Source organism: Tasmannia lanceolata, unplaced genomic scaffold (assembly GCF_043159265.1).
Source record: "Tasmannia lanceolata isolate RefF3 unplaced genomic scaffold, GAP_Taslan_0.1 ptg000112l, whole genome shotgun sequence".
Lineage (NCBI taxonomy): Eukaryota > Viridiplantae > Streptophyta > Magnoliopsida > Canellales > Winteraceae > Tasmannia > Tasmannia lanceolata.
In genome coordinates this window covers 719,131-791,219 of record NW_027518789.1, presented here as the reverse complement: position 1 = coordinate 791,219, position 72,089 = coordinate 719,131, and the positions used below count along the sequence as shown (strand labels likewise).

Sequence of the window (72,089 nt, the reverse complement as noted above, 5' to 3'; positions counted from 1 at the left end):
GTCGTACCCATTCTATCTTGCTTAAGGTCGACTACCTGAGTGATTGAGTTAAGTCACTCCACATCACGTGTATGTTCGCAAGATAGATGCTAATTGTATACAGGAGGAGGTGTCCAACCTCAACCCCAACTAGGAACTATTAAGGTCTGCAAAGAACCGGAATCCCATATCTCCTTGCTCCCTAGGATCTGTGAATCCATGAACATGGATTTCCTACTTTGCTACCTAAGGACAAATACGTGTCAATAATAAGTAGCATGTCACACATATTTAACTTTTAGTTACCCATTAATTGTAATGAAAAGAAACTTGTATTGATCAACATGTGAAATATACTGGGTTTTAGGGCACCAACTCTAATAGTCTTCTACTTGCCCCCAAAACTAGTTATGCATATATATCTTAGACCCATCCCCTCAACATGTCTGTCAAACACCTTTTCACTAATGGGTTTGGTAAAAGGGTCCGCCACATTATCCGCTGGGGCAACCTTTGCAATGGCCACATTCCCTCTGTCAATGATCTCCCGTATCACATGATACTTTCGAAGTACATGCTTGGACTTCTTATGAGACCTCGGTTCCTTTGCTTGAGCAATTGCTCCGCTATTATCACAGTACACCATAATGGGTCTCTCAACAGAGGGTCCGAGTCCATGGTCATCCAAAAACTTTCGCAGCCATACTGCCTCTTTCGCTGCTTCACTCGTAACGATGTACTCAGCCTCAGTTGGGGAATCTACTGTAGTGTCTTGCTTGCAACTTCTCCATGACACTGCCCCATTTGCTAAGGTGAACACAAAACTAGATGATGATTTCATGCATCTGCATCGGTAAAACTAGAAATGACCAACTCGTCTGCACCGTAAACTAAACAATAATGTTTAGTTCTCCTAACTGATGTCCAATGCTCTAGACCTGGGTCCGACTGATATTTGCTAACCACACTTATAGAGTGACAGATATCTAGCCTTGTACATAGCATACATAAGACTTCCCACAGCCGAAGCATAGGGAATGTTGTTCATAACCTGCTTATCCTCAACTGTCTTAGGAGACATCTTCTTGGATAACTTGATTTCATGCCTGAAAGGAACTAATCCCTTCTTGGGATCTGCCATATTGTACCTTGCCAATATCTTATCTATGTAAGTTTCTTGTGATAGCCCAACCTTCCTATTCTTATGGTCCATAAACAATTTAATTCCTAGAATGTATGAAGCTTCTCCCAGATCTTTCATAGCAAACGTGCTTGAAAGCCACAACCTTGTACTTGATAGAAATCCTACATCATTCCCAATTAGTAGGATGTCATCTACATAAAGAACCAAGAACATAACCACGCTCCCGTTGACCTTTTTGTAAACACAAGCGTCGTCTACATTTTGACAGAAGCCAAACTCTTTGACTGCTTGATCGAAATAAAGGTTCCAACTACAGGAAGCTTGCTTCAATCCATAAATGGATCTCTGCAACTTGCACACTTTTTTATTACCCTCTCTAACAGCTTCAAAACTCTCCGGCTGGACCATATAAATATCTTCCTGAATGTTTCCATTCAAGAAGGCGGTTTTGACGTCTATCTGCCAGATTTCATAATCATAATGTGCAGAGATAGCTAGTAAAATCGTAATGGCCTTTACCATGGCTACTGGTGGAGAAGGTTTCCTCATAGTCAATACTAGCCTTTTGACCATATCCCTTTGCCACTAGCCTAGCCTTATAGGTCTCCACCTTTCCATCAGGGCTCTTCTTCCTCTTGAAGATCCATTTGCATCCAATGGGTTTAATACCCTCAGGTAGATCAACGAGAGTCCAAACCTTATTGGAATACATAGAGTCCATTTCGGATTTCTTAGCATCCATTCATTTTCTTCCATCGTTGTCTAACATCACCTCTTTGTAGTTAAGGAGATATGTATCTTCTGTATTTACTTCACCCAAGTAGACAAGTCTATTGGGTTATCTGATCTCCCTACTACTACGCCGAAGTGTCGGAATAGGTTTAGTGAGTACTTGCTCAACTTCCTTATATCTCTTTATTGGATTTTTGGGTTGCTCTTCTAAAGCAATCCTATCATTTCTGCTCCCATCTTGAATGAACACTTCTTCTAAGAATGCGACATTCCTGCTCACAAAACAGTTTTGCTCACTAGGGTTATAAAACATATAACCCTTTATTTCTTTAGGATATCCAATAAAGAGACACATATTGGTTCGTGCCTCCAACTTTTCAACACCTATCTTTTTAATATGGACAGAACAACCCCATATCCTCATATGATTCAATGCGGGTTTTCTGCCCGTCCATTTCTCATATGAAGTCCTTGGTACTGATTTAGTTGATACCCGATTAAGGATGTAGATCGTCGTTTGTAGGGCGAATCCCCATTGAAACAAAGGTGCCTGTGCAAAGCTCATCATAGATCAAACCATGTCTAATAGTGTTCGATTTCTCCTCTCTGACACACCGTTCAACTCTGGTGTTGCAGGTGGAGTCCATTGAGAAACAATTCTGTTTTCTCTTTAAGTAGTCCTTAAACTCATCCGAGAGGTACTCTCCTCCCCTATTAGAGCGAATTGTTTTAATCTTTTTGTTTAGCTACTTTTCTACTTCATTCTTGAACTCTTTGAACTTTTCAAAGATCTCACACTTACGTCGCATTAAGTACAGGTAGCAGTACCTTTAAAGGTCATCCGTGAAAGTCACGAAGTAGACAAACCCTCCTCTCACGGGATGAGAAATAGGACCACATACATCTGTATGTATCAATTCCAGTACACTTTTGCTTCTTCCACTTTTGCCCTTGAAAGAAATTTTAGACATTTTGCCTTAGAGACATGGCTCACAAGTTGGAAAGGGTTCCACTTGGATTGAATCCAATGAACCATCTTTCACTAATCTTGTGATCCGCTCTAGGCAAAATACGACCTAATCCAGTGGAGTCGTCAGCCTGTGGACTCGATCTGAGGAGGCGGCGAGGAACGAGTCCTCGTCGGTCCTTTGGATCTCCACATGAAGAAGAGCATTGCCAAGGACCTCTCGAAATAAAGCGCCCTATGGCGATATATGAGATACCTCTTGATCCGGAGACAAAAGCCTCGAAACCAAGACGTACCTAAAAATATAAAAGAGTCGCCATCCATGGATAGGCCATGGAACCAAAAACAAATGCTCTGTTTGCAACGGATAACCAGATAAGAAAGGGTCCATGCCTGATTACGAGTTGGGAAGGTGTTAGGCATCCAACTCGCCCGAGCGGGTCTCTTATGCAATTTTTAAATTAACTTTGAAGAGTTTTGGGCAAAAATCATGTGAAATGGGAACAAGCATCCCTAAGAAAACGTCTACCTAAACATGCATGACCCGGGTATGGGCAAAAGAAAGATAAAACATCCAAATTCTAAAGAGAATTGATATCAGTGTCACCCGACATTGGTTTGAACACAAGAATCCGTCGTCTCTAAAAGAGGCAGAGAAGACTAGAGTTTATCCAATATCAAATAACCATGCTATCTATCTCCACACATCACATCTAGCATCCATGCCTAAAGAGAATTAGAACCAGTATCATCTGTCATTAGAATAAACATTAGAATCCTCCGTCTCTGAAAGAGGCAGAGAAGACTAGAGTTTATCTAATACCTGATAATCCTGCTACCTATCTCTAAACATCCCATCTAATCCTAACTCATCACATCTAGTAAAGTGGTAAACATACACATGCACATCTACAACTAAGTAGATAATGGCAATGATTATGAGCATATATGATAGGCTAGAATAAGCAGGAAAACAGAAAAAGAGCTATAACTAAACAGATAAGTAAAAATAATCAACAGTTAAGCAGTAAAGAGCTACAGCTAAACAGGTGGTCAAGAAATAATAAACTAATAAGCAATAAAGAGCTAAAGCTAAGCAGGGGATCAAGAGATAATAAACTAGTAAGCAGTAAAGAGCTATAGCTAAGCAGGTGATCAAAAGATAATAAACTAGCAAGCAGTAAAGAACTACAGCTAAACATGTGAATAAACAAGTAAGTTATAGCTAAACATGCAATAAAGCTATAAAGACAAGCAATGCCACTACTAAACACATACAACTATGCAAGAAATAAAGGTAATCAGAAAAAAGAAGTAAAAACACTATCATGATCCTATGCAAGAAACAATGCTGAATAACAGACTCAAATCCTAAAATACTAACAACAAACCCTAAAACTATAAATATTTTCGCCTGAATCTTAGATGGTCTGATGTTCATCCAAGCCGCCTACGTATCCCCGCCTCTTACAGGAATCAAGGCCACGTAGTTCTTACGCGCCTATTCTAAACTATGATGCCTAACACATTTAGACCACTAAACTAAACTCAACCTAAAAGACCGGACTGATTTTTATAGCTTCTTAAATATTATTTAGGTTAAAGTGAATTGTGGACTTTAGAACTTCCTATATGTCCTAACTAAATGCAAGTTTAGCCCTAAGCTAATGCAAGTGGTTCCTATATCCTATGTGCAACTAGGCTGTGTGTCCTAAGGAAAATAATAGGCTGTCTAACGCATCATAATCTAGTCATCAGTCGGCGAAGAGTATCGCCAACTGACCGGACAGAGGCGTAACAAACTCCTAGCTAGGAGAAACTCCTAACTAACACAAATACAAAACACTAAAATAAACACAAACAAAACACTCAACACATCAAGAACAAACTCCTAACTCTAAAACTCTCTATCTAGGTCTAACACCTAACTCTAGAGGAAGATCTTTTCGAAAACATGTGTAGAGTTTTATTTAAAAGGTTTAAATGATTTCATTTTTAAGGTTTGACTGGACTTGGGATGAAAATCCCAAGCTGCCTCGTACCTCGTGGGAGAGGATCAAGCCAACGTAGTTCGGAAATAAACTTTCCTAACTACTTCTAAAAGATTAACTTTTCAAATGTTTTTTATTTCAAATGTTTCAATGCTTTTGGATTTTTAAAATTTTTTCTAGTGTTTTTTAGATTTTTAAAATGTCTTAACCCTTAAAAAGGGAACATGCCAAACAGCACACTAGGGCCAAACCCTAGGGCTAAAGGGGAAACTCCGAAATCAAATAAACTCACTAAAAGTGAAATGATCGCTAGACGAGTAAACTAGAGTCTCAAGGTAAAAATGAAAAGATCCCAAGTAAGTAAAGCTATAATATGACTAAGATAGTCTCTAATAAAGGTGAGTGACAACAACTTTAAAGGATAAACCCATAACTGACTTTCACTAAGGAGGGGGTGCAAATAAGTCAAAGACTTATCTAATAATGCTACCAAAGCATAAGGGTAAATAAGTCAAAGACTCTCTAATAACGCTACCAAAATACCGGGGTAAATAAGTCAAAGACTCGTTATTAACGCTACCAAAGCGCGGGGGTAAATAAGTCAAAGACTCGCTATTAACTGTAAGCCCAATGGTTCCCACCTTGGCATTACCTTCTTGTTTTGATGATTCCAAACATAAGTTGATGTGTTTTGCTTATCTAATTGTTTGATGTTTCAAAGTTCATGTATTGGAAATCAAGGAATCAAACACCAAAGACAAGGAAGCATAGATCATGACATGAACCAATTGAAGACGTCTCATTAGAAGCCAAAGAAATTCGAAGGCTTGGAGAAATAAATGAGACATCATGAACAACCAAAGAATCAAAGAGAAGATCCATGGAATTGACCAAGACATGAAGAGCTTCAAAGTTGAAGATTTGTTTGTAATTGTCTTGTGTTAGAATGTAAGTCTAATCCCACTTAGACATCCCTTTTAGAGGCACAAGTAATTGAGTTTCAAAGGCCTTAAAAATTATTTGAAATTAACTTGAAAATATATTTGAAATAAACTTGAAAATGTATTTGAAATGAACTTGAAAATGTATTTGAAAATATATTTGAAAGCATAGGGAAAAGCCCAAAGACCTTGGCCCAAAAGCCCCTGAAGTTTTAAAGTTAAAATGGAATTTTTACCATGGCCGGTTGACCGGGGTTTTCCGGGCAACAACTGAAGCAAGTCTGGAAATCCAGAACTTGGCTTCCAATAGCGGGCCGGTCAACCAGGGTGTCCCGGGCGACCGCGGATATGTTTCTGTCAATACAAAAACAATCCAGTAAGGTTGGGCCGGTTGACCTCCAATGGCTGGACGACCTCGGATAGAAATCTGGACAAAAATAAATATGTCCAGGTTGCTCTCCCCGGACGACCGACATGGCTCGGTCGACCACTGCGGTTTGAAATTTAAAAATAAAAAGATGAACCCAATAAGGGCGGGGGACCGCCATAACTCGGTCGACCGCGACGGCCTGGCAATATAGCCTTTGGAGCCTGCGGGGCTTGACTTTTTCAACCCAGTTTTTTACCCTTTTGCCCTCAAACAGTCATATTTTCAAATGAGCTATATATATACCTCATTTAAGACCTCTTAAAAAAGAACAATCCCATTCCTAAACATGTTTTAATCTTGTGAAAAGTGATTAAACACCCTTGTGCCTCATTTGGGATATATCTAAAGGGATTAGATCTAGAGCTTATCTTTGTACATCTTTTAAGAGAGTTTTGTTTGTATAAGCTTGAGAGCTTCATCCACCCTTGAAGAGGGTTTTGTATTTTCATTTTCTTTTACATATTTGTATATTCGGCGAGTGCGAAGGGACGCATAGCCATCCCAAGAGCGAGTGTTGGAGACGCGGAGCTTTCTTTAGTTCGTGGCGAGGCGTAGCCGAACCAAGTTGTAATTGGGTTGATTCCTCGCCATTAAAGGAATCCGCAGTGAAATCACCAACAGGTCTTGGTGGAGTGGAGTAGGTCCTTGAGTGACCGAACCACTATAAATCTGGGGTGCACTCTTTCTATCTCTCTCTCTATCTCTTTGTGCATTTGTGATTTATTTTCATTTGTGTGCTTGGTTGTTTATTTGCCATTTGATTTTGCTTCCGCATTTCTATTTGGCAAGAATTTTTAAATACCTTGGGTCGTCATCTATCCTTGGATTTCACTTGGTATCAGAGCTCAAATCTCTTATTTGGGGATTTTTTATTTTTTAAAATTCAAAAGAGAAAAAGATTTTTTTTTGGCATCCCATGGATTTTCATCTTGGTCAATCGATTTTAGATCCACCTATTTTTAATGAAAATAATTTTGATAAATGGAAAATTCATTTGAGTTTCTTTTTAGAATTATTAGATTATGAGATTTTGGACTTGGTTGAAAATGACTCATCTCTTTCTAAAAAGAAAAGGGAGGAAATTGATTCCAAATGGCTTGATTTAAATGCTAAAGCTTTAATTGCCATTTGTTGGTCGTTCTCTCATCACGTATTTGAGAAAGTTTCAAAATGTAAAAATGCTCATGAAGTTCGGGTTAAACTTGAAAAATGCATTTGTAGATTCTAATGAATCTCATATACATGATTGTGTTGTAAATCCTAATGTGCATGTAAAGTCTTTAGAAATGGAAAAGGATTTCAACAGCTCAATTTCCAATTTGTAAAAAGAGATAAATTCTTTGAAAATGAAAATTGATGAGTTCTCGCTAAAAAATGATGCTTTGAATCAAATGAATGAGAACTTGATTAGTGCTAATTTTGATTTGATTCAAGGATGCAATTCAATTGAGAATGAAAATGAAAAATTGGTTTTTGAAAACCAAGGTTTGCAAGAAGAGAAGAACTCTCTTGAAAATTATAAAACTTCTTGTGATTTTGCATGTCCATCTACTTGTTGCACAAAATGTCATTTTTTGTGGTAAAGTAGGATATTTTAAAATTGAATGCGTGTTTAGATTATTACCTAGAACTAAAATGATTTGGGTTGAAAAGAACACTTTAGGTAAATCCAAAACATTTGGAACCAAATGGGTGTGGGTTCCAAAGGCCCCAACCTAGTTTTGAAATTCCAAGGGTAGGCCCGAGATGGCAACTTATGAGGAGGTAAAATTTAGGTTGCTAACAAGTTTTAACCTTTTGAAAATTTCTAACCTAAATTTGAAGATTAAGAGATCAAAGATGAAATTTAAACACACAAGTTAAATCCTAAGTGCAATGCAAATAAAGAGCATGAGATAAGAGAGAGTGCACCTGAGATTTAAAGTGGTTCGGTCCCCCAAACGCGAGGCCTACTCCACTCCACCAACCAAACCCGTTGTTGGCTTCACTATTTGATCTTCTTAACTTCGGCAAAGATCGGTGCCGATTACAATTCCGAATGCCTTTAACCTTGGTGGCACTCCTCACCACGAAGAGTGGGCTCCGCTTCTCCGAACACTCCCCCGAAAACAATGTTCTTGATAAAGAAAGAAAGAATAAAAAATCCCTCACAAGGGTTTACAAACTTTGAATAAGAGATACAAATTTGAGCCTAATGATCCAAATCCAAAATCTAGAGGATGAGAGGCATAAACAAGCTTGATTCACCCTTAAGATATTCCAATAGGATTTTAGAGTGTTAGGATTGATAATTGGGAAGGTGGGAATACCCATATATATAGAAAAACCAAATATGACCGTTTGAGGGGCATAGTCATAATTCTGGCAAAGTTCCCAACGGTCACAAATTTCTTCCCGTTATAGTGTTCTCGGAGTTCCGAGAGATTTTCTCGGAGTTCCGAGAGATTTTCTCGGAGTTCCGGGAATTGAAACAGAAGTTGGAAAAATGCTACTGGACCATTTCTTGGAGCTCCGAGGAATCTCTCGGAGTTCCGAGCTCGGAGCTCTGAGAATTCTCTCGGAGTTCCGAGAAGCTTATGTCAAGCAGATTTTCAATTCATGTTTTTGGGCTTCCACCAAGTTGGGATTGTTATGAGGGTTCCAAAGTGTTGGAACACCACAAGGACAATCACTTAAACATTTAGGGTGTGTTTATTTACTTAATTTATGCCTCTTAAAATCTAATACTAGGATTGGATCTTATACATTCTAATAGACTTTGATCTTCAATGCGATGCTTCAAGTCTTCATGCGTCTTGGATCTCCGATGTCTTTGGCCTTCCTAATGCGGTCTTATGAGAGCTTTTTGGCCTCAATCCAAGCAATCTTGTCTTAGCAGAATTATGATCTACAACTTAGACATTCAAACACATTAGTGATCTTAAATCACTTGTGTATTGGAATCATCAAAATAAGATGGGAATGCCAAGGTGGGAACCATTGGGCTTACAATCTCCCCCTTTTTGATGATGACAAGCACAAGAGATTTTCCAATAAAAGCAAACATATATTTCCTTACACTAGATTTTTATCTAGATTTTTCTCCCCCTTTGGCATCTATAAAAAAGATGGGGTATAAGAAAATCAAGGGGATGAAATTTACTAATTTAAGCTCCCCCTTTTTAAGGAAAAAGACAAACATAGAACTCCCCCTATTTAAAGTTTTTATTCAACACATGAGAGGATATTTAAATAACCATAAAAAGATATTCAATTTTAAGTGCAAGCCCCTAATCTAAGCACATATGAATAGAATCATATGGGGGCTTTTGGAACCCAAGCTTTCTTGGTTCCACCACAATCCCTAATTTTAGATGCACATTAGAATTAATAATGACCATTGATTCCACAATAATGGCATCTAACATGAGGGTTAGATAGACTAGTCCTATCATAAATTGTATGATTAGGTCTATGACTAGCCTTCTTCAAGATTATGTCAATAATTTTATCACCATTTAAGAATCCATGGATACATAATCTTAACCTTTCATTTTCATTATGAAAATGGGTTATTTGATTTAAAAAATCATTAGTGTCATCTTCATAAGATTTGGAAGAGCTTGCCACATCTTGAAGTTTAACAATTTGGTAAGTTTTCTCATCCAAACTACCCTTAAGGGTTTCAATCTCAAGTTTAAAATTTTCAAGTTGTACTTTAGCTTGAGATTTGGAAGAAGAAGATTCATTTCTCAAGACATCAAGTTTATTTTCTAATTTTGAAATAGATTTCTTTTGAACTTTATTTTTTGAAATTTGAGAATGCAAGGTTATGCACAATTCATCATAAGATTTTTTTTCACTATCACTACTTGATGAATTATAAGAGGGGTTAGAATTTACCTCATCTTCATGGGTGAATGCCATGAAGCAAAGATCATCCTTATTAGCTTCCCCTTCACTTGAGCTCTTTCCCGAGGTGCTAGAAGCATCCCAAGCAGCTACAAGACCCTTGTTCTTCTTCCAATCCTTCTTTCCTTATACTTTGAGGAAGATGACTTGAGAAGTGGATACTCCGGTCTTTTGTGTCCCGTCTTCTTACAATTGTAACATCTTATAACTCCCTCAACTTCACTTTCTTCTGTCTTCTTCTTTTTGTCCTTTTTGTGCTTTTAAATTTTCTTAACGCTTCTTCCTCATCACTATCCGCCTCACTTGAGGATGATGAGTCTATCTTGGAGGCCTTTAGAGCTAGAGATCTACTCTCTTTTTCTTTCTCTTTTGGCTTCTTCTCCTCTTGTCGGCTAATAAGGAGCATCTCATGGATGATAAGAGATCCTACAAGCTCTTCCATAGTTAGCGTCTTGAGATCCTTTGATTCTTGTATGGCAGTGACTTTTGGATTCCAATGTGGAGGAAGTGACCTAAGCAACTTACTCACAAGCTCATTAGTAGGATAAGATTTACCAAGATTAGCTAATTTCATTAACGCTACAAAAGGGTAAATAAATCAAAGACTCTCTCTAGAAGAAGAGGAGATAAACATAGGCGCCAGTAAAACTGGGCAAGTCTTCTAGACACAAAGGTAGGCTCCAAGTATCCCTTTCATTGCCCCTACAATGATAAATAGGGATTGACAACTAAACCAAATTAAATCTTCTTAAATGCTTCACTAATATGACAAGGCTGGTCTCCAAAGGAGAACTACCTTATTGAGACAAAACATGTCTCCTAATGGGGCTCTAGATGACTCTTTGCAAGATTCAGAAGGTTTAAACATGTTTTAGAAGTGATCTTATGAGTTTTAGATGCCAAGTTGTCATTTAGTTCAAGAACCGGAAGAATAGAGCAAGCATGTTCGTAGTGTCTCTAGCAAGGTCCTAGCATCTTTTAATGCTTAATTTCAGCTTCTTTTAGATATTTTCAACATGTTTTATTCAGGTTTGCTCATGATTAAATCATTTGTTTGCATAAATCATTGATTTCAATCACTTAGTATTGAGATGGTATTGAAAGCACACAATACAACATGCAAATTTTACTAAAAATGAACAAAAATTCAAAATAAATTATAAGAATTACTCTATATATGATTTATAATCTGCTAGCATGCTCAACTTAATCAAAAGCATCCATTTGAATTAATCTAAGCTCAAAACAACCTAAAAAGGAAAAAAAGGCAAAATTTCTACCAAAAAATTCATGAAAAGTATTCAATATATGATTTAAAACTCGTTAGCATGCTCATCATATCCAACTATAAGCATTAAAAGTGATTTAAGCCCAAAATAGCTTTGAAAAGCAATAAAAGCAAATCACAACTAAAGATGCAATTTTCACAAAAATGTCCCAAAAATGGCAAGTAAATAATGGCAAACATCAAAAAAATGATTCATGACTTGCTACCAAGTTCAAAACATCAAAAAACAACCACTAAAAATGATTAGAGCTCATGTTGTCCATGATTTTCAAAAAATTGCATACTTGTCATATAGTGTGAAAAATGCAACTTCGCATTGAATTTTGGACCCCTCAAGCATGAAAACCATAAAAAACCCTACTAATTAAAACTGTAGATCTCAGCATGAGTGACATTCTTAGTTAACCACGTCATCTGGTTCTGGCTGAAAGTGGCTGGAAAACAGCCATTTCCGGCTTATCGCCATTAAAAGGCACATTAGTGTTTTAGCTGAGAGTTCGTGCTCAGTTTTGACACTCAAAACATCATTTTTGGAAAAATTTGCTCAAGGACAAAGTTTTAGAAAATCCCATGACGAACAACTTTGTATTCTATGGCTCCGGCCGGATCCAGCCGGAAGTGCCTCAAAAATGGCTGACAATCTTCTGTTACAGCAAACAGTTTTACGAGAACTGAAATTTTGAAGTTGATTTTTGACACACCAGACATTGTTTCTGAAAAAATGCACACATAGACAAAGTTTTAGAAAATCTCATGACGAACAACATTCTTTTATAAATCCGGCCAGAAGCAGTCCAGAAACTACTCGACGCGATAAATTTTCAAAAAACTTAAAAAAATTAACACATTGAATGGCTGAAACTTAAAAAGAGCGTAACTCTCTCATCCTTCTGCCAAATTAAGGCCATAATATGCCAAATCGAAGATCTTGAAATGTTCTACAACCTAAAGTAGTCCATTCCTTTCAGATATGACCGAAAATTATAAAAAATGATGAAAAAATCTAGACAGTATGTAATTTTGAGGTTTTTCAACATCTTGCAAGAGCATTTAAGATCAAAACCCTAGATCTATCATATATTTCACTAGATATTCACATTACACACATATTAATACATATATTTTTGAATTCCAAAGCCTAACACATCAGATCTAAAGATTTTCACAAAAATCATCAAAGAATTCACCATTTTAACCTAAATTTTCAGCTGAAATATTAAAATTGGCATAACTTCTTCGTTTCTTGCCCAATTTTGGGCCATAATATGCCAAACCGAAGATCTCAACGAGCTCTACACCTTTACGCAAAAAATTTCCACAAATTCCAACCAAAAATTGATAAAAATGGTAAAAATGAGGTTGGACATCACCTTGTTTTGCTATTTTCACATCGTACTTCAACTAGAACTCTAAATCTGAGGTGAATTACTTTAGATCTTTATATGAGACATATTTTTAAACATATTTGGTAGATTTTAGCCCTAGGTTGCTAGATCAAACTATTTTAAGCATTTTTCACTTAGATTTTTCATTTTAGGCTAGATTTTAAAAAAAAACTCGAAATCTACTAACCCATTGCTCTTCTCTTGGATCTTTCCTTGCAAGCTTCTTCCCATCATTCTTTCTCTCTCTAGATCTCTTTCTCACTCTAGAATTCTCTCTCTCTAAAATCTTCTCTCTCTAGAAAGCTCTCTCTCTATTAAGCACAAACCCTAGATTTAGAAGAGAGATCCTCAAATGAGGGCCCTTAATCTCCTATTTATAGAAAAATGTGTTAATTTTTTACCCCCATAAGTTTCCCCAAACAACCCTCTTTTATGTATATTTTGTGCTTTGACTAAAAAAATGGGTAATTTCAAATAAAACTCTTCATGGGCGACTTTACAGGGATAATGCACCCGCTTTCTGCTCTAGTGTAAAAACTGGCTGGCTTACAAGATATTTCATTCCTCTTTTGCACTACAATTCTAATTTGGTTTGTCTTATTGGGCATTTTTCAACAAATTTTGACGAAATTTTAAAGGGACCTACTTGGGATCCTAACCTACCATAGGGTACAATTTGGGACTCTAAATCATTCATTTATTAGGTTTTTATTCAAAACAACATGTAAAGGGGTTCGGTCAAAATGGGGTGGCTACAGACCTAATCGAAGATGCCAAAGATGTATCGGAATTACCGTGTCCCTTGCCCTTTTGAGGTTTGGACCATCAACACTTGGAATATTCTCAACATTACTCACATTCTCTAAGGCGTTAATTAAGTATAGGCCATTGCACCTTTCACCATTAAGGAATTTCCCTTTTTACTAAAAATAGAACTTTTATTAAAACTAGTAAAATATCCTTCATCAAACAATTTTGAAACTGAAATTAAATTCCTTCTTATTGAAGGTACATAGAGACAATCCTTTAATATTAGATAACCGCCTGAGAACGTCAAAAAGTAATCTCCTACAGCTTGGACCGCAACTGTTGCTTCAGTTCCAACCTGTAGGGTGAGCTCACCCTAAGTCAACCTTTTGATTTTCCTGAATCCCTGCAACATATTGCAGATGTGTGAGGTCGCACCTGTGTCCACACACCAGGAAAATATTGGTCCAATCATATTAGTTTCAGCAACAAACACTTGCGACATGCCTAAGGTAGGCTTGTTGCCTTACTCGGTAGCTAGATAGCTCTTGCAGTTCCGCTTCCCTCTGCTAGGAAGGCATTTTTCTTATTCAGCATTATATCCGAGGCCGCTAGCATTCAAATATGTTGTTGTTGCAACACATTGGATATAGAGCTAAGGATGTAACACTTTGCCATCTCATTATCCTCAAGCCACTTAGACTTTTTATCATGGTCTGCTTGAGGCGCATCGGGACCAGGTAGTTCTGGCTCCCAGTGGTAAGAACCCAATAAACTTTAGCGGCTGTGAGCACTAGCATTAGGTTCATTTTTCAATCGAGGTAATTTGAACCAGTTAACTTATTTTTATTTAGGATCTTAGTTAATGGGTTGAATGAAGCCATGATATATACGCGTAAAGGAAAGAGGCATAATTAGCAAAACTACCATTTTAGTTAATTTCATGACATGTCCATCGAATCTGGAATTTTGATATACGATGGAACCGCGTCTCATTCACGGGTCCCTCAACCTCGTGAATCAAGATAAATGTATAATTTATCCAATGGGCATCGGAAACTTATTCAACAACTCTGAATAAGTGGATTCATCTAATCCTATGAGATCCGATTTATGTTCGGCCTCCAAGCATTGCAGTATGTATATCCTTTGGGCGTCAATACCCTTTGCTTGGTTAAGTTATACCCACCGTCTGAGAAAACTATGCAATCTACAATGGCTTCTACTTTGGCATGTGACCAATATATCATGCACATTCTCCTTATCCTAGTCGGATTCCAACATTTTATTCTAGTCAAGAAACAAGATCGGCTTTAGCATGTGACCGTTCTATTTCCTAAACTAGCCACAGTTAGATAGCTATGGAAGGCCACGAGGTCTTGTCCTTTCGACTTAACCCCGTTTACCAACTTAATATAATTAAGAGGGTTATTTAATGTGGGAGTTACAATCATCATTGTGTATGTTTGACTAGGCATCCATTGCATAAAAGAAAAACATACATCGCAAACCAAATCATGCCATCCATCACATGAAAAGCAAACAAACAAACCATGGAAATAAAAACATATCATCCATAAAACCCAATTTGGCATCTTGGATCATAGGGATTCTCACACTAACCTTATTTGAATAAAGGAATTCTACAATATCATCTTGCCAAATTGAGGGTGAATTATGGGCAACTTTGTGCAACGGCACAAGGGGAACTTTGCTGGCCTCAAAGCGAATTCCCAAAGGAGTGTAATCTGATTTGCCTCATTATTTGAAGAACAACAACGTCAGCAACATAAGCAAGTTTGTCCCTCTTTAGTTGGATCGAATCTGCCTCCATCTGCCAGTCAATTTGGAGCATCATCATGCTGTAATATCCATGATCCATCGATTGAGCACCAAGAGAATGATCTCATCTTCAATTGGTCTTTGACAAACAAATATAAACTGCCATAGTGTCCTACCTTAGCCTAGGTAACCTATAAATCATAATCAATCTCCATGGGAAACCAGTCGTCTGCCTAACTGCCCATAAGGAGTAATTAAAAACTGAAATAATTAAATTACATTGTGGACTTTAATATTACAAATCATGAAATAAATCATCACATCAGATCATAACATCCATAAAAAGGTCATGCATCTCATGCATGAATTAAGGTCCAATTTCCTTTTTGCCCATCTTTCACCAATAGCGATTAATTCGCACACAACTGGGTTAATTCAATTTTGATTAACACACAACCATCCTGATTTTAATTAGAAACATCATAAAACCTTTTTATATGGTCTAATAAATTAGCGTACAAAATTTTGCATGAAAACAAGATCATTTGATTTGTGAAAAATAAAATTGTTCCATACAGGGAACACAATCCGGATAGCATGACCTTTCGAGTAACTTTTAGTGAGATATAGTTACTCGAATGCTTTCTCAATTATCATGCTACATACACCCCAAGATATTATTTGAAAAGTCCAGGCCTGGGTTATAGGCTTTACAGATTGTTTGGGGTAGAGAAAGAAAAACCCAAATTAATTTTTGGAATTAATTTCTTGAATTCCAACAACTTTTTTCAAAGTTTGAAAAATCATATCTCCTAAACCACTCGTCGTATTTTGATGATTCTTGATGCGTTGGATTCGCATTCGAGTCTACTTTCCAACCATGTAAGGCGATCGGTCCAGAAATCCACCATACTGTTCAGTTTTACTATTTTCCGACAAACAATCATTTGTTTATTAAAAACACAAAAAAACTAGGAACGTCGGATAGCCGGGATAAACGTTCGACCACACAGTGGATCACAACATGATATATCATTGGTTCGTTAGCCTCTTAATTTATTCCCTAGTTAGCTTTGATACCACTTGTTAGATTTATTGTAAAACCCCAAGCAAAATCGCTACACGTTGCGGACGAATAAACCGTGTAGAATAAAAATTTTGCTCTAACCCAGGATTTCTAAGGACTAATTGATTTTAATGTAATTTAAAAAATATAAATATAAATACCTTATTTTTCTGATGAGAAGAAAAACGTCTGCGTGATCTACTCCTCAAAAATCCGCCAACGATCTAATCAATGCGAAACCGCAAGTTGAACCGATGAATTCCTTTCGTTGCACAAATGATCTTTTAAATAACTCTTTGTTTACTTTATAATCTGATCTAAATCAAATTATAATATGAGAATATGTATTTAGATCAATGGAACTTGGTTGGATGTTTGTCTTCTTTTTATAAATGATAAAACTAGTTGATGGAATTGAAGAAGAAGATGAGGAGCAAGACTTTGGGGTGTCTACCAATTTCCAACATATGGAATTATGGAAGAGTTCTTAAAAGCTTCAGCCATATGTCTTATATTTATAGAGTTCTCAATTTCCATATGCACAATCCAAACTTTTTAGAGAGATCTCACAAAACATGGAAACTAGCCATAATTAGCAGCTCCAATTTGGAAACAAGCTAGTTTGCTTTTTCAAAATATAAACCAAACAATGTGGGGAATGTTTTTAGAAACTCTTGGACTTTTAGAAATCCCTAAATTGTGGTTTTTTTCAAGTGAAAAATGTGGTTGCTTTATTGAATAAAAACAATCCCTAAAATATCTCCTACACTCTTTCCTTTTTCTACATTCCCGCTATAAGCCTGTAGGTCAAATTTTAACCTCATTTTTGGACAAGTAAATGGCTGAATTAGAAAAAATAAAAAAACTACAAAGTTGTAGATCTTTCAAAATCCTTCGAAATGAGTACTTACAAATTAATATTTTACTAGAGATGAGTAAGTTATAACTGTTTTAGTTGAACAAGTTTATAAGCTAAACTTACAATTATTTATTTAATTTTTTAATTGAATAAACATATTTCCTCCCATCCAATGGGATAAAAACTCCATCCATATTTTTCTATAATTTTAAAAATACCCTTATGGTTTATACTTAACCATTTTGGTATTCCCAATGTATCCATAGTGCATTTACACTATATACATTGTATATCCTTTCAATGCATCGAATGCCACGAAACTAGTTCGTGTATGCAACTAAATAAATGCGGGACTCTATCTAATAGATAATAATAGGTCAATCGAGTAGTGAGTGGGATCGTAGCAGGGATTCAACGGTAGATCCTGTAGAACCCACTAGTGGGCCCCACTACGATTATTGCTCAGTATCCAATGCTACAATGGCATTAAGTCAGTGGCCTCCATCGAGACGTAACCCTGAAGATAACCGTCAAATCATCATACCCCTAATCACATCAAATGTGCAAGTCCTTTTTCCAAGTCCACATATACTAAGTTGAGTCCTACGGTGGGTGGACATCAACTACCTCCTGGACTAACTCACGGTATACCTTTTAGTCAAGCAGTGTTGGCCAATACATTTGCTAAAAATCATTTCAAAACTTATTTTGTAAAATTCTTTTGATATACACTTTTTCAAATCCACCTGGCCATGTATTTTTCTAGGCCTACTGCTCTGACCCAAACCGTAGATGTTAACCTATATAACAGGTGGAGAATTCCATGTCGGGTATCACTATTGACCTCGATGGTTTGTCCAACACTCCGGTACTATCCTCTAGTGACTCCAAGAGAATCACGGCTAGATAGACCAAGAATGAGAGACTCGCCAACAGACCAATATGACCTCTCAGGTTAAAGGACATGTCAAGGCTCCTGTCAGGTAGAATAGCTCTACTGTCTCCTATCAACAAGCTATTCTAATGTGATCCTGTTCAGTACGCAATCTAATTGTCGTACCCATTCTATCTGGCTTTGGGTCCACTACCCGAGTGATTGAGATAAGTCACTCCACATCATGTGTATGTTAGCAAGATAGAGGCTAGTTCTATACAGGAGGAGGTGTCCAACCTCAACCCCAACTAGGAACTATTAAGGTCTGCAAAGAACCGGAATCCCATATCTCCTTGCTCCCTAGGATCTGTGAATCCATGAGCATGGGTTTCCTACTTTGCTACCTAAGGACAAATACATGTCAATAATAAGTATCATGTTACACATATTTAACTTTTAGTTACCCATTAATTGTCATGAAAAGAAACTTTTATTGATCAACATGCAAAATATACTAGGTTTTAGGGCACCAACTGTAACATCTCTCTCCTCTCTCTTTGAACAAATATCCTTCGTGGAGCCCAACAAGGAATGGTTTAGATCTTTAAGGAATGTGGACACCTTCAAAATCCAAAGTCACATTTGTTGTGACCCAACGTACATAGGCCTTGCATAAAAAATCATCTCCTAAGATGATCCCGACTCTTCAACGATAGAGATTTTTATGAGGTGTCGTTGTATTAAATTGGTGGTTTAGGAAAATCTGATGCAAATGATTTTTGGGGCACAACATATGGAAGTCGAGGCTCGATAAATGAACGGCCTGGATCTTCCAACAATGGGCCTCAATGATTTTTTCTAAAGGATATGGGTTATATGATGCATGTAGTACCATGTAATAGGTGGGTCCTAGTGTGTATTACGTCCGTAGGTGACACTTTATTTTTTTTTTAAAAACAATGAAGGCCATCTTGTTCGAAGATCCAAAGCATTCAATTATTGGGCCCCAATGTTTCTAGACCGTGGCCCAAAAATCATCTCCATTGGATGATCCTAACCCTCTAATATGTAGATAAACTATAGAAATCTCTAGGGATTGGAGTGTTAGGATCATCATGGGAGGTAGCCATATTGCTGAGAGTACCGTTCTTGAGGGGCAATAGTACCTTCCGGTCAGAGTTTGCGCTTTGCGCAGACACTTCTTCTTGGTGCCATGCTAAGATTTTGAAGTTTTTTTTGTATTGATTCCCGTGGACATAATCAATTTGTTTCTACTGAAATTCGAACAATGCTGAGATGGCTCCTGGGATGAAGATCTGCAACCTCCAGGCAAGTAAAAGACATTTTTGGACTCAGGGGAGGCTCCCCCATGCCTAAGTTAGCAAGGGTAAGAGATGAAGGTTGAGCGAGGCTCGATAAAAATAAGATAATGGTTTTTGAAGCTGTACCTTTAGGACTTGGTCACTTTTACATAGACCGACAGTCTTCAGCCAATTACGAAAGTTCCAAAACTCTCTCATTATTGGCTGGCTTTCCTGGAATTTTGGTTTCCAAGATTATCCTGTGCCGGCCATGGTTTGAAGCTGTGGCTTTAATGTTTCTAGGGCTTCCACAAGAGATGAAAAATTACATCTTTGTCCCGGGCAAGTTTGGGTCCAAACGTGCCACGTGTCCACTTCTAATTTGGCGATTTTGTCTTTTCTTTTTTTACGTGTAACACTTCCAATTAATCGTACTTACGTTTCAATCCAAAATAACATTCTTCGCCCTCATTGCATGCATAGTCCCTCTAATAAATGATTAGTAGCGAAAAACATATAGTAAATTAGGGACTATAAAATCTGTTAGATACAACGAATGATAAAAAAAAAACAAGGGAAAATAAATACAACAAAAATGTCAACCGGGTGGTTGACTGCGAGAGCACGGTTTTAAATTTCAATTTGAAATTCAAAATTTTGGGTTTCGGTGGAGACCGAAATTGAAACCGGGCATACTCGAAACGTTAATTAATTTCTAACAAAACTTCGTCTGAAATTTAAGGAATATCACCCAAAAATCCCTATTCTGTTCATTATTTTATATTTTCCCGAAATTTCGGCCGAAACTACCTACCGAAAATCCATAGATAAAATATTATTTTAATTGATTTCGTTGGATTTCGGCCGAAATTTTGGTGAGGACCGGAATGCATTCCGAAACCGAAATTTGAAACCATGCTTGTAATTACCATTAACTAATCACCCTATGCTATATTGCTATGCATCACAATGTGCCAAAATATTTTTCTGCAAGAGCGCCCCTCAGTTTAACATTCCTCCGGTGAAAGGTCATTAAAAAGAAATATTTCTTGTTCACTTACTAGACGAGAATGTATGGCCCACCAGTATACGGTGTAGATCAGATGGACCAACTGGACGGCATGATCTCTTTAGAATAAAAAATGTATGTATATCTTTCCCGCCTTTGTGACTTTCCGCCTTCCCGAGGGCAGTACAAGAGTAATTTGGAGAAGGTTTTTTGGGGTTAGTGGTGAAGAAGAGTACCGTATAACTCCTCTTCTTCCCTCGTTTTACCAAGGTTTTTCTTTTCTGCTTTGATAAAACTGGTTGCTGATGAGGGATTTCTTTTGATAGGTATTGCGGGAGCTTGCTAGCTTCTGGGGTCGAGAGAGATTTTCCATTTGATTTTCATATAAGACTTTCGTTTAGATATTTAGTTTCTATTTTTGGTTTTCTTTTTAGTATGAAACTTGCATCGAGATATTTTGCTTGCTTTGCCACCAAAGGAAATCTCTTTCGTTTTACACTTTATTGAGAATTGGGTGTTGCAGTGTACCTATTAACTTCTCTTTCTACAATCTATTTGAGGACTAGTAGGGGCCACTTGTTCATATGTTTTAAACCATTTTTATTGGTTGTAGTATTTTGGCATCGATTGTTTATGTATGCTTGGAATTTGATTTTCAGACCATATAGGATTTATGTTATGTGCATAATAATTATGGTGTGGGTGTTAGTTGTGGGAATGTGTTTTTAGAGTTATGGGTGTTAGTTATGGTGTATGTGTTAAGTAGTGGGTGTTAGTTATTTGTGATGTGTCTTGTTAGTGGGTAAGTGTGCTCGAATCGAGCCGCTAGGAGGTCCGGTTGCCTCGAATCAACCATTCCCCCCCCCTCTATTTCTCTTTTATTTTGTTTATTTCCATAACGGCCGATTAGGCACGTAACAATTGGTATCAAAGGGGTAGATCCTACGCAATGGCTGTGCCGTTAGAGCTTTTGGAATCCCTACGCGATGATTTCTGGAAAATCAAAGTGAAGTTTTTTTAAAATGATGGAGGAGTACTGGCGAATCACGGAAGGCTTGGAAAAAATCAGCGAAGAGATCAAAGAAATGCGTAAAGAAGGAGCAAAGTTATATCTTGAGAAAGTAGATGCTCACGTAGAGAAAATCGTGAAAATCAATGGTGATGAGGATGAAATTTTTTATTCCTTTCCAACTTTGAGAGTAACAAATTTTAACAGCGGGGTTCGAAAGATCACACTCATTACTTTTGAAGAATACGGAGGTCTAAAGTTGATTGTGTTTCTCAGTCGAAGTGTGCCCAACAAGATTTGGGACCCTGGCGAAATACAATATTTTCTACAGTAATTCGACCTTGAGGACAAGGTCGATTCTAAGGGGGAAGGAATGTTATGTGCATAATAATTATGGTGTGGGTGTTAGTTGTGGGAATGTGTTTTTAAAGTTATGGGTGTTAGTTATTTGTGATGTGTCTTGTTAGTGGGTAAGTGTGCTTGTGATGTGGGACTCTCTCTTGCTTGTATTTATGTAGTAGTAATCTAATGAAAGGAAACAGAAGAGAAGATAATTTACAGCAAAAGAGACTTTGTTTTGGAGAGTCATGGCTCCTTTCGAATCGAGCCGCTAGGAGGTCCGGTTGCCTCGAATCAACCATTACCCCCCTCTATTTCTCTTTTATTTTGTTTATTTCCGTTACGGCCGATTAGGCACGTAACAATCTAATGTAAATCTCTTTGGGTGTTAATTTTTTTTTATTTTTTTTGCATCGAAATGCATTTATTTGGTATCAGTATCAGTTACTTTAACCGCCATGAACATGGAAAACGCCCTGTGTTTTCTTTGATTGAGAGCATACTGTATTTTCCTGTGTTATTGGGCGTTGAAACCTTGCCATGAGAATTTGTATATATTGGTTTGTTTCAGTTGGGTTTTTTAGTTAGAATTTCAATACTTTCATCTTTCAAAAGGAGAATAGCATCTACTTTGCTGGAGACATTTAAGGGTTTTACTCTACATTGTTATAGAGCTCTGGTAGAGTTTGAAGTTTTGCACCTGATTTGTACATCTCTATTGTAAGAGTAAAGTGAGGACTATCCTTATAAAATAAGGAAACACAGATAGATATCACTTCCTTATTAAAAACATTGTGACAATGCTTCAATGTTGGCTGGTATTACGACCTGCTTTGGTTTTGTTTATAATTTTCTGCTCGACCTTGAAGTTTTGCATCTGGTATGTATATCTTTATCAAAGTGTAAAGGGAAGGGTGTCCTTTTCAAAATAAGGAAGCCTGGATAGATATCATTTCCTTATTAGAAACATTGTGACAATGTTTCACAGTAGACTGATATTAGCACTCGCTCTGGTTTTGTTTAGAATTCTATTAATGTTTCTAAAAACTATACATACATGAGAGATCAGTGAACATGACCAAACCAAGGGGAAGGCGATACAATTTTATCTTCTATAAAATTACTATTTAGAGTGACATGTTTCCATAGTAATTTTATCTTAAATAAAATTATTGTGCAGAGTGACATGTTTCCACTGATGGTCTATCCTCAACAAAATTAATGGTTCAAATAGAGTAACAAGACTGCAAAGGTTTTATTATTCTGATTGTCCTCTCTTTTATATAATGTTTGGTTAAAGAAGGAAACTAAGATTTGATGAAAAAAAATTCCAGCACGGCCAAACCTATTACAAACAGTAGGAATTAAAATTCAAGAAATTATAGAATTCAAACCAAACTTGAGAAAACAGTATCATGGAAAAAACATTCCTTGAAATTAGTTTTGGCATTGCGAATTTCATCTCACGTGCTTCTTTTTCCCACTTTAAATATTACTCTAATACCCTTCTTGTTCCCTTGAAATGAATAATTAAATTTATTTGATATCTTCTGTTTCAGTTCACAAGCATTTCATATACAGAGATCATTTACTCGAGCTGATATTTACTGGTATAATATTGTCTTTCATATAATACATCTAGGGCAGATTCAGACATAATTGCACTAGATCTAGAAAAGAGTATTGCAATTGCAGAACTGAGCTGTCTACAGGGTTCTAGGGTGCCATAGTTAAAAATCACTTCACTCAAATAGGCCCAACTTTCGAACGATCCTTATCCGAAAATGACATTTTGGGGTGGGTATTTTCTTAATCTCTCCTACAATTTCCTGATTTTTTTTCCATTTTTATTCACAATGTTCATCTCCTTGTGATCTTATGTAGAAATTTCCATAATCCATCGGTTTGTGATGAACAGAACATAGCACAATGTCTTCTCTTTATGTTTTTATCTTCTTTTACTGATGAAATGGAGTTTATGGCTGCTTCCTTTTCATTTCTTTATCAGGGGTTGAAATAAAGTCAGGAATACCATATACTCATAAAAACAACGAGACACGAGTAAGGCTTCACATTGGTCAGGTTGGTTTGTAAAATTCACGAAATTTTGTGGGTTTTGACAATTTTCTTTATTGAGTATTGAAGTATCTACCGTTTCGATGTTGGTTTTCATTTGTTTTGCTTGAGAAAAGTAGTGTTATTGCAGGCAACACTTGGTTCCGGTCCAAAAACAAAGCAAAGGGTTGTTGTTCAATGTAACATTGGCAATAAGAGTCCGGTTCTACTATGCGCTCTTTTGCCTGAGATATCTGAGTGGTGCTCATTGAATATTGAATTTGAGGAGGAGGAGGATGTCGTTTTCTCCGTTCTTGGTCCAAAGAGTGTGTATCTTACTGGTTACTATTTGAGACCTCTAATCAATCATGATACTGAAGAAACGTATCCTTTCCAGAGAATAGTTAATACTTTCACGGATTTCCCCTTTTATTTATTGTTCTTTCCTATTTTTTCTTTCGTAAAAGAAGAATTTTTATGTAATTTGGACATGATTAATCGATTCAAAGAAGCAGCCAACAACCATTTTTTGTTGGTTTCCCAAATCTTGTTTGTGTTACTTTTTTTTGTTTTCCTTTATTGTTATATTCAAGTGATTCTTATGGGGAAGATATTGGCGAGACCGATACTGATAAATCCAGTGATTATGATGACACTGAAGATGATTATGAGGATGATTTCATTGATGGTGGTGATCTCGAAATATTTCATGCCTCTCCTAAACCCAATAGCGGAGGTATGCCTGTTTTCAATTGGTTTATGTTTTGAATTAAGTTATTCGAGTATGCTTCTATTTTATTTATTTATTTTTGATAGGTAAGTTGGGTGCGAGTATGCTTTTATGTATGTTCAATAGTGCATGAATGTGTGCATGTCTGTGATATATAGATGGATTAGTAAAAAACTTTATGTATGTGAAATTTTTAGTACTTATGCCATAATTAATGTTTCTTTGTTTGATGAATCATCGATAGACAATAAAAATTCATACATGTCGTTTTTGAGATTTAATACTATGCCAAATGTTGAACATTCTTCCCATTTGTAATGTTATTGGTTCTGATTCCAGTTGAAATTGAGGAGATAGTTGATGGTGAAAAGTCTGCAAATGGTAATGGCACTCGCAGACGTCTTAAGAAGAAGTATCACATTAGTGACTCCGATAATGATGATGGTTCATATCACATCAGTGACTCTGATAATGAGGATGGTTCACAGAAGCAAGTTATCATTAAGAGTTCCAACACTCTACTTTTGGAAAGCGAAGATGAAGATGACTTTCCTATTTCGGTAATCTTAAGAAAACATGATGTTAAAAATTCCAAAGCAGAGGAAAAGCTGGATAAGAAGGCAAATGATGAATACATGAGGGAGAAGAAGATAAAAGGTGAGAGCCACCGTGTCACGCGGTTAAAAAGGAAGGTTGCTGCTCTTGATCAAGATTGTGACTCTGCCAGGTGACAGTTTCCTTATGAACTAGTTTCTCTTGCTGAGATGTTAAGTTAGACCATGAATTGTTTAAAGACAATTTTATTACTTTTTGTTAAATATGTATTGTTTAAATCCTATAATCAGGGGATTTGATCAGCAGTGTGAATCCTCAGTACCATGTAGTGAGGTCGGTGCTGAAAGTGGGGGGAGGCCTAAGAAAAGAACGGAAGAAGAGGCTAGGCAAGGGAAATTTACCCTTGAAGAGGGGGTTAACTTATCTACAAACGAAACTAAGAAAACGTCTAGTGGGGATAAAGAACAAGCTATAAATGGTAGGAAGAGTGATGCATCTGCTGATAATAATGCTCACTTGGAGGAGACAAAGATCGACGACATGGACCATGATTTGCCTCTCAGAGATGAACCGAAGAAGAAGCAACCTAGCAACAAGTAAGAGTTATAAATCCTGTCTCACTTTAATTTTGTAGCTTTTGAAGTTAAGTTTGTTGCAGGGTATTGGTTCGATAATCTTGGTTTTATTCTTTTTTATTTTACTACATTTTGTATGATTCATTGTGCAGGAAAGTGATTGATTACCCAATAATGGAATATACATTAGCCCAATGGCGAAGAGTGAATTTTTTGGGTAGTTGGAATAGTTATTTGGTTAATGATTCATTTGTTTTAGTATTGGGACTCTGAATAAATACCTATTTAGTTAGTTGTTTGAAGAAGAGTTACTGAAAATCAAAATTTTTGATCAATTGAGGAAGTTAGAACAGAGGTGTGGGCTGCATAAATGGACTTTCCATAAGAAACATTTTGCTGGTGGGATTCATCACTACTTTATCAACACAAGCATTCTGGCTGCTCACTGCCCAAACCTAAACAATTCTTTACTTGTAGATGTCCAGTTGGCTGATGTGCCTCGGGTCATTTTGGCCCATGTGAGGGAAACTTTAGATTTTGCATCTAATTGGATTGTCATAATATTATAATCTCATTTATAAATGATCAGAACCCATCAAGCCCAACTGATGTTGAGCGGGTCTTGGCCAAGGACCTTGGGGCTTAAGGTAATCGAGGGTAGACTGTTTTTTTCATAGAATAAAACGGAGGAACACTACTCTCAAGAACTAACAAGGGGTTGAAGTCAAGGGTCTTGACTAGGCCGAGCACATGGAACTTGCTTGAAGCATAGGGACATTGGTGATAAACACACCCTAGTATGGCGTGTCACACCCCTTCACCCTATGCCCGAATTTTCCTCAAAACTTGGGCATGGGATTCTCCCTTGGTTCATGGCGTAGATCAAGATGACGAGAAGTAGCACGAGAAATTGTCAGAAATTTAAAGATTGAACCCTGAAGTTTGGTGTACAGACCCAGAAGTTTGGAAGCTGAAAGAAATATGGCTGGAATTTTGGTGACATTCACAATGTCAGGTAGAAAAGAATAGATCTTGAACGTTTGAGGTGTTCAAACAGATCTATGTTTGGAAGTAATCATTGGTTGGATTAAAAGTTACATTAAAACTTACAATTCTGCGCTGAATTAAGCTGAAATCCACATATAGTTCTAATTGAACTAAATCAACAAAGACTCAAAGGAAATAGAGAGCTTGCTGACTTGTTGTTATGGTGGAAATCAAGTCGTGTTGAGAGATAGAAACTGAGCTAAATATTTTTTCAACAGTTCATATTGTGTTCAGAACCAGATGATGATAGAAGAGAGTATAAATGTAAATGTATTTCGGTCGTTAACATGGAATTACAACGAACATATCTACCATTGTAGATCCACTGACATTATTTCGATAGGATGCAGAGTAGAAACCTTTAGAGATTACAACCACAAACTGCAGTGACTGATTAAAGCTATGGAAGTACTAATTCAAGGATAGATTCGGAGAAGAAACAATGCTCAAACGTAGCAACTAATGCTAGTTGAATCTTAATATGAGAATTGTCTGCCAAATAGTAAGCGTGAATCTCAGATTTAATGATTCAATTCAAGCTCTACACATTATTTTATTTACATTCAACTGAACCAGGAAGGATTGGTCTAAGATGATCTAGGAAACAGATCTGAATGGAACGAGTGTTGACGAAAAAAGATCCGGATCTAAATTCTCAAATATGATCTTAATATAAGATCTCGGTTTTAGCTTCAAGGCAAAACAGAAATTTGCTTGACAGATGGTAACGCGATGAATACTTAGGCAAGAGGTAGGCTGAATGTGTTTGTTTCAGATCAAATTAAGAAATACGTCAAAGAATATTGATCGTATTCAAGCATAGAAAATGATTACATTCTACTTGAAAGATGAGAATGGAGAAAGGAATTCTCTTACACAGGAGAAGATCCAACCACCGTTAATGGAGTGAGAAATCTCCTCTCCTAGAGCTCAAAGGCTCTGTCGAAGAAAAGTGTCTCAACCTTCAATTCATCTAAAAACTGGAAATCCCAGCCCCTTTTTTACCTATTTATATACAACCAACCAAGGATCTAGACTAGAACTGGACAGCTGTATGCCATCTGTTTCCCACTCATCTTTGATGGGACATCTTGATGAGGTGACAGTCTATGTGGTACATGAGTATCATATGGTGTGGCAGCCACTATTCTAGTCACAACACTCCGAAACATGCACTAATACAATTTTGTGCATGCTTGCAGCCACACATTCACGCACACACACCTACATGCTTACAATTATTATATACAATGTACACACTACACATCCATATAACTGTCGTGCCTAGTGATGAGAAGATAAAATGCTCGTGCTATTACTCACTCCAGCTAAGAAGAAGCTTCAAGTCTTCTTCTGAGCCTTTTAGAGCCACTTTTCCCTTCCTTTAGTAATGATGGAAATCTAACTATACTATTCTATGCCAAAGGTACCTTGGCCGGGATCCGCTCCACATCGGTTTCACCGAGGACTTGGGAGGAGCCGATCAGTTCATGCTCTTATTGTGACGGGTTTCATATCTGATTTGATTTCGATACAAACTTTGAGTTTATTTGTGTAATTGTTTTTTGAAATGGTAAAAAAATGAATTAATAAAGAAAACCGAGAAGGTCCTCAAAGCAACATACACAAAAGCATAAATACAAAGAAGACCAAGGACTTAAGGCGGAAGGAAATCAAACTATTCCAAACCCACCCTAACCACACCAGCCCTAGTTAGAGAGTCTGCTTCAGAATCAGCAGATCTCCTTACATGGTTAAAGACAATAGAAGATCCGAGAGTGAAGTCTGCAATCTCCTCTAAAAAAAGATAAAAACCTCCTTTGGAGGGGGGGGGGGGGGGAGCGCTGAACCCGAAAGACACCTCACCACATTTTTAGAATCTCCCTCCACTATTGTCTTGCTATAAAGAGTCTTATCAATTTTTTAATTACTTGGTACACCATTTTAATCTCCGCCCCAGTTGAATCACCAACTCCAATGGGGTTAGAAAAGGACCATAAGACCGACCCAAAAGAGTCCTGCATAGACCTCTAATACCAGCCGGCCCCGGATCGCCCAAACTAGACCCATCAAAATTGATCTTGAGTAGGTCTACGGCCCAATGTTCAATGGTTCGAGGTCGAACTTTGCTTTCATTGTACACTATTTGCCACCCCTCCCATAAATCAAAGGCCGAGACAAATTTAAACAATGAAAGACTTTTCGCCCAAGCAATAGAAAGAGCAATTACTTTTATATATAACCAATATGGAGATTTGGCCACCCCATATTTTTATATATAGCCTTATATATTTGTGTAATTTTCTTACTTAATATCATATTCCAAGCCAAAATTTTTAAGGCCATTTTGTTGTTTTCAATCTCAGTGGGTTTGTGACACTCTCATATGTATTGTATTGATTTCATGTTTCAGTCAGTTTCTTCACTTGTATAATTGTACATGATGTATAGTGGAGTGCTTGAGTGGTTGAGGACCCCTTGTAACTAACTAGTGCATGAGCATGTGACAAGTGGCATGCCACATAATCACATAAGCCTAGGGCAGCTGTAACATGCCACTTTTTTGCCACATCGCTCTCAGATACAGCTGCATGACAGCTAGCATAATGTTCTAGACCCTTCTCATGTGTCTATAAATAGACATGAGGGGTTCACTTGTTACCAATTTTGAAATTTAATGAAGTTTGTTCTTCTCTAAGCGAAAGAGAGTTCTATGAGGAGAAAGGCAAGAGTTTCTCTGGTATTTCCTCCATGGATGGCAGCTTGAGAGAGGATATTCTGAAGATCTTTGAGTAAGATCTCAATCCCTTCCTTGTTCTTCACAAAAATACAAAAATTTTCTGAAGATTTTGCCCTTTAAACCAGGATACCTAGGGTCTAGTTGATAAGATAGTGATTTAAATCAAATATATAACAAGTACCTCAGTTGTTGAATCGAAGAAAACACTCTGCGTGATCTACTCCTCGAATGGCCACAAACGATCCGATCGTTGTAGCACCGCAAGTCGAACCGATGGATTCCTTGTCTTGCACAAGGGGTAAAAGAACAACTTTTGCTCCTCTATGTGGGCTGTTTAGAACAACACTAATGGGGAGAATTAAATTTCGTTGGATCTTTCTTTTAGCTCCTCACAATTTCTGTTAAGAGTAGTGAGAGAGAGAGAGAGAGAGAGAGAGAAAGAGAAGGCCACACCCACTTTTTCGTGTCACTGTGTGTTCTATATGTATTTATTCTTTTTCTGAACAGCAGCATGCATATGTTTTATACGTAAAAACTGGAACGTTTTTCAATCTTGATGTATGTGGCATGTTACCATAACATGCCATCTAAAGTTAGCAATAAGGATATGCACATGCCTTTTCAAGTCAACATAATAAAGCTACTTTGCTTGTTTGCTCTTCTCAATGCATGCAAGAAAAAAACAAACGAATAGCAATTGATTTTTTCAATTTGGCAAGTGCTGTTGCTTTTGTTTCAAAAAGGTAATAATGTGTTGTCTCTCTCTCTCTCTTTCTAACTATACATATATATATATATATATATATATATATATATATATATATATATATATATATATATATATATATATGAGGAAAGTGAAGCTACACCGCCAGTGTAGCTAACTTAGCTACACCGCCGGCTTAAAATACAATGGGCCCACATTGTTTTGGTGATCCAAATAATTCATTTGATTGGCCCTCACATAGATAGGGTGTCCACCAAAAATCAGCTCCATAGGATCATCCCAACCCTACGATTTGTGGAGGCAAAAATGAACGTGTAAAAACCTTCACAAATTTGTCCATTTTTGCCTCCACAGTTTGAATGGTTGGGATGATCCTATGGAGCTGATTTTTGGTGGACACCCTATCTATGTGAGGGCCAATCAAATGAATGGTTTGGATCACCAAAACAATGTGGGCTCATTGTATTTTAAGCCGGCGGTGTAGCTAAGTTAGCTACACCGGCGGTGTAGCTTCACTTTCCTCTATATATATATATATATATATATATATATATATATATATATATATATACGTGTAGCTACACATACGTGTAGCTAACTTAGCTACACCAACGGCTTAAAATACAGTGGGCCCCACATTGTTTGGGTGATGCAAACCATTCATTTGATGGGCCCTCACATAGATAGGGTGTGCCCAAAAAATCAGCTCCATAGGATCATTCCAACCCTACGATTTGTGGAGGTAAAATTGGACGTGTAAAAACCTTCACAAATCTATCAATTTTTGCCTTCACAGTTTGAACGGTTGGGATGATCCTATGGAGCTGATTTTTTGGGCACACCCTATCAATGTGAGGGCCTATCAAATGAATGGTTTGGATCACCCAAATAATGTGGGCCCACTGTATTTTAAGCCGTCGGTGTAGCTAAGTTAGCTACATGTATGTGTAGCTTCACTTAACTCATATATATATATATATATATATATATGAGAGAACATTTCCTACACACTTGTGTAGGTAAGTTACCTACACACTAGCTTAAAATACAGTGGGGGCCCACATTGTTTGGGTGATCCAAACAATTCATTTGAATGGTCCTCACATAGATAGGGTGTCCACAAAAAATTAGATCCATAAGATCATCCCAACCCTACGATTTGTGGAGGTAAAATGGACGTGTATAAACCTTCACAAATTAGTCCATTTTTTGCCTCCATAGTTTGAATGGTTAGGATGATCCTATGGATCTGATTTTTTGTGGACACCCTATCTATGTGAGGATCATTCAAATGAATTGTTTGGATCACCCAAACAATGTGGACCCCCACTGTATTTTAAGCTAGTGTGTAGGTAACTTACCTACACAAGTGTGTAGGAAATGTTCTCTCATATTATTTCTCTCTCTCTCTATATATATATATATATGTCTCATCTCTCTCTTTCCAATTATGCACAGCCTTGTATTATTTTAGAAAACAATAGGAAGTTTACATTACGAAAATACATGGGCGTTTTTACAAGAATGGGTCCCACCCCAAATTCGTCCTATATGGATTATATTATAATTCTATTGAAAAAATATTCAATCCATTTAATTAAAATAGGACAAAAATTTCCTACCCAATAGTAACAAAGCTCCAACCAAATTATTCTTTAATCCCCAAAATGCCCTTGGTCAACATTTAACCAACTTTGCATTCCACTTTCGTCCTTTAGTGCGTATACACCATTCGGACTATATACATCTTTCATTAGCATCAAATGCCGCGAAATTAGCTCGTGCGTGCAATCCAATAAATGCGGGACCCGTATCCAATAGATACAAATGGGTCATTCGAGTTGTGAGTGGGATCGTTGCAGGGGTTCAACGATAGATCCTGCAGAACCGAATAAGCGGGCCCCACTGCGATCTTGCTCCGTAGTCAACACTACGATTGCATTGAGTCAGTGGCCTCCATCGAGACGTAACTCTGAAGATTAACCGTTAAACCATCTTACCCCAAAAAACATCAATTATGTGCAAGTCCCTTCTCCAATCCTCATCTACTGAGTTGGGTCCTACGGAGGGTGGACTGTGTTTACCCCCTGGGCCCACTCTTGGTATACCTTTTAGTCATGCAGTTTTGACCCGTAAATGCATTTGCAAAACATTTGATAAACCTTTTATCAAATCCACCTGGCCAAGTAATATCATAGGTCTACTGCTCTGACCAAAACTGTAGATGTTTTCCAATAATTTGGGCGGAGAATCCCGTGTCGGGTATCCTTATTAATCTCGAAGGTTTGTCAAACATTCCAGTACTACCCTTAAGTAATCCCTAGTGGAACCACTGTTAGATAGACCAAGAAAGAAAAACGTGCCCACAGACTAATATGATCCCTCAAGTCAAAGAACATGTAAAGGGTCCTGTCCGGTAGAATAGCCTTACCATCTCATGTCCACAGCCTAATCTAATGTGATCCTGTTCAGTGCACGATTCCATCGTCGCACCCACTCTTCCAGTTTAGGGTCAACTACCTGAGTGACTGAGATAAGCCACTCCATGACACGTGCATCTACGCTAGATTGGTGTTAGTTGTATACAGGAGAAGATGTCCAGTCTTGTCCCCAACTATGAACCTTTAAGGTATGCAAAGAACCGGAATTCCATATCTCCTTGCTTGCTGAGATCTGTGAATCTCTAAGCACAGCATTCCTACTTTGCTACCTAAGGACAAATATGTGTCAATATCATAAGCACATCTCACATATTCAAATAATAATACCCAATATTGTCATGAAATAATAACTTTATTGATATTCAATCAATTTACACTGGTTTTTAGGGCACTAACTCTAACATCACTCGCATAGTCCCTGCACAATCCACAATTAACTCTTGTTTAGATCTAAATATAGCCTTAGATCTATGCTCATTACCACCTCCTTTTTAGATCTATACTCTATTAAAGATTTCCATTTGATTTCCTAGCTAGAACACACCTGTTCTACCTAGGATTTAAGATTGTAAATCAAGAACTAGAAGTCTGGTTCACTATTTCTGCACAATTCTTTAGCCATTTTTGCTCAAATCTCTTGAAAAATATCTCCTTACAATTCTATTCAGCTAGTTCTTGAGTGCCTCAACCGAATTTTTATGAGTTCTAGCTGCAAATTTAGTAACTAGTCATTATTTCTCTGAAATCTGCACTTATTGTCATAAGCAAGAAAGTAGATCATATGACTTTAATCTTTTGCCAATCTCATCCAAATTTCAGCCAAATTCACACCTCTTATTTCTATCTTCATAGATATACTAGATCTACAGAAAACTTGTGGAGTTCTGTTCATAATTCACAGATCCAAGACCTCAAAATCTCAGGTTCATGTCACTAAAACCTGCAGATTTTTCTCTTTGCTCTCGGTTAGAGCTAGAGTATGCAAATTTGACTAGCTTCTTCACTCCATCTGTTCTCTCCTAATTCCTGAATGAATCTTAGATCTTTTCTTAAGATTTGCTTTCATTTCCTCTCGTAATTGAGTGAAGAATATCAGCATAAAGTTTGTGAGATCTCAGGTTCTTCATACAAAACACCTGCTGAAAGTTTAAGCTCTTGGTTGGAAATAGATCTGCTAGATCTGATTGAATTCTCTCAAATTCTCATTGGTCTTCATGGTCTTTCTTGTTAATAGGATCTATTTCTATAGGTCTTCCACGAATTTAGCTAGTTCTTGACGGTAAAGTAGTCATAATTGAGACTTGAATATGTATGTTAACCAGTCTCCTTTACATTTTCCTTCCATTGTTCCACCGCTCTAGATCACCACCGAATTGGTTTTTCCTGTTACACTCATTTTTTAATGCTCATGCTACGGTTAACTGATCTTCTTCTGATAATTCATACGACCCTAGTGTCATGGGGAAACAGTTGAGGGCCACCCAATCTACAAAGAGCGCTCAGCGTCACGGGGAGCAATTGGTATTTCGGGCAATCAATGTCTCGATAATTCTTCAAGGGTAGTCGCTAAGAGCACCTTTGGTGGACACTCCTATTTGAGCGGGTTGGTTGGCCAAACTCTTTAGGGGGAGTTTGCTCCGTAACATGATGACTCCTCCCTTGATAGGCCCAACAGGTGTGGGCCGGGACCTTGGTGGTTTGCTTGTGGGTTGTACAAGGACTTGCTTGTGCTTGCGAGGCACACATCAGGAAATCATACTGCAGCTCATATGCATGTCCTAAGGGAGCTTTGGGTGCGGACTGTGAGTTTTCCAAAGCGATGCTCCAGTTTCTTTGGTCGAGGACGGGGGCCAAAGACAATACATGTTGGGTTGGGTTCCCACATGCATTGTGCGTACGGACTGGTGTAGGGGGCTCGCTATATTACTTTGCCTTCCGCACCGCGGTACTGTGGGACACGATCCCGCGAGAGGGGCGTGGGGCGCGAGCCGCGCGCGCGCTCTCTCTTGGTCTCTCGTTCCCACGCGATTGGCGTGTGCATTTTATTTGTTGATTTGAATTCGTCTTTCCTGTGAACTTGGGATCACTAAGGCAATCCGAATTCCACACGAAAGAGATTGACAGAGTCGCCACCTAGATGTGGGATCTAGGACCCATAATTAACCAGAAATCTAGACTCGCTACCTGGTTACGAGAATGGAAGGTATGGGGAGTTATCCACCACATGCACCATTCTTGCCCGATAATCGGTCTTCGATTCCAAAAGCTAACTCTTTTAAATTTATTTTAAATGGCTCATTCAACTCTATGTTATTGTGCGAACTAAGTGACATGCATCCTATGATCTAATTTCAATGTGAATCCTAAATGTGTATCTTGATTTCTTAATTTGTCTGGATTCAATCTAGGTGAAAGTTCTCCTAAAATTCTAATTTCATGAAAAATCCTAAGTGATTTGATTAAGCATTTACAAGAAAATTAATATACAAAACACCACAATTTGTTGTGGTGCCGACTCGCGGGTGGTATGCCGTCAGACATCCAAGCTGCCTACGTACCCAAGCCTCACTGGGATCAGAGTCGACGTAGTTCGGTGCACCTAAGCTAAGCTACTTATGCCTAACTCAACTAGGACACCGACTTAAACGGATTTGACTGTTTCAACAGTTTTAAAAGTAGTTATTTAATTCAAGTTGAGGATTTTATTATCTTAGGATTTCATCTAAGATGCTGTATGATTCTTATCTAAATGCAAGTTGTTCCTTAGACTAATGCAGGTTTGCCTACATCCTAGTTTACTAGGCTTGTCTTAAGGAAAGATTGGGTGACTAGTGTAACTAGACCTATGGTACGGTTGCTATTCATAGCAAGCGTCCGTGATGAGGCTGGACTCCTAACTCTAGGACTCCCTAAAACCTAGGACACGGCACGACACCAGTGTTCCTAAATTGGGCTCTAATGGTTCTTAGATTGGAAACCATAATCCAATGGTTCCGAAAGACACAAGATAAATCGATTTAAGTTCTCGAGGTTAATGAGTTTCAGATTTCGAAGATTTTTAGTTTCTAGACATTTAAGGATTACCAATGGTTCTAGGGTTCACCAATTTCGGCCTTGAATGGCATCCAAAGGAGGGAATCGTGCGCTCTTTCCTTGTGCAATTTAATACTTAGGTTATAGCATCTTATTGCCTGGCAGAATCTCAGGATTTCCGTGGACAATAACCTCGGAGCCAATAACATGCTATAACTTAAATATTCAAATTGTCAAAGATCAAGTTGCAATTGGGATACGATTATGGATGCACTGGCCATTTTTCCAGGAAAATCTAAAGATCTTAAAATTTCTGTTTCAATGGATTAAGGAGTGAACATGTGACAGAATTTTAAAGTTCTTTAGGAATTTTTATATGATTTTCAATTAATTTCGAATTTTCCATGGATTTTATCAATTTTAAGCATATGAGCGGTTTTACAAGTGAAATTGTTGCAAATAAATTCGAAATGATTTGAAATTTCTACAGCAGCAAGATGAAAATGTATGTAGCTTACAGGATGAGTTTTGCATATTTTTACATTAAATTCACATTTAATCTTGATTAAACCATTAAATGTCCAGATTGCACAATTAACACATAAACTAGTAGAAATATAACTCTAAATTCTATGAAATTTCTACAGAAATACTATATGAATCAAAATAGCATGCAGTGAGATTTTCATGAATTTTAGAAATTATTTACTACCAATTTAGGATTTTACAATTTCCAGACCAGATTATAAATTAACACTACATCCCATATTAAAACAGATCCAAATAACACGAAAATTTTACAGTAACAAGTAATATGGAAGATAAGACTACTGTAAAAAGTTTATGAATTTTAATGATGATCTGATGTTAGTAAAAATTCTCCTAAAATCTGATAAGTTTCAAAGAAAATATTAAATAATATACCAAATAAACTCCAAAAATCTTTATAAATTCATGGTAAAATGAATCAGTAACATGTTATTTTCCCACGAAATTTCATTAATTTTAGAATCTGTTTGGTATATAATTTAATTTTTCTTCGTCAAAAGATGTTTTTTTGAAGAGTTTTCCATTTTTAAAACACAATTTGTGGAAAAAATCAGAAAAATTCGGAAAAATACAGAAATATTTTGAGAACAATGCACCTACCTGTGGTGAAGATCTCCGCCCAATCCAAAAAAATATAAAAAATCCTGCCGCCGCCGATCCGCTCTGCCGTCTTTCGCTTTCTCCGGAGTGTTTAGAGGGAGTGATTGAGGGAGTGAAGAGATAATGGAAGAAGAATATTAGGGAGAGGGATGGAAGAATATATTGAGGAAAGGGATTGGAGGGAGTGATTAGAAGAGATAATGGAAGAGAAAGAGATAATGGAAGATAAATTTCTCTTTTTTTTTTTATGGATGGGAAGGAAGATATATATAGGGAGAGAAAGAGAGAGAGAGAGATATGTTGGTGGAGAGCTCATCATGTTGTCCCTCTTAGTGGAGAATCCATCATTATTGTTCTTAGTGGAGGGCCCATCATGTTTCTTAGTGGAGAATCCATCATTATTGTTCTTAGTGGAGGGACCATCATGTTTCTTAGTGGAGAATCCATCATTATTGTTCTTAGTGGAGGGCCCATCATGTTGTCTTAGTGGAGAGCTACCATCATTGCTCTTCACAAGAGGCCCCATTGAGGCCCCACAACGCGGGCCCCACAACGTGGGCCCCACAACGTGGGCCCACAACGTGGGCCCCACAACGTGGGCCCCACAATGTGGGCCCCCGGTTGATTCAATTTTAAACAAATGTTCAATGCGGGCCCACCAAACGGGTACAAATTCTCCCTTGCTCGGATTCTCACGAATAACCCTTCTCCGCACTTTAGCGGAAAAAATCAGAACAATGCAGAAATGACCAGAAAGATTTGAGAAAGCGTAAGAGACGAACACCGGAATAGAAAACATTGAAAAATTGACAGCGAAACCCTAATTTCTTTTTTAATCAAAGCAGAGCAAAATGGGGTGTCTACAGATGCCCCTCTTTGGTAGAGATGACGTAGTCATCGAATACCAAAGTCAAAATGACAGAACCATTTTGCGTAGCTTTAATCGACAAAAGACTCTACGGAACCTAGACGCAAGCACTTACTACCTAATGTAAAACCCAAAACGAAGTCCTAGAATTGGAATGTAGTAAAAAAATCCCGCTGCGGTGCCGCTCGACATCACATTTATATGATGTTCAAAGAGAAAAGACCATTTTTGAATGGACTCAGAATGAAATACCATATTTTTACGGCTTCCAAGGAAATGAGACATCACATTTGTATGATGCTCAAAGAGAGTAAGAGACCATAGTTGTATGGACCTGAAGAGAATGGAATACCGTATTTTTACGGAGTTCCAAAGAAATGAGGTATCATATTTGTATGATGCTCAAAGAGAATAAGAGAACGTAGTTGTATGGACTCGAAGAGAATGGAACACCGTATTTTTTACGGAGTTCCAAGGAAATGAGGTATCATATTTGTATGATGCTCAAAGAGAATAAGAGAACATTTTTGAATGGACTCAGAAGAGAATGGAATACCGTATTTTTACGGAGTTCCAAAGAAATGAGGTATCATATTTGTATGATGCTCAAAGAGAATAAGAGAACATTTTTGAATGGACTCAGAAGAGAATGGAATACCGTATTTTTTACGGAGTTCCAAGGAAATGAGGTATCATATTTGTATGATGCTCAAAGAGAATAAGAGAACATTTTTGAATGGACTCAGAAGAGAATGGAATACCGTATTTTTTACGGAGTTCCAAGGAAATGAGGTATCATATTTGTATGATGCTCAAAGAGAATAAGAGAACATTTTTGAATGGACTCAGAAGAGAATGGAATACCGTATTTTTACGGAGTTCCAAGGAAATGAGGTATCATATTTGTATGATGCTCAAAGGGAATAAGAGAACATTTTTTAATGGACTCAGAATGAAATACCGTATTTTTACGGCTTCAATCTTCGGTTGAGATTAATGAATTTGGAGGTTTTTTTATGAATTTGAATTTGACGTAGAATTGGATTTGATGAATTTGGGGAATTTGAATTTGACGTAGGATTGGAGTTGATGAATTTTGGGATTTTGAATTTTGACGTAGAATTGGACTTGATGAATTTTGGGAATTTGAATTTAACGTAGAATTGGATTTGATGAATTACGGAATTCCAAGGAAATGAGGTATCATATTTGTATGATGCTCAAAGAGAATAAGAGAACATTTTTGAATGGACTCAGAAGAAAATGGAATACCGTATTTTTACGGAGTTCCAAGGAAATGAGATATCATATTTGTATGATGTTCAAAGAAAGAAGACCACTTTCAAATGGACTCAGAGAGTATATGATAACAGAGATTATCAGGAAAGGGGGAACTGGAATCTCCAATTAACAATTTTGGAAGCAAATGATTCAATACCACCATGCAGCAAAAGTCTTTCAAGGCTTGAATATGAGATGCCACTTTATTAGCAACCTGCCCCAGTTTAAGGCCTTCTAACCTTCTTCTATTCATTGACCAGAGATCATTCTTGCAACGATTTTTCACCATTCGTGACAGTCGCACCTTTTCCAAGTTTCTCGGAATCCGTTAATGAACCTGCCTTCAGAGTGATTGCACCCTACAACAATTCTTTAAAATAGCATTTGTAAATTTTTCTAAAAATAGAACCACAGACATTGGTAATAAAAAGACAAAATAAGAAAGATTACTCAAGTGATCTCGTGATGCTTCTGACTTATCAGTATTTTCTTTTGGGTTAGGTTAGCCTCTTTTAAAGAATGTTTCTCCACTGATAAACATCTTCACTTATTTTTTAAGACAGTGATACTTCATATATCCTTCTATCAACTTTCGGATTGTTTTGAAATTAATGCCCTTAGTTTCGGGAATCATTGTTATTTTTGCCTGACCTACTGAGAGTTCAGAGGTCGATGTAATTCTTCTGGCGTGAACCCCATCTTACCACGACCAAGTATTCCTTTTTAGATTTTCAACTTGGCGGACCGTTCAACCTTAACTTTTGCCTGAATCGCCTTTTAGGTTTTCAACTCAGCAGGCTACCCCCTTAACTTTTGCCTAAGCTGCCTTTTCAGGTTTTCAACTTAGCAGAGGAATGATCCTGAATTTTGCCTAGATCGCCTTTTCAGGTTTTCAATCTAGCGGATTTTCAAGCTCCATTTTTTTTTTTTTTTTTTTTTTTTTTTTTTTTTTTTTTTGAACACCAAAAGGACTTTACAGGTGAGGTAGAGCTTTTCAAAGAATGGCTTAAGGTTTTGCAAGAGTTTCGACCGAACCTGTGAACAGGTTGCCTACGTATCCCAGTGTAGGAATCAGGTCATGCGTAGTTCAGGGGAATGCCCCTAGTACATTGGGTTTTGAAGGAAAATTTTATGTAGGCTCGAAAGGGTTTGCAAAAGGTTATATATTTTTTGATTTTGGGTTATGAATTTGGGTTTTATTCGGCCAAAAGACGGCCTTCTGGTGTTCAAGCATAGAACCTCTTGAGTTGATCAAGATTTGTTGGTTCCGGCAATATTTCTCCATTTAAATTACGGAGCTTGACGGCTTTTCCGGGTAAGATTTGGTCCACGATGTATGGCCCTGACCAATTAGGCTTGAATTTGCCTCTTGGGTCAAGCACTGGTGCTCGATTTTCTTTTAGAACAAGATTGCCTTCTTCGAGATCTCTGATTTTAACCTTTTTATTAAAAGCCCGGGCTATTCTGCGCTGATAACCCTGCACATGGTAAAGTGCTTTTAACCTCTTTTCATCTAGCATGTTCAGCTCTTTATATCTGGCGTCTGCCCATTCATTTTCTGGCAACTTGACTTCAGTCAATACTCGGAGCGAAGGTACACGGATCTCCACAGGTAGCACTGCTTCCATACCATAAACAAGAGAGTAAGGGGTTGCCCCAGTTGAAGCTCTAATTGATGTTCTGTAAGCCCACAATGCGTACGGCAACTTATTCGACCAATCCTTATAAGTTTCTGACATCTTGCTAATGATAGTCTTGACATTTTTGTTTGCAGCTTCCACCGCTCCATTTGTCTGCGGCCGATAAGGTGAAGATTTATGATGCTTAATCTTGAACTCTTCGCAAAGAGTGATAACTTCTTTCTTGAAATGAGATCCGTTATCTGAGATAAGTTCATGGGGAATTCCATATCTGCATATGATGTTGGTTCGTATGAATTTAGCAACTGATGCGGATGTAAGCTTTGCATAAGAAGCGGCCTCAACCCACTTAGTGAAGTAGTCAATTGCAACGAGTATGTACTCGTGACCACTAGATGACTTAGGGGAAATTTTGCCAATAATGTCAATTCCCCAAACCGAAAACGGCCAAGGAGAAGTAAGAGAATGCAATTCGGTAGGTGGTACATGGATGAGATTCGCATGTATCTGACATTTATAGCATTTCTTCACAAATGTGTGACAATCTGCTTCCAATGTTGGCCAATAGTACCCCAGACGTAGGATCTTCTTTGACAACATCTTCCCATTCATATGAGGTCCACACACCCCTTCATGAACATCTGTGAGAATTTCTTCTGCCTGATCTTCAGTGACACATAAGAGTTGAATTCCGTCGAAGGACCGTCGATACAGCTCTCCTCCACAAATGACAAAGTTAGCCGCCAATCTCTGCAAAGTCCTTATCTCCTTATTCGACGCCTCATTGGGATGCCCCTGGCCCGAGATGTAGTTCTTTATGTCCGTATACCATGGTTTACCATCGGGACATCTTGCAGCTATCTCTATAGCATCAACATATGCAGGAGCCCATTGCTCTTGAACCGTGATGGGCCTCATTTTCATATTGTGAGGTATGTCAATCATAGAAGCTAACGTCGCTAAGGCATCGGCGAATCTATTCTTCAACCTTGGCAAATAACTGAAAGTGATGTGCTGGAATTGCTTAGCGAGAACATCCAAGTATTCATGATATGGCAGCAACTTTTCTTCTTTGGTTCTCCATTCTCCTTGGGTTTGGCAAATGATTAACATTGAATCTCCATATACGTCAAGATTCTCTATGCCTAAGGCCAATGCAGCCTCAAGCCCAACAATGCATGCTTCATACTCTGCCATATTGTTGGTGCAATTGAATTGTAACTTAACGGCAAGGGGAACATGCTCATTTCGAGGTGACACAAGCAATGCCCCTACTCCCTGTCCTGTTTGGTTTGCTGCTCCATCAAAATAGAGGGTCCAACCAGTTTCTGGATATTCATCTTCTACCATCATGATCTCTTCATCTGGGAACATCGTCTTGAAAGGCTGATTTTCTTCTTGGGGTGCTTCTGCCAATTGTTCAGCAATGGCTCGGCCCTTTACTGATTTTTGGGTTACATGGGTGATGTCAAATTCAGACAACAATAACAACCATCTGGCAGTCCTACCTGTCAGGGCTGGTTTTTCAAAGAGATATTTCAGAGGATCCATCCTTGATAGGAGCAAGACCTTATGTGATAAAAGGTAATGCCTAAGTCGCTGAGTAGCCCAAACCAAAGCTAAGCAGGTTTTTTCTAGGACAGTATACTTCTGTTCGTACTCCAACATCTTCTTACTAAGATAGTATACAGCCTTTTCATGCTTGGTTTCTGGATCTTGCTGTGCTAACATACAGCCCATTGTGGTTTCTGTTACTGACAAGTAAAGTAGCAATGGATGCCCCGGTATTACTGGTGCTACTATCGGTGGTTCAGACAAACTTTGCTTTATTTTCTCGAAGGCCTGTTGACATTCCTCCGTCCACTCTTTGGAAGAGTTTTTCTTTAATAGCTTGAAGATAGGTTCACAAGTTGAAGTCAGATGAGCGATGAATCGTCTTAGGAACTGTATCCTTCCTAGGAATCCCCGTATTTCCTTCTCGGTTCTAGGCGGCGGCATCTCCTGGATAGCCTTAATTTTCTGAGGATCCACCTCTATACCCCTTTGACTCACCATGAATCCTAACAACTTACCAGAGGTAACCCCGAATACACACTTGCTAGGATTCAGGCGAAGCTGGTATTTGAGTATTCTTTCAAAGAACTTCTTGAGGTTCGGGATGTGATCCCTCCTTTCCCTAGCTTTTACAATCATATCATCGACATAAACTTCGACTTCTCTATGTATCATGTCATGGAGTAAGGCTGTAGCTGCTCTTTGATACGTCGCACCAGCATTCTTAAGACCAAATGGCATTACCCGATAGCAATATGTCCCCCATTGTGTAATGAACGAGGTCTTAGCCATGTCCTCGGGTGCCATCTTAATTTGATTGTAGCCCGAGAAACCATCCATGAAAGATAGTAATTCATGCCCGGCCGTATTGTCCACCAAGATATCGATATGTGGTAGAGGGAAATCATCTTTTGGACTTGCCTTGTTCAAATCCCTAAAATCTACACACATTCTCACCTTTCCATCTTTCTTTGGTACAGGTACTATATTTGCGAGCCATTCTGGATATTCCACCACTTGCAGAAATCCAGCATTCAACTGCTTAGTAACCTCTTCTTCTACTTTCAGGACCCACTCAGGCTTCATTCTCCTTAGCTTCTGCTTTTTAGGTTTAATCCCAGGCAACAAAGGTAGCTTGTGTTGAACAATGTCTTCGCTCAACCCGGGCATATCTTTGTAGGACCAGGCAAAAACTTCTTTATATTCCTTAAGTAGGTTTATTAATTCATCGCGCTCTTCAGATGATAGAGTATTTCCAATTCGTATTTCCTGTATTAAATCTTCTGTTCCGATGTTTATAATTTCGATTTCATCTTTAAGAGGCTGGGCTCGGCGCTCCTCCTCTTGTTTGAGCATATGCTGTAATTCAAAGGGAGTTTCGTCGATCCCCTCTTCCTCGTCTGAGGAGGGAGTGTTATCATTATTATTAAAGTCAGAAGCAAACACAGAGACATACTGAGAATCAGATTTCATTGAATTGAAAGAAGTTACATCATTATCATTGGACTCATCCTGAACAGGCTCAGGATTCACATAGTAAATAAACTCAGAAAATGACTCGCCTGGACTAGGCACTGACACCGATTCACTCGACTTGACTAGACTTGACTTAGCAATATAATAAGGTGGAAAAACATCAGAACTCCAGTTTGAAAGATTTTCTGTTGCAGGTGCAATCTGACTCTGAGGCTCAGTAAAGGTATCATTACTCTGAATAACTGCCACCAGCACATCTTCACAGTCAGTCTCTTCTTGCTTTTTAGAATGATCTAAAACGGGCAACTCCTGACAAACAACATCAGGCACATCTTCTTCGAACAAAGACCCCAACATATCTGGCTCAAGGCAGACTATCCAATCCTCAACAGTTTTTTCAACACAATATACCGGCGGTTCTGTTTCTGGGAGAGCAAGGCCACTGAATATTTCAAAACCTGGTATCATGATCCCTGTTACTGAGTCATACCATGGTTCAGAAAACCCATAGTATGGAGAAGTCTCACCTTCTTTGATAAAGTGACCATTCATTGATAAGGAATATGGAGTCATCGGGAGTATCCTTCCAGTGCGGCGGATTTCTTCCTTCAATTTCAACAATTCTTTCATGGATTCCTCCTCCTCCTCAGTAGGTATATACCCAAGACCGAAAGCTCCAGAGTTTGCTTTGATTGGGCGCCAGTGAGACGCTTTGCTTGGATCACGGCCTAAATTCATACCCGGAAAGTAGTTCATTTTTCTCATCATCTTGGCAACCACAGGACTGATGGCAAAAGGCAAATACAACTCCTCCCGAGAGGCATCTTCATAGGAAATAGCAGTAACATCGAATGCGAAACCATTCAAGTTGTAATCATCTGCTTTTGTAACTGGAAGAATCCGAGTTTCTCCTGTTATCTGCCCTATTTCTGGCTCTTCGTCGCCTCTGACAGTGATCAATTTTCCTTCTTTAATGAACTTCAGTTTTTGATGAAGGGTTGAGGCAACAACACCTTCCTTATGCAACCAGGGTCGTCCCAGAAGTATATTGAACGAGGCCTTGATATCAATAACTTGAAATTCCACCTCAAATTCTTGACCGCCTATAACGATCCTGGTGGTAAGGACTCCGACCACATTTCTGCGGGTATTGTCATATGCGAGGATACCAAGGGTTGATTCGGCAAAATCAGTGGGACCGAAACCCAAGGTAATGGCAGTTCTTAATGGACATACATTCAACGCGGATCCATTATCTACCAGCACAGACGGTACTTTCTTGCCTTCGCAAACAACAGTGACATGAAGAGCTCTAGCATGATTCCGACCTTGAGGAGGCAGCTCCTGGTCTGAGAAACTAATGGCCCTGGTGGCGTGTGTCAGAGCGACAACTTCAGCTAGTTGCTCTGGAGATATTTCTGAGGACACCTGTGTGGTATTCAGTTCTTTCAACACAGCCTCTCTGTGTTTCTTCGATGCTATCAACAACCCCCAAACAGATATGACAGCCTGAGTTTTCTTCAACTGCTGAACAACTTCATCATCTGGGTCCTTCACGTATTGCGGCTCCTCTCCTCGAGCCAATGCCCCTGGATTTTCGACTCTTAATTCAGCAGGTTTGAAAATTCTTCCACCCCTTGTCACATGTCTGACTTCATCCAATTCTGGCTCACCATAGGCGATAATTTGAGGGACTTGTGGCTCATAGGTGATTACCAAGGGAGGTACAGACTCCCTCAGGTATGATTCATCACAGAAGATGATTTCGGGTTCAGAAATGGGTTCTAAAGCACATATGAGGGTGAGAGGGTCAAACTCAGGATCTCCTATGGTTATGGCATTAACGGCAGCGGGAGGATTAGCATGACCAGGTAGCGGGTTTTGGGTAACATTGGGTCTTGGTTGGAATGCAATGACTTTCTCATCAATAAGTTTCTGGATTCTGAATTTCAAGGCGATGCAATTGTCTGTAAGATGACCAGGACCCCTGTGATACTCACAGTGTAGGTCGGCTCGCCAATTGGCAGGTAAAGGATTGGGGGGAGGCCGGGTGGCAGGTAGGGTTATGCGACCTGAAGCCAGACACTGCTTAAGCACCTCCGAAGATGGAATGGGAAGAGGAGTAAATTCTACCCGGGCTTGTTGCCGAGGTGCGGTCGCAGGTTGAGCATAGTCCATTACTAGAGGTTCCTGGGATTTAGAGGATTGAGCATTGGAATGGGAGATACTACTGACTTGGGCTGGTGGGGATTTTTTGAAATCTCTAGGATTTGGGTTGCTACGGTTGAATACACCTTGAGCCATAGCCTCCTCTATCTGGGTGCCAGCCACAATGAAGTGTTTGAAGTCTGGATAGTATTGCAATGACATGTGATACTGGAGCTGGGGGGAAATATTTTTCATGATTATCTGGACTTGCTCCTCCTCAGACGGGCGCTCCATCATCTGAGCTGCTATTCTCCTCCATCTTTTCACAAAAATCAGAAAGGATTCTCTCGAGTCTTGTTTTGTTCTCTCTAAATCCTTTCTGGTGATTTCTGTCCCATCATCATATTTGAACTGCCTGATGAATTGCTCGCCGATATCCTTCCATGTCCTGTAACGAGTCTTGTCCAAGACCATGAACCATCTCCTAGCAACCTTGGTTAGGGAAACTGGGAACAATTGAGCCATTTGCTCAGGAGATAAGCCTTGAGGCTGACACATGATGGTGAACATTTGTAAATGTGTGATTGGACAACCCACACCATCATATTTGTCGAAATCGGGCATTTGAAAATTAGCAGGAAGGCGGATTTCGGGAAATAGAGTAAGATCACTGGGATTGAAACTACCCTGGTCTTGAAACTGAATGTCTTGAACTTTTCTGGTAAGAGTCTCTAATTTCTCCATAACAGACTTATCAACCATGGACTGAGAAGGTCTACTGCGATTCTCGCTATACTGCTCTTTTTCCAAATCTTCTTCGGTTTTATCATGGATATTGATGAACACTGGCTGGACAGGTGCTGCTGAAGTAGCTGCTTGGTGCACAGGCCCTTTATCCTTGGACAACGATTGTCCGAACTTCTCAGAAAGTTGAGCCTTGATAACTTGGTTCTCTTCCTTGAGTTCTTGAAGCTGCCGGAGAATCAAGGTAAGAGTATCGGTGATAGCAGCGAGTGGAGGACTGTCCTGGTTTTCTGCCATTGGTGAGGATGAGGACGGGAAAGAATGAGATGCTGGGGTTCTCAGAGAAGGTGGCGGGGATACAGATTTCCTCTGTAATCGAGAAGAGACCCGAACCCAAGGAGTATTAGGGTTAGCTATGGTGTCTACGGCCCTGTAATATTTGAAAGACATATTTAAAATCAGAAAGAAGTAGACACTGATGTATGCATAGACGAAGATACTGAAAGAAAAAGGTGAACTTTTATTGATAGATCATTAAAGCTTGAGTACATGGTTCGATCTTTCAAAGATAGACTGATAAGAGAAAACATGACATTAAGCACTCTTTCTAGACTTCTTCTTTGGACGACTATCTTCCTCAACTGACTCCTTGAAAGATTTGATGACTCGAACATCCCAAGCAGATGAAACGGCTTTGACAATCTTGGGCTTGAGATCCTCAGGCGGATAGAAATGACGAAGGGGAGGCACAATGGATTGCTCCCTTCCATACTGACGCTGAATCCTGGCAGGAATATAAAAGGAAGTCTTTTTGAGGCCAAGAAGGCGAACGTAGTTAGCTTCTCCAGTATTGAAGACAGCTTCTTGGATTCCAGGGATTTGCCAATAAATCTGATCTTCATGGCGAGAACTCAACCACTCAGCCCAATCGCCTTTATGATTGAAAGAAACATCATGACGCCATTCACTGAAGGTGTATAACGTATGATCAAAATGCACAGGAGCTGCAATTTTTAGCTTGTGGCATAACCACACGTGAAGTAATGCAGGACATCCTGAGAAGGACCCAACAAAAGATCGAACATAAGAGCCTGGACCTGAGCTGGCACGAAGACGAGCCATCTCATCCAATCCATTGAAAGTTTCTGCAAGCATAGTAGGAATTGGATTGGCGCCACGATCCATCTGATCAACGAGGTCCAAGAGAACAGCTGACGCACAGCGAGAAGGCTGGACAGTGAGGAACCTAGCAAAGGAGCAGAATCTCAGAGCGCGACCTCGGGCTTTTTGAATATCAACAGCACCAATATGCCCAACAGGAGGGTAAATGTCAATCAGTTGTTGCATGGACACTTCCTGGTCTTTGATGAAAGAGTTCATGGATTCATCTGGATTATTCATCAAGCGAAGGAACAAAGGACGATAATCCGACACGTAAGATGGCTTCACCAGAGGGCCATCTACAGGATATTCCAATAAGGCACACCATTCTTCAAAGGTGGGACACATTTCTTGGTTGCCAAAACGGAAGACATGATGATCGGGATCCCAACACTCTGATGCAGCATAGAGTAATCCCCAATCGAGCTTGATGGTGGCCACGTAACCGAAGAGATTTTTCTCTTGCTCACTTATGGCATAGATATGGGATTCTCTTAATGTACCACGGATCCAATCAAGAATTGTACGAGTAGACATGGTGTCTGTAAGCCAGGAGAAAGGATACAGGGATAATCAGGATTACATGAACATGAGATTAGGATGAGTTCCTACCAATATAAAGGAAGTATGGATACTCGATCGAATCAGATAATATAAGATTAAAAATCGTACGATCGAGATGAGATGAGATAGCATAAGATTGCTTTCAACGGATGGATCATGAATGACTAATCCTATGAGATCTTTGGAAATGAATGGGATTTAAATCCTAACCCCAAAGGGAAAGTTTTTTAATCTTTGCACATTTTATCAGTGTTACCTGAAGGCATCAACCCTAATCCTAATCTAGCGGAGTGGAGAGAGGATCTCGACTCATGACTTTGTTTGTGTACCTAGGACCGATCGTAGCCATTAGAAGATGGTCTACGGCCTAATCTAGACACAAATAGGTAGGATATCCTAAACTAGGCTCACACACGTGATGCACATGTGTTCGTATACTACATGCATGTGTGGGTTAATCTAGGGGTAAGGCCAAGAGTTCCCTTAGCGCGAATCCCTGTTCGATATACTGTACCAGTGTCCGGCGTATCAGTACGTGAACAAGAGATCCGTTTACGTACCATAAAGGTACTAGGCTAAGGGTGGAATGCTTCTCTAGCACAGAGGCACCAGGTGATGAAATCCCAGTCAACCATGCTAGATAACACTCCGGGTTCCTAAAATAGGACGTGTGTGCATGTGAGATGCAGGGGTTTAGATGAAAGTGATGTAAGTGTGTGCAATAAGTTCGCGCAATCTATGATGCCTTCAGGTTTTGTTAGATTAAGTTTGAGTATATGTGATGAGAAAATAAAGCATACAAACTAATCTAACAAGCATAAAAGAGATAGAGTTTTCATGAGCCAGTTAAAATAGATTCAAATGAGTTATCCTTTGGAATTGTAATGAAGTTAGGTGGTCCCCAGCAGAGTCGCCAGACTGTGGGACACGATCCCGCGAGAGGGGCGTGGGGCGCGAGCCGCGCGCGCGCTCTCTCTTGGTCTCTCGTTCCCACGCGATTGGCGTGTGCATTTTATTTGTTGATTTGAATTCGTCTTTCCTGTGAACTTGGGATCACTAAGGCAATCCGAATTCCACACGAAAGAGATTGACAGAGTCGCCACCTAGATGTGGGATCTAGGACCCATAATTAACCAGAAATCTAGACTCGCTACCTGGTTACGAGAATGGAAGGTATGGGGAGTTATCCACCACATGCACCATTCTTGCCCGATAATCGGTCTTCGATTCCAAAAGCTAACTCTTTTAAATTTATTTTAAATGGCTCATTCAACTCTATGTTATTGTGCGAACTAAGTGACATGCATCCTATGATCTAATTTCAATGTGAATCCTAAATGTGTATCTTGATTTCTTAATTTGTCTGGATTCAATCTAGGTGAAAGTTCTCCTAAAATTCTAATTTCATGAAAAATCCTAAGTGATTTGATTAAGCATTTACAAGAAAATTAATATACAAAACACCACAATTTGTTGTGGTGCCGACTCGCGGGTGGTATGCCGTCAGACATCCAAGCTGCCTACGTACCCAAGCCTCACTGGGATCAGAGTCGACGTAGTTCGGTGCACCTAAGCTAAGCTACTTATGCCTAACTCAACTAGGACACCGACTTAAACGGATTTGACTGTTTCAACAGTTTTAAAAGTAGTTATTTAATTCAAGTTGAGGATTTTATTATCTTAGGATTTCATCTAAGATGCTGTATGATTCTTATCTAAATGCAAGTTGTTCCTTAGACTAATGCAGGTTTGCCTACATCCTAGTTTACTAGGCTTGTCTTAAGGAAAGATTGGGTGACTAGTGTAACTAGACCTATGGTACGGTTGCTATTCATAGCAAGCGTCCGTGATGAGGCTGGACTCCTAACTCTAGGACTCCCTAAAACCTAGGACACGGCACGACACCAGTGTTCCTAAATTGGGCTCTAATGGTTCTTAGATTGGAAACCATAATCCAATGGTTCCGAAAGACACAAGATAAATCGATTTAAGTTCTCGAGGTTAATGAGTTTCAGATTTCGAAGATTTTTAGTTTCTAGACATTTAAGGATTACCAATGGTTCTAGGGTTCACCAATTTCGGCCTTGAATGGCATCCAAAGGAGGGAATCGTGCGCTCTTTCCTTGTGCAATTTAATACTTAGGTTATAGCATCTTATTGCCTGGCAGAATCTCAGGATTTCCGTGGACAATAACCTCGGAGCCAATAACATGCTATAACTTAAATATTCAAATTGTCAAAGATCAAGTTGCAATTGGGATACGATTATGGATGCACTGGCCATTTTTCCAGGAAAATCTAAAGATCTTAAAATTTCTGTTTCAATGGATTAAGGAGTGAACATGTGACAGAATTTTAAAGTTCTTTAGGAATTTTTATATGATTTTCAATTAATTTCGAATTTTCCATGGATTTTATCAATTTTAAGCATATGAGCGGTTTTACAAGTGAAATTGTTGCAAATAAATTCGAAATGATTTGAAATTTCTACAGCAGCAAGATGAAAATGTATGTAGCTTACAGGATGAGTTTTGCATATTTTTACATTAAATTCACATTTAATCTTGATTAAACCATTAAATGTCCAGATTGCACAATTAACACATAAACTAGTAGAAATATAACTCTAAATTCTATGAAATTTCTACAGAAATACTATATGAATCAAAATAGCATGCAGTGAGATTTTCATGAATTTTAGAAATTATTTACTACCAATTTAGGATTTTACAATTTCCAGACCAGATTATAAATTAACACTACATCCCATATTAAAACAGATCCAAATAACACGAAAAGTTTACAGTAACAAGTAATATGGAAGATAAGACTACTGTAAAAAGTTTATGAATTTTAATGATGATCTGATGTTAGTAAAAATTCTCCTAAAATCTGATAAGTTTCAAAGAAAATATTAAATAATATACCAAATAAACTCCAAAAATCTTTATAAATTCATGGTAAAATGAATCAGTAACATGTTATTTTCCCACGAAATTTCATTAATTTTAGAATCTGTTTGGTATATAATTTAATTTTTCTTCGTCAAAAGATGTTTTTTTGAAGAGTTTTCCATTTTTAAAACACAATTTGTGGAAAAAATCAGAAAAATTCGGAAAAATACAGAAATATTTTGAGAACAATGCACCTACCTGTGGTGAAGATCTCCGCCCAATCCAAAAAAATATAAAAAATCCTGCCGCCGCCGATCCGCTCTGCCGTCTTTCGCTTTCTCCGGAGTGTTTAGAGGGAGTGATTGAGGGAGTGAAGAGATAATGGAAGAAGAATATTAGGGAGAGGGATGGAAGAATATATTGAGGAAAGGGATTGGAGGGAGTGATTAGAAGAGATAATGGAAGAGAAAGAGATAATGGAAGATAAATTTCTCTTTTTTTTTTTATGGATGGGAAGGAAGATATATATAGGGAGAGAAAGAGAGAGAGAGAGATATGTTGGTGGAGAGCTCATCATGTTGTCCCTCTTAGTGGAGAATCCATCATTATTGTTCTTAGTGGAGGGCCCATCATGTTTCTTAGTGGAGAATCCATCATTATTGTTCTTAGTGGAGGGACCATCATGTTTCTTAGTGGAGAATCCATCATTATTGTTCTTAGTGGAGGGCCCATCATGTTGTCTTAGTGGAGAGCTACCATCATTGCTCTTCACAAGAGGCCCCATTGAGGCCCCACAACGCGGGCCCCACAACGTGGGCCCCACAACGTGGGCCCCACAACGTGGGCCCCACAACGTGGGCCCCACAATGTGGGCCCCCGGTTGATTCAATTTTAAACAAATGTTCAATGCGGGCCCACCAAACGGGTACAAATTCTCCCTTGCTCGGATTCTCACGAATAACCCTTCTCCGCACTTTAGCGGAAAAAATCAGAACAATGCAGAAATGACCAGAAAGATTTGAGAAAGCGTAAGAGACGAACACCGGAATAGAAAACATTGAAAAATTGACAGCGAAACCCTAATTTCTTTTTTAATCAAAGCAGAGCAAAATGGGGTGTCTACAGGTACGTCTTGTGGTTAGGCCAATCTCTAGGCTTTCCCATGAGTTCATGCCTGGGTGGCTTTGGTCACCCTCGCAAGGTGCATACCTTGCGGATTAGTCTGTGGGGCATACTTGCTTCTTGGATGACCAAGCCTCTGTGCTTGGCGGATTGGGATGTGGTACAATGCTTCATTCCTTGGTGGGCTTCAAGGCCTGATGTTCAATGTAATTGTGAGGCAGGCTGATCACGAGAGTGGGTTCAGAGTTGGTCTCAGCAAATCTAAGCTCAGTAGCTCGTTGAAAGGTTTGGTGGCCGTGAGCAAAGCATCTAGAGGTGCATGTCAAGATCTTAGCCTGGTAGCCTGTTGAACAGCCCAAAGATTGTGTGCACATATGAAGCATCAAGAGTTGTAGGGCCTTCAGAGCCTTGCACGATTAAAGGCTGGCCTTAGCATATGCGTATGTTGAGGTGCCGTACGGGTTATTCCGCTGCTAAAACAAAAGGCCTGTGACACTAGGGAAGCTTTAATGTTGTGATGTTCTTTGTAACATTGTGAAGTTTTCTTAACTCTTTGCATAATTTTATAATGCTATTCGTCTGTACACCTAGCCCTCCCCAGACCCCGCAATGGCGGGAGCCTCATGCACTGGGCCGCCTTATTATTCGTCCGTTACAAAAAAAAAAAAAATGATTGTTTGGTTATTTGATTGCCTAGTGAAGAATATTTACCTGTGACCAATATGAGCCCTAACCTTAATTGGTAATTACAGAATTTCATTTTCCACAGGAATTATTCTAGGAGTTGGTATTCATTTCATTTGGATATTGTTTAGTCCCTTCGGAAGTATTACCTGAATGCTGCTTTACTGTATTTCAAATCCTCCCTACCAAATAAGTTATTGGATGAAGAAAGGAATGCCTTTTCTTTTCTTTTTGGGGAGTATTCTCAAAATGTGTGAAGCATTTGCTGTTGTTGTTCTATGCAGGAGTATCAAAGAAATCTGATTATTTGATCTTTTATTTCTATTTCAAAGTATCAGATGTTTTAGGAAATGTTTATACGCTAGCAATTGCAAGTTGTTTTTGGAAATGTTTATACGCTGGCAATTGTGTAAACATTTCCTATTGTTTTCTGTGCAGCAGTGTCGATGCTGTTGCTACTGTCATTCTAGATGAGAAGACAAAGAAAAAGAAAAGTAAGAAGAGTAAGACCAATGAGATTAATACCAGGGAGGAACCTGGGCAAATGGAAGAAGCGAAAAAGGAGCCTGTTAAGGAGACCATGAGATTGATACCAGGGAGGAACCTTGGCAAATGGAAGAAGCAAAAAAGGAGCCTGTTAAGGACCAGAAATCTGAAGTGCAGCCATCAGAATTAATGACTTACACCAATGGGCTTGTAGTCGAGGAACTCTCAACAGGCAAACCAGATGGCAAAAAGGCTTCTGCTGGAAAAAAGGTAAATCCTATTGATGTTCATTAGCTTCTAATGATTGGAATGGTGTATTGTAGTTAGTTTTATCAGCCATACTTATACAGAAAATGACGTTTATTCAGTACTGATTCCTAAAGTTTCTGTGCTTTGATTTTTTTTGGTGCCAATTGTTAATGGGTTTATGCTCGATGGATCTGAAAACATTGTTATATATGTTGTCTTTATAATAAACACTACAATATTTAGTAGTTATTTTCTATGTTGCGCCCTCTCATACCACATAGAATACATTTTTGATGAAAACCAATTGATTAAACCACCACTTGGATTCAGGTATCAATCCACTACATTGAAATGTTAGAGAGTGGAGTTATATTGGATTCAAATATTGACCAAAGACCATTGAAGTTCCGCCTAGGTATGTTGTCACGGTTAACATAATTTGTATATGCCACAAGTTGATTTGTTCATGTTTTAAACTGTCATAGCAATATCCAATAATTTTTTAACACAGGTAAAGGAAGAGTTATAAAGGGTTGGGATGTTGGCATCGAAGGTAGTCATCTTTTAGCGTAAAATCTTCATTCGATTCCAAGGCCAATTTCATTTTTTCCAAAAGTTTTTGGGGTGTACTTTTAAATTTCATGTATGCATGCATATTCCCAGGTATGCATGTTCGTGACAAAAGAAGGTTCATTATCCAACCATCGATGGGGTATGTAATCTCGAACGCCAGATCTTGATCTTGTCTTTTGCATTTTCTCTTTAATCTTTCTTTTTTCATTTTACTTGTCTACTTACGCTATTTTCTTCTGATCCTTCAATGTAATTAATGTTTTCATGATACAGTTATGGGTCCAAAGAAGTAGGGAAGATACCAGGGAACTCAACACTTGTATATGATGTTGAGTTGGTTGATGTCAAGTAAATTGAGTAAGCAATGCCTACTTTTTTTGCTACTTCTGTGTTGCTATCTTGCGGCTTAATTTTGTAAATAGGTGTAACGAGTCGTCATTGAAGATAGGCGTGTTTTTTGGAAATAGGTATAGATGTGGAAAATTTCGGCTGTATGCATCAATTTTATGTCTTGACACTTGCATGATTGCATCTGTTACAGAAATGCAGTTCACCATTTTGATCATACATGTTTAGTGTGTAGTAGCAAAATTATATACGTATTGTTAACCATAGCCTTTTAGGCAACATATTGGGGCTGTTCTTCATGGGGATAGAAATCCTTGGATAAGCTGTTCTAGGGATTCGTATATTGCTTTGATAATTTATCTTGAATAAAACCTTGGGATTGATCACCTGTTTGTATGGTATACCCTACTCACTGGATGGACAAAAGATATCAAGCCTACCCAAGGATAAAATAAATTCTGGCTTGCTATTCCATGACCCCATTTATAGAAATCCTTGGATAAGCTGTTCTTGGGATTGACTACCGTGATTGGATAATTTTGTCTTGATTAAATCACTGGGAGTGGCTACCCTACCTCTTTTTTTTTGAATGGTTATGGTGCTACCCTACTTGTATATTATGTCCTACCCATTGAGTCTGTTGTCAATGGGGACAGAGGATAGCAAGCTTATCCGAGGATGAAATGAACAATGTACCTCCGGCTTGCTATCTCATGTAGTAACGATTGTAACTACTATATATGTTGGATATATGTTCTCATATAAGCCCATAGATAATGGACCTAAGTGTAGTGGGCCTTATGGGCTTAAGCCCATTAACTTAGCCGACTAAATCACCGACTCAAACCCTTCAATATTTACAAACGTAAATAGGGGCTGGGAGCAGCGATCTTGGCATTCCACTTCGATGCCTTGTACGAAATGCTTCAAGCATTCTACTCTCTTTTTCTCTCGAAACATTTAACAGTCTTGAAGCAGGTAAGCCTGAGTTTTCTTTGATTGAAAAAGAGCGTTGAGTTTTCTTCCCACTACAGACTTTCTTCTCTGCAATTTCAGACATATAATTTCTGAAATCTCTTGGCTTTGAAAAGAATCAAAATTCGTAGTTGGAAGTGGGTTTCCTCTCCCACAGAGTTAGTTCTGAATTTTTGGTGTGCCTCTTCTCTGTTGAGAGGACCGTTAGGAACTCTCGTTGAAACCCTTGTTGGGAACCCTCGTTGAAATACAAGAGAAGAGGAACGTCTGCCTCTTAATTTGGGAGATCCTGTTTCTTTTATCTGTTGAAGTGGGTTTTGTTTTTTCAAAGCCTTGATTGGAACTTGTATTGGGTAGAAATCCTTGTGGCTGATTCTTGTGGTTTTACTCCACTAGAATTTGTTTTTTGGCCGTGGGTTTGTTTCACTTCAAACTCGTTTTGGTGTGTTCTATTCTACCCAAATTAGGTAAAGCTGGGCGGAACGTTGGGGGTTTTGTCAAAATTTCATCTGTGGCTTTGGGTTGAACTTCTTGTTGAAACCCTTTTGAAAAACAAAGTTGTTTCTTGGAACTCGGCCTAGAATCTGTTTCTTGCACAGATTCCACGCTTGGATTGGGTTCTCGTGATTCACCAATCAGGTGCACTCTTTCCAATTTATTTTTTATTTTGTGATTATAAATGGAAAAGACTGCTATTCCCTTTGAGATGGTCAAACTTGAATCCTTTGGAGGATCTGAGTTCAGTTCATGGAAGCGAAAGACTCAGTTCGGTTTGAAATATGTGAATGTCTTCTATACGGTTCTGAGTACCTTTGCTGATACGGAAGAAGATGTTGATGAATCTCAATGGAAAAGGGATGAGGATTTCTGCAAAGACTTCTTATTGAATTGTTTATCAGATCGTCTTGCAAAAACCTACAGCAAATTTGGCGCTGCTAAAGAAATCTGGGATCATTTAGATGCTCAATTCAAGAAAGAGGAGGAATTGTCCAAGACTCACCTTGTGGACAAATTCATGGATTTCAAGTTCCAAGAGAAACCGGAAATCACTCCTCAAGTATCTGATTTAGAAAATTTGAGATCTAAATTGGCCAATGAGAACATTCCTTTACCTGATACTTTTCTGGTGGGTGCAATTATATACAAGTTACCATCTACATGGCACTCTTTCAAAACAGAAATGTACAGAAAGAAAGTGCAAGTGGGACTAGATGATCTCAAACGATTCATTCGAATTGAATATGAGAACAAAGCTAGGAATAACTTGGAGATGGTTAGACAGCAGCAGTCAGCTGCTAACACTGTGATATATCCCAAGAAATTTCCTAAGTCATCCAAGTCAACCAAAAGTGATACCCCTAAGTTGGAGGCCAAAATGCCTATCTTTAAGAAGAAGAAGGGCAAGTGCCACAACTGTGGGAAGTGGGGTCACTTTGCTGCAGATTGTAGGCAACCTAAAAAGGTTAAATCTGACACACCACAGAAGCAAGCTACTATGATGGTAGATAAGGCTGAGCCTAAAAGTTTTGTTGCCATTTTGGACAAAGGAAAGGCCAGTACTTCTGAGTGGTGGTTAGATACAGGTGCCACTTGTCATGTTTGCAACTCAAAGAAACTTCTCACTGATATTACCCAAGTAAAGGAGACTGTTACAGTGGCTAGTGGAGTAGATGTAGAGGTCACTCACACTGGTACTGCGAACCTGGCCCTTTCTTCAGGTAAAATATTAACTTTAAAAGTTGTTAAAGTAGTTCCTACTATTCAAAAGAATTTGATTTCCATTGGTTTGCTTGATAATGCTGGCATGTGTACATCCTTCTTGGGTGGTAGAGTAACTTTAACAGTTAACTCTTATTATTTTGGATGTGCTTTCTTGATAGATGGTATGTATAGATTGAGTTTAGCAAATGAGACTCTTAGTCAGGTTCGTTCACCTTTAGTTGATCCTAAGTTGTTACATAACAGACTGGGACATGTAAACTATAAGAAAATGGTCAAACTTGCTAAAACTTATGGTATACCTCTAGATATGTCAAATGATTTTGACAAGTGTGAGGTTTGTGCTCAAACTAAGATCACTAGAAAACCTTTTCGTCAAGTTTCTAGGAGCATACAACTTCTTGAGTTGATACATTCTGACCTTTGTGACTTTAAAAGTTTTACTACTAGAAGTGGTCGGAAGTATTTGATCACATTTATAGACGATATGTCAAGATATTGTCATATTTATTTGTTAAAATCAAAGAATGAAGCTTTTGTTAAGTTTAAAGTTTTCAAGAATCGAGTTGAATTGCAACTGAACCTGAAAATTAAGAGAGTTATGAGTGATAGAGGAGGAGAATACACTTCGACAGAGTTCAAAGAATTCTGTGCCTCTCAGGGCATAATACTTGAAACTACTGCTCCTTACTCGCCTCAATCTAATGGTGTAGCTGAGCGTAAGAACAGGACGTTAACAGAAATGTTAAACTCCATGTTATTGACAGCTGGCATGCCTAATTGCTATTGGGGAGAAGCAGCTTTGACTGCAAATCACATCCTGAATAGATTGCCACACTCAAAATGTTCCTCCACTCCTTATGAGTTATGGCATGGTCATCCTTGTAGATATGATACTCTTAAGACTTGGGGCTGTATTGCTTATGTAAGGATACCAGATCCTAGGAGACCTAAAGTGGGACCTAAAACAAACACTTGTGTTTATCTTGAAGATGCAGAAGATAGTGCTGCTGATCGCTTTTTGGATCTATCAACCAGTATGGTTATAGAATCTCGAGATGCAGTTTTCTTTGAGAATAAATTTCTTAGAGATCAGGGTTTGACCATACCAGGCGATATAGAGGTGGTTACAGAATTGCCGGTTGAGTCTGAACCAGTTACTTCTGACACTAGTCCCAAATTGATATCTGAGTCAATTCCTATAAGAGTTTCTACAAGAGATAGAGTACCCAAAAATTTTGGTGAGGACTTTGTGACCTACCATTTAGAGAATGATCCATCATCCTATAAGGAAGCGATGAGATCTAGGGACTCTTTGTTGTGGGCAGAAGCCATTGATGATGAAATGAGCTCTCTGTTACAAAATCTAACTTGGCAGCTAGTCGATTTGCCAAAAGGGGCCAAGACTGTGGGCTGTAGATGGATATTGAAGAAGAAACTTAATCCTGACGGATCTATAGCTCCATATAAATCACGTTTAGTAGCTAAGGGCTATACTCAAGTGAGTGGGATAGACTACTTTGATGTCTACTCACCGGTCTGTCATTTGGCTACGATAAGAATTCTTCTTGCTTTGGCATCTATTGAGCATTTTGTTGTGCTTCAAATGGATGTAAAGACAACTTTTCTCAATGGAGAACTGTCAGAGAAAATCTACATGAATCAACCTGAAGGGTTTGTCATGAAAGGTTTTGAGAATAAAGTTTGTAAATTAAACAAATCTTTATATGGTCTTAAACAAGCACCTAAATTGTGGCATCAGAAATTTGACAAAGTAGTAAAGAGCCTTGGGTTTCTGTCAAGTTACTCAGATAAATGCCTTTATTATCGTTCTGTGTCGAATAAGGTCGCAATTATTTGCTTGTATGTAGATGACATGTTGATTCTTGGTTCCGATCTCTCTGTAGTGAGTGACGTGAAACTAACCTTGGGTAAAGAATTCGACATGAAAGACCTGGGTGTTGTTGACACCATTCTTGGTATGAAAGTAAATTTTGAGAGGCAAGGAATTTCCCTTAGCCAAGCCCATTATATTGAAAAACTACTTTCTATATAGGGATGCAGTGAGTGCAAACCGATTGAGACACCATTTGATTATACCAAGAAGCTGATCTCTAATGAAGAAGACAGTGTGAATCAGTTAGATTATTCTAGATTGATTGGTAGTCTCATGTATGCTATGAGTTGCACTAGGCCAGACATAGCCTTTACAGTTGGCATGCTGAGTCGTTTTACTAGTAATCCTGGCCATGAGCATTGGGATGTCCTTATGAGGCTGATGAGATACCTTAAGGGTACTCAAAATTATGCTCTTTGTTATGGTGGCCATCCTCCTATTTTGGAAGGATATTCTGATGGATCATGGGGCTCAGAATTAAGAGACAGTAAGTCTACCAGTGGTTATGTATTTACCCTGGGTGGAGCTGCTGTTGCGTGGAAGTCAAAGAGACAGACTTGCATTGCCTTGTCATCTATGGAATCAGAACTATATGCTCTAGCTTCAGCTGCAGATGAAGCAGAGTGGATAAAGAATCTGATTATGGACATTCCACTTACTAGATTAAGGATTCATTCCTTAAGTGTTTTCTGTGATAATCAAGCTACAATTACGATTGTGAAGAACTCACTCTTTAATGGTAAGATGAGACATCTTAGGCTGAAACATGCCATGCTGAATTATCTCATTGAACACGGGATTATCACTTTGATTGATGTGAGATCGAAGGATAATATGGCCGATGCTCTCACAAAAGGATTGAATAAAGCTCGAACATTCAAAATTGTAAAGGAAATGGGATTAAAATTTGTAAATATAGAGGAAAATTAAGTTAAAGCCTTTATAGAAAAGACTTAACTTATATTATCCAGGTTATGAACTTAATCTACATTCTCCATGTTAATTTGAATTTTCGGATATTTCTTTTTTGGCCCTAGATAAGCATTTGATATGTTTTCTTTATGTTTAAAGTTGTTGTATATTATTCCACACTTGATGATATACCCTCTTTTGAGATAGGTTGTACATTCCACATTTGATGATACAATTTAACTCAAACTTGGTTACCCTGTTTGGGAAGGGTTGAACATTCCACACTTGATAATTCAACTTGACTCAAATATGGATAAGATGACTTAACATTTTATGAAAACATGAAATGGTTGTTTGCAAAAGAAACCAGTTTTTTGATCTTGTTCTTTATTGAAACTTGACAATTATGGTGTAATGGTTCTTTGCAAAACAAGCTATTTTGGTCTTGTTCTTTATTGAAACTTGATAATGATGCTTATGGTGAGAGTGAGACTAATACCTTTTTCAACCATTTTTGGAATGTACTAAGTTCTTCTTCAGGTAGAACTAGATACTTTCGTGAATTATGGATTTGTACTGAGTTCTTTTTCAAGAAGAACTAGATACTTTCTTCTTTACACTGTTGTTTGGATTCATTTTCATGAAATCCATTTTGGTAATTCACAGGAATTGGCGAAAAAGGAGGAGCGCATCTTGATTTTGACTTTGATGAAGATGACTTGATGAGTAAATCTTCTAAAGTTGTAAAGACTGAGTGCCTTCTTTCAGTATGTGTATAGAGTTCACTTATATGTGAAACTTTATTTTGGATCTTGATGAGAATCATACCCCATGAATGAATTCTTCTTAGAGCAGTGGGGTTCATATATATATGAAACTACTTTTTGGGTTGAGTTTATTGTATATGAAACTCTTGGTTGTTCATAAAAGTATTCGTGTTTTTTCAGTTGGATTACCGATTTTTTATGACAATGTGATGTGGATAGTTCAATATTTTGTTTGAACATCACACTATCTATCTATAGATCATGCTATACGTAGAACATAAGGAGGAGAGTGTTGGATATATGTTCTCATATAAGCCCATAGATAATGGACCTAAGTGTAGTGGGCCTTATGGGCTTAAGCCCGTTAACTTAACCGACTAAATCACCGACTCAAACCCTTCAATATTTACAAACGTAAATAGGGGCTGGGAGCAGCGATCTTGGCATTCCACTTCGATGCCTTGTACGAAATGCTTCAAGCATTCTACTCTCTTTTTCTCTCCACAGATTTAACAATATATTGGTGATTTATGGGTAATATATTGGTAATTAATACAAAATAAATTTTATTGGCAACATGAGATTAAAAATTTGTAATTAAAATTAAAAATTTGTGGTGTTAGAATATGTTGATCTCACCGTTGGATTTTCGTAGATTAAGCAAGTTTGTTGATAGGGCAAGTAGATATATTAGAGAATAAAATCAGATCAGAAGATTTGATTTGAATGGGTTAGATAGAGTAGTTGGGTTAGATTAGGCAAGTGAATATATTAGATTAGAGTTATCTCTTTCCATTGTTATCTAGATTCCATTCTATATTTATCTTTGTGTACTCTATATAAGCAATTGCTATGATCAATGGAAATAATCCAAGAATTCCAAAACTTATCATGGTATCAAAGCAGTCGATCCGATCAACCTAGGGCTGCCCAAAACTTGTGTAATGCCGTTCTGCGGACGGCCAATCTAGCCGTCCGCGGGCCACCATCAATTTACCGCCACAAAACCCCTTTACACTTTCTTCATTCTCGAGTCTCCCATCTTCTCGTTTTTTTTACTCTTCATTGAAAGCCCTAATCCCTATTGGGCTCTTGTCGTGCTTCAAAACGTTTTGAAGTCCTGGCCCTTCTCTACCCATTTCTAGCTGCCAACCAGATTTATTATTTTAAAAAAAATCCCAATTTTTGAATCCAAGCCCTGCATTTCTGTTTTTGCTTGTGATGCTGATTTCCTCACCGTGTGTTAAAATTGGTGGTGCAAGCAATGATTATTAGAGAGAGAGAGAGAGAGAGAGAGAGAGGGCTGGATATGAACATCCTTCATCTTCATATCTACACTACTCTTTCTTTTGACCTTTGCAATATAGCCAGACCAAAGGATTTGATAAGTGAACCCCCTTTTACAGTCATTTTTTTTCTTTCCCAAATGTCTAGTTGCTTCTAGTATTCATCATTTTCCTCTAGGCACCTCGTACCAAAATTAATATTCACACTCCATTTTGCTTTTGCGCAAATTTTATATCTGGACTCTCCAAAACAAAAAAAACATGCACATTGTGATCTTACTGGTGCACTTAATTATCTTAAGGTTGTTGATATTTGCCGTCATAGTCCTCAGTCGCAAATTGTGGTTCGCCTCTATTTCTTTCCTTCCCTTCTCTAGAATTTCCTCTTATTCTCCAAATTATTTCTTTTATTAAATCTCAATTGAGGTACCTTACTTAGGTGCATGCCTTCATTACTTTTGAAGTGTGTGCTTCAAAGAGTGTTACAAATTCCATGAGGATCGATAGTCGACCCATGATGTCTTCCCCAATTGAGGCCCCTTCTTCCCATTCAGGCATTGTTGCCCATTTCAGCATTGATCCATGATGACCCATTTCTTGCCCATTCCGGCATTGGTCCATTGTGACCCACTTCTTACCCATTCCGGCGTTGGTCCATAGTGACCCATTTTTAGAAGGTTTGGTATTTAAAACTGGCCTAAAGACTCGCCCATTCCGGTTGAATACAATCCAGTTCATTGAGGCTCTTCGCGGCTCATCCTTTTATGCGACACATTCTTCAACAACAAGCGGCAATCATATTCAGCAATATCAACAACATACATCAGGCGGACATCAATCGTAGAAGTGTGAATCAAAATTGGCTTTGTATTTCTTTTGGTGTTATATATTGTAATCAAACGTATATTGATTTCCAATATTGATTTCCAATCCATATACGTTTGAGGGGGCATGTTAGGATATGTTGATCTCACCGTTGAATTTTGGTAGATTAAGCAAATTTGTTGATAGGGCAAACTACAACAAAACCTAGGTTTACCAGCGGTCATGACCGCTGGTAAAAGTTCCAAAAACCGCTGGTATTATTTTTACCCGCGGTCCTCCGTCCGCGGGTATTTATCTCGTCGGTGTATGTTTTACCAACAGTTATAACAGCGGCTATTACGACCGTTAGTGTATCTCGTATAATTAGCAGCGGTCATGACCGCTGGTAAATACCTGTGTCTTTAGTTGACCTAGAGCTATATATCAGCGGTCATGATTGCTGGTAAAAGTAATTCTACTCTACAGTGCAGGAACGCTGTGATGTTGCATACCTCTATACCAGCGGTCATGACTGCCACTATTTATGTAGCAGTGCAAAAATACCAACGGTTTGGGCCGCTGCTTAAAGCGCAGATTTTTTTTAAAATACTAAAATGCTGAAATATCCCAAAACATGGGTACAATACACACATATAGAACCTGCTTTACAAATTAAAACTCATGACACAGAGAACCTGCTTCACATATTAGAACCTGTGATACATGCAAAACCAAGCTTTACAAAAGTAGAACCTGTACACTTTGACAAAAGAACTTTTAATTTATTTAAACAATAGAAAATTTACAAATGATGGAACAAATCCATGGGGATGCCTTAAAGGCTACAAGTGTCACAGATAAGCAAAACAAATCCATGGGGATGCCTTAGAGCTTGAATTTTGTGATTGGAAGACGAGAAGAATGAAAGCTTCCCCACTCCATGATAACTTGAAAGAAAGCACATATACATTAACTTTATTCATTGACCCAAAATTAAAGCTTGAACTTATCTTAGGATTAACAAGTCACATCATAAATGTAAAGAAGAACTAGATTATGCATATGCAAATATGGAAAGAAGAATTAGATTATGCATAATCTTAATACGGAGCTAAGTATTCCATATTCGTCTTTTCAACCTTCTCGCATCTAATGCAAGACCTATTGATATGCATATGCAAATAGGGGAAAATGGCCAAATAGACCTGTACATATGCGGATCAAGCCCAAAGATATGTATATCTAGCTCAATGGAAGTTAAAAATCAAAATAAAACATCAAAATAAGTAAAGGAGAATGTAAGATAAATGTGAAAAAGGAGAAAATAAAATTTGCAAAAGAAGGAAACATAACCAAATAGATGCATAAATCCATGGAACTGTAACAGAAAAATACAAATGAAGTCGAAGCCTCCAAGGTAATTTATAATTTTTAAATATATAAATTATTAAGAAGCCCGAAATAAAAATAAAAATTACTTGTTCCTTAGATTTTTTTTTTGTGAACTGAACTTGTTCCTTTAGAATTAGAAATCAAAAATAGAAATTCCCATTTAAAGTTAATTTTTCATAGCCTGATATATTCATTAACCAAACCAGATAGTTCCTAGAAATCCCCTCTACTTCTGCATTCTTATATAACTGGTCATATTGTTCTTTTTTGGTATGCACAAAACTGGTTACATCAAAACAAGAGTACATATAGCTTTACCAGACACCTTTCTATAAAAACAATTCCAACCGCAAATGAAAACTGGCATGGATATGGTACCTCCAATAAGAGACCTGACAATTTCACGCTCTGCAGCAACCTGAAGAGGAATCTGAAACTTAAAAGTGGGATCCTCGTACTTCCCTCGTCTGGCTACAGGTGTAGAGTTGGTTTGAATCCCATAGCTTATGACAGTAGAATTTCTTTCTACAAAATGCAGAGTTCCAGGGCAGCGCATAGTATCACTTGCGAGCCAAGCATCTACTTCATTAGGTGATGTAAATGATTTCACCTGCATATGTTCAGATGAGAAATATGAATTGCATTCATCGCACTGGTCAATGATGAAGAACCTTACTGATAAAGAGTATGCAGTTCAACAATCTGTCATTCAGAAGTCAATATTCTAATGCAGCGTACTAAATAATGCATTAAGAAAGCTAGATGATTTCAAATAGGAACAATATGCTGGGGGATATATTAATTTCCCAAAATTGAAAGCTAACCAAAAAGAGGTTTCTGGGCTAAACATTGAGAAATTAACTGTCATTTTCCATCCTAATGTGAAAATTTGTTACACATGCCAACTCTGACATTCTCTGGTGAAACAGTTCTTTATTATCTTTATCTGGTGTTTCCCCAGTTTATTGAAAAAGGAAACATCCAAGGACAAGTTTCTTGGTCATCCTTGATGCATTTCCCACTATATTGCATAATCTGAATTTGGTAAATAAACATTGAATGATAGGAGCACTGGGTGACAATCATTAATAGGGCAAGCACAAAATTTATTCCGGGCCTTCGCATGCATGGGCCATAAATGGTAGCCCTTTGCCTATGAATATCGTGCAGTCCCAAAAAGGAAGACGGGCCAATTGCCTGGATGATCCAAATCGTTCATTTTTTGGGGCCGCTGTTGGTAGGCCGTAACAAATAAATAGGGCCCGTTGGATGGTCCCCAACCCTTCGACTGGAAGTGTTTTCATTGAAGAGCTGTCCTAATTGAGTGCCACAAATCAAGAGATTGGATCATCGAAGGGGCATTTTCTCCCTAAGCTCGTGAATCCCAAAAAGAAGCCGGGCCTACTTTTGTGAATGATCCAAACATTCATTTTTTGAGGCAGCCCTAAAAACTCAAAAAGGAAGCAGGGCATAACTATATGAATGATTCAAACCGTTTATTTTTGGGGCCTGCTGTCGGTAGGACGTACCCAAAAAATAGGGACCGTTCAATGATCCATAAATCCTAGGTGTTTTATCTATACAGGTGCATGAAGAAATTGATAGCATATGGCCCAAACAGAACATAAATCTCGATCAGACCAATTGTCTTTGATGGCATATGGCCCAAACAGACAAAAAATTTGGGTCTACAAGTAATCGAAAGTGAATCCCACTTGATGGATAGTCTAGATGATCGGACTTCCACATGTCCAACAAATAGGAGATGCACCATTGTATGGTTCTGATGACGCCCAAAATCTGACTGCACGAACAAGCTTCACAAAACCTGTAATCCTGCACTCACAAAGAAAGCGTCAGTGGGCCCGGAGTTGTGGCTCCGGACGGCCACTTCGACACTCAAGTCAGAGATAGGCAATCATAGACAATGGACGGGGAATGGGAGAGGGTCAAATCAAGTTACTAGACCAAAGGAGGAGAAGGAGAATGGAATGCCTTTGCTTGAGTGTGTAGACCCCTTTTTATAGGGGAGGAGACTCACAATCTTGGAGATATCAATTAAGCCTTTAATTTTGCCTACGTGGAGCGTGATGGATGGAGAAGGAGATCGTGGAAATATGATTTCCTGTGATTCCGGGTGGAGATCTTGGATGGTGGCTTAGGCGGGATGTTTTAAATTCAAAAGTCGCACCTCACGTATAATGGCCGTCCGGATTAATCGTTTGGGAGCGAGATCCCCGCGATAGTGTTTGTCTCCCTTCGAAATTCGGCACCGAGCAAAGGAGAAATGTTGAGGGGATTTTGTCACGTTCGTTAGTGAGTGTTACCTGTGGGGTTTGAATTGATCTAGAAGGGTGCCAGAGGATAGTTTTGAGGGTCGGTACCGTGTATACCGATTTTACCCCCAACATACTGGCCCCCTACTTTCTTGTCCCTTTGTAAGGGTCAAGGAAGTAGATAATTTCTTTTTAAGCGGTGGACCGGTCCTGACCCTCTGAAGATGGCGGAGTTGAAGAGTTTCCACCGAGAGTCTGCGGGCCATGTCGGTTGATAGATGCGAATTTTTTAGAAGAAATGGCTAATAAAGGAACACACGTTTTCATTGGTAACTGTGCATTTTCATTATTACGGGCGGTGGGGGCATTGAATCCCGCCTAATGCCTTTTTGAAAATGAGAGTTTTTTTTTTTCTCGCTTCAAATGGGATTTCAAAAATTGGCGGGATATCAAGTCCCACCCAATTTTCCCACCTAGGAGAGCCTATAAAATAGGAATGAGTGGAATGATTATTCGTCATCTCCTCTTCCTATTTTCTTTCCTTTGTCAAGAATGTCTGAGGAGCTTGTTGGTGATGATCGGCTAGGGGCAATAGTTCCGGTTGTGGAGGTGAGTTCTCCCTCGAACGGGGGTGAGGAGCCTCAAGTGGTCGTCGAAGAATTGGTGTCTTGGAAGACCAGGAGGTCGCAGAGGGCCAGAAACCCACCGGTGGCGGAAGTTGAATCACTGGAAATGGTAACTCCGGTGGCGGCGGTTTTCCCCTTGGCTAGGGTTGAGAGAGTGGAACTCGGCTCCCAAAGTAAGAAGAAGCGAAAGGCGGAACCCAATGAACATTCAAGCTCCCCCGTTTCTAAGGATGGTCTCGCTCTTGGTGATGTCCCCCACTTTGTTGCCAACTATAAGCGGTCCTTGAGGCACACTATGGAGAGAGGATGTGGGGTGGCAGATCACTTTCTCCAACAAAGCTTAGAGGTCCTTCGATTGAGGGCCAGAGTCGAGAAGCTGGAGATGGAGAACGAGGCCCTGAGAGCGATGTTACAAGGAGTTATTGAAGGTGATAAGGAGGCTGTGTCATCCGGTTTCGAACTTCATTTGGAGGAGGATTTTCCAGAGGAAGATCCTGAGGAAGACCCCGAAGAAGAACCGGAGGAAGAATCGGTAGAATGATTGCTCCCTTGGCTGTGACTTTAGCACTGTTAGGTTCAAACTCCTTTTTTTTGTGGAATCTTAGATGTTATTTCTTTCTTGTAAATGGCCTAGAAGCCCTACTTTTGTAGAGGCTTTCCTTCTCATGAATAAAAGAATCTTTGTCATTTCTATTGTTTTTCTTGTAACTTCCAGTATTATTTAATACCGACAGCAATGTGCGGCCAATGCTTGCAAATGTATGACACATACGTCGTTTGATAATAGTCGGAATCGAATGTCATGGCTTACGCATCGCATATTCGGTCCCGTACATATTCTGACCTTGGCGTGGATATCTCATGTGGATATCTCATAGCTTGGGTGTATTGTGGGACTGAGTTCTCCAAACGATGTTCGGCACCGGGAGAAACTTTGTCCCGGGAGTGTCTATTGTCGCATTTCGAGGGGTGCTTTGAGGAGACACGTGTAATGGTCGTGACCTTTCAGTTTGGCGCTTCAAAAAATGATGATGAAACAGTGTATTTAACGCCCCCAAAAGTCGTGCGTGGATCACGGGACGCCACGTGTCGTTTAACGTCAGAGGGACGTGACTTTTGAGTTTCCAGCCCGTGGGTCTCGTAAAAGCCTGCCCATTTCCATTTTATTTTTTACTTTTATTTCTTTTTCTCTCTCTTCATCTCTTTCTTTTATTCCAGTGAGATTCCGTTGGATTTTTCGGTGTAAAGTTCCCTTTTCCGGTGAATCATTTCCCTTTCTCTGTCGGAGTTTTCCGTTTTGCTTCGTTCTCTTGCGTTGGTCGGGATTTTGCGAGATTTCAAGTTTTCCGGCCCGATTACTTCTTTTTCCAACGGCACTGGTTTGTCTTCTCCGGCGAGCTTCACAACCTTTCTCTCCAATTTCACCGGCGCATTTCTCAATCCGATCTTTGCATTTCATTTCTTTAAAATATGTATGTCGGAGAATACAGATTCACAGAACCGGTCGATTGAGCCCATGGGAATGGAGGAATCATCCTCCTCTCCCCAGATCCCATCGGAAATGGAGGCGGAGAGCGTACCAGAGCAATCGTCGGCAAAGAGGCATAATATTAGGGCCAAGAAAGTTAATGGTGGCATGATGATTGAAAGGAGTGGAGGGTCCCAGAAGAGGATAGCGCCACGTCCAAGGAAAGAGGTGGATCCGATTCTTCCTATTGAGCCTCCGGGCGCGGCAGAGTCTGTCCCGGCGATGCCCCCGTGATTGCTGCTATGTTTGAGGATAGAAGTAATTCACGATCGGCACCGATGGATGTTCAGGCTAAGGTTTTGACCCAGGAATCTGTGGAACTTCACAGGCCTCAAGTGCCTCATGGCGGCGTATATCGCCCTGAAGTAGCTATGGGTTCGATAGTTATTCTTCAACTTTCGGACCTTAATCGATTGCGGGAGAAGTATCACATTCCGGATGACTATGAAGTCCGGCTTCACACTTCTGATTAACGGGCGTGTAGCAGTAACGTGGAGGGGGAGATGGCTTTTTACAAGGAGGTTATTGAGGCTGGCGTCCGGTTTCTCCATGCATCTGATTATGATAGAGTTTTTAAACTTTTTCGGCTTGGCTCGGTCTCAGATTTATCCGAACGGGTGGAGGGGCCTCATGGCATATATGGCGAAAAGCACGATAATGAAAGCTTATCAAGTTAAAGGATTGTTGGGTGGATGTGGCGCAACGACGGACACTGATGATCATGGGCGGAGCTCCATCTTCCATTAAACGGTGGAAGAACGAGTTTTTTTTTGTGAAACCTCCTCAGTCGGCTGGTTGGAGGTTTCCTTTTGATTGGAGGGAGCCCAATGGGGAAAAGATAGGGTTGAAATTTTCTTTAGGAACATTGAGTCAGTTAGTTTTCAACAATGTCGTGGGTAGGGGGATAGAAATAGGAAAGGAAAGGTTCGATTGTCTGATAAAGTCAAAGGGTATTAGGGTATTTTTTCCACTCGATTTTGAAGAATCACCCGTGTTTGGTGCTTGTTTTCAAAAGTGCCAGAAATCCGTAATTTCTCGAAACTATCACACACATTCCGTACATTTCTCATCGTAAATGGCCTGTCAAAAAGTTGAATCGGTCTAGCGGGCACATCAGTGATGCATTCAAAAGGTTCAATCCGTGCTCCCTCATGCACACAAATGCCAGCATTACGTCTTCAACATAACTAACCGAGCATTTTTATTTTATAATTAATGATGTCTCCATTTTATACCTCCATGAATCGGCCAATCATGTCGTGGAAGATCACAAATTCACAATGTTCATCCCTTTTGGCACATTGCACCAGTCAGTATTCCTTAGTCCAAAGTAAGGGCATGACCTTTCAGTAGAATGAATGCCACTATTAATCAGAAAAAGCATCAAAAGGCTATTTGGTGGACACATTCCTTGACTGAATATTTGATTATAACTGGATTTTCCATCCATGAAAGAAAGAATATCATGCCATCAACTAGTAGATTGGCCATGGACATAGGGTACGTACTGGTCTTTTTGCATGATTGTTGGAAAGTTGCCTTATTTCCCACCATAGTCGGTGGGAAGGCAAAAGGCAAATAGGTAAGATGCTTTTTTGGGTTTTTGGAAAACCCTAGTGTAAAAAGAGAGTTGGCATTCTCTCTTGTGAGTGAGAGAACGACAACTTGAGGAGAGAGAAGAGAGAGAAAGAGGCAGAGAGAAGAAGAAGAAAGTGGGTTTTTTCTTGGGTTCCTCTTGGAGCTTTCTCTTGGAATTTTTTCTTGGATATTCTCTTGTATTTTTCTCGGGTTTCTTCTCGGTGTTCTCTTGTACAGCCTTGGGTTGAGAGAAGCAAGGAAAGGGTTGCGGGTTTTGGGTTTGGGTTTAAATCCATTGTAATCCTTGTATATTATTTTCTCATAGTGGAAGATCTTGTTTCTCGCCCGTGTAGTAGGCTTGGCAGAACCACGTAAAATCTTGGTGTTCATCTTGTGGCTTTATCTACTAGTTTTACTTTCCCATTTAATTTGTGCACGATTAGATTGTTTTGCCTGGCGGATTTTCTCAACAAGTGGTATCAGAGCTCAGGTGGAGCGATCGTCAAGGCCGGATGGAGTGATCGTAGGTGTTGTGGTTGGATCGCAGTTAGAGCGATCTTTGTGAGTGGAAAGATTGTCTAAGAAAGATTCTCGTTCGAGGTGGAGCGCTACTGAAATCCAATAGGCAACACAAGAGGGGGGTGAATTGGGTTATTAAAATTTTTGCCCTAATTAAGTGTAATGTTAAAACCAATTTTAACAATTAGCAACTATGAGTTCAATTAGGATTTTGAAATCAACAGAAGTTTAAATCTAACCCTTGTTCAATTAAGCGTAAACATAAATAAAGGTTAGAAGTTACCAAACACCCAAATAAGGCAAGAAGGAGAGCAAGGAGACCACACAAAGATTTATAGTGGTTCGGTCACAAACGGACCTACTCCACTACCCAAGTACTTGGTCTTTCCTTCACTATGATGGGATTCTTCAAATGCCGAATCCCCAAGTTTTTACAATGTAAACCGCCTCCAAGGGAACAAACGCTCTTTGCAAACCGCTTCCAAGGAACAATCCCTCTTCGCAAACGCCTCAATGGGAAAAGCTCCTCTTCGCGCTGGATTCACCTTTGTTGTTGGGCCGAATTGTAGACCCCGATTACAATGAGAATGGAAGAAAATAAAGCTCACTTAATGCCTCTTGATAGGCTAATACAAACACTCAAAAGCTCACACTCTCTCCAAAAGCTTACACCAATAAAAGCCTTATGGAGATCCTCTTGTTGAATGTAAATGTACAAATTAAAGCATCGAAGAGGATTTTGGAAAACAACCTTAGATTTCAAGTTAAGTTCAGAAAGATGTGAAATGATCTTGCAAAAGGTTATTTAGAAGGTCTAGGATAGGCTATAAATAGCCCATGGAAAGAAATGACCGTTTGGAGGTAAAACCGTAATAAACTGGGTTGAAAAAGTCAACCTGCGAAAGCCCCAACGACACTTTTTCCAGGCCGCGGCGGTCGACCGAGGCACAGCGGTCGCCCGCCCTTATCGGGCTCTTTATATAAAATTCAAATTTCAAACCGACGCGGTCGACCGGCCCATGGCGGTCGCCCGACGAGGGCTACCTGAACTTTCATATTTTTGTCCAGTTACCTATCTGCGATCGACCAGCCCTATGGTAGTCGACCGGCCAGACCATGATGGAGTGTTTTTGAATTTCCACGAACACCTCCACGGTGGCTCGGGAAGCCTCGATCGACTGGCCCGCTATGTTTCGACAAGTGCTGGATTTCCAGCCACCTTACCGCTGTCG

The 72,089-nt window shown here is 38.9% G+C and overlaps 1 protein-coding gene across 2 annotated transcripts; it reads left to right on the top strand.

Annotated features, from left to right (window-relative positions):
• Positions 1-29,374: 29,374 nt before the first annotated feature.
• Positions 29,375-60,923, top strand: LOC143865832 (peptidyl-prolyl cis-trans isomerase FKBP53-like). Of its 2 annotated transcripts, XM_077375934.1 has the most exons (7): positions 29,375-29,488; positions 53,364-53,678; positions 53,988-54,072; positions 54,169-54,210; positions 54,321-54,369; positions 54,504-54,587; positions 60,748-60,923. In XM_077375934.1, the coding sequence occupies exons 2-6, from the start codon at positions 53,535-53,537 to the stop codon at positions 54,580-54,582; spliced, it is 399 nt and encodes a 132-aa protein (XP_077232049.1). In that variant the 5' UTR covers positions 29,375-29,488; positions 53,364-53,534; the 3' UTR covers positions 54,583-54,587; positions 60,748-60,923. The 2 variants fall into 2 exon arrangements, with proteins under 2 accessions (XP_077232049.1, XP_077232048.1); XM_077375933.1 differs by lacking the exon at positions 60,748-60,923 and having other exon boundaries at positions 54,504-54,955.
• The last annotated feature ends 11,166 nt before the right edge of the window (positions 60,924-72,089 follow it).

Bases quoted from the DNA above. Each gene is read 5' to 3' on its own strand.
- LOC143865832 (XM_077375934.1), top strand. From the start codon at position 53,535: ATGGAAGAAGCAAAAAAGGAGCCTGTTAAGGACCAGAAATCTGAAGTG. The intron at 53,679-53,987 runs GTAAATCCTATT...ACTTGGATTCAG, and splicing joins AGGCTTCTGCTGGAAAAAAG to GTATCAATCCACTACATTGA. The intron at 54,073-54,168 runs GTATGTTGTCAC...TTTTTAACACAG, and splicing joins ACCATTGAAGTTCCGCCTAG to GTAAAGGAAGAGTTATAAAG.